General features: G+C 44.8%; 2 protein-coding genes and 1 long non-coding RNA gene across 3 annotated transcripts; all 3 read left to right on the top strand.

Moving 5' to 3' along the window:
• Positions 1-6,538: 6,538 nt before the first annotated feature.
• LOC121456064 lies at positions 6,539-8,740 on the top strand. The gene is made up of 2 exons (XR_005975586.1): positions 6,539-6,629; positions 8,549-8,740. It is a non-coding gene; the product is annotated as an uncharacterized LOC121456064 (long non-coding RNA).
• A 24,616-nt stretch (positions 8,741-33,356) lies between these two features.
• On the top strand, positions 33,357-37,223 carry LOC121456098 (protein Wfdc21-like). The gene is made up of 3 exons (XM_041663917.1): positions 33,357-33,512; positions 35,535-35,635; positions 37,088-37,223. Exons 1-2 carry the CDS (start codon positions 33,416-33,418, stop codon positions 35,627-35,629), a joined length of 192 nt encoding a protein of 63 aa, XP_041519851.1. The 5' UTR covers positions 33,357-33,415; the 3' UTR covers positions 35,630-35,635; positions 37,088-37,223.
• Positions 37,224-38,367: 1,144 nt separating this feature from the next.
• Positions 38,368-69,717, top strand: Heatr6 (HEAT repeat containing 6). Its single transcript, XM_041664652.1, has 20 exons — positions 38,368-38,609; positions 40,409-40,516; positions 42,177-42,317; positions 43,277-43,392; positions 44,444-44,558; positions 46,127-46,228; positions 47,720-47,857; positions 49,772-50,073; positions 50,939-51,116; positions 52,894-53,100; positions 53,500-53,599; positions 56,606-56,961; positions 58,849-58,971; positions 59,395-59,481; positions 62,887-63,021; positions 63,806-63,928; positions 64,708-64,832; positions 66,119-66,215; positions 66,695-66,899; positions 68,626-69,717. Exons 1-20 carry the CDS (start codon positions 38,391-38,393, stop codon positions 69,195-69,197), a joined length of 3,549 nt encoding a protein of 1,182 aa, XP_041520586.1. The 5' UTR covers positions 38,368-38,390; the 3' UTR covers positions 69,198-69,717.
• The last annotated feature ends 1,627 nt before the right edge of the window (positions 69,718-71,344 follow it).

Genomic DNA, 71,344 nt, shown 5'->3' with positions numbered 1-71,344 from the left:
CAGGCTATACCTGAAGCTGGGATCCAGTGGGGGATGGTCTCCCTGCAGGATGTGGCAAGCCTGCTCATGTCTCCAGTGACACATCTCCTCCAGCAAGGACACACCTATTCTTGCACATACGCTCCAACAACTATGCACCAAAAATACAAATATATACACTTTTGTGGGCCTTTCAAACCACCAAATCCTTTCAAGATATATCCAAGGGAGTAGTAAATTTCCAGGTGACTTTGGTGGGACAGTCTCATGCTGCTTTGTCCACTGACTGCAACAAGCATCCGGATGTGAGCAAGAGAAAGAAGCTGGAATTAAATGGCAGTTTAATTCTTCTCTGAGAGAGAGAGAGAGAGAGAGAGAGAGAGAGAGAGAGAGAGAGAGAGAGCCATCACAGAGCAGCTCTGCTCTGCACCCATAATGCAGCTTCCCAGCAGAGGTATCCATTTCTTCTCAGCTCAGGCCCAAGATGGTACTTTTTCTGCTTCACTCTGCTAATGGAAAACCTCTGCAGAAACGTACAATCTGCCCTGGCTCTGGTGAAAAGTTGTTACTTCTGCCCTGATCCCCTAAGGGAGCTTCCCGGAAAAATGTCAGTTGCTTCTTCTGCTCTGCTCAGCTAAGGGAGCTTCCCAGCAGAGATTCTGCTCCACACTGGAGAAAGATCTTCACCCAAAACTCTTTCAGTAGATTTATCTGGGAAGGAGGAATCCAGGAGAGTGACTGCCTCTGCAGGATAGAGGACAGCTGCCAACTGCACAGGCAGAGGGGGTATATAGACCTTCTTAGCGCCAGAGATTTTCCGGGGGGGGGGGGGGGTAGGTGGGGGGGAATTGGTCAGATTTTGCTTCCCTTGAGCTTGGACAAGTTTAGATTGTCTAGATTTTCTACTCAGGGCTTGGTAGGTTTTCTGCTCAAAGACTGGTAGGTTTCATGTTCAGTTAATCAAGTGCAGATTTGGCTCTGGTTTCAGGGTAAAAATTGGCCCATTTTAGCCTTTTGGCTCTACTCTTGAGAGGGCCAGGATATCATACCATACCAAGATCCTAATAACTCACTTCACTATTAGGCTTCAGTCCCTGCCCCTTGAAACTGAACAGGCAGTTTCTGAGGAAGCCATGGACTATAGACAATCAATCACCAATGCTCCTGATGGTGAGGTCACCAGGAAAACTGCACTTACTAGATCTAAGCTAGCCTCTCAGTATCTCGAGGCAATGACCAAATAAGGATAGATCCTGGGATTTGTCCAAGCCTGCCCAAAATTGCAAAGACTATAACTTTAGTTTCACCCTGCTAACCCTAACCAATCAGAAATGTACCAGTCTGATTGGCACTCATGTAAGCCAATCCTAGATAGAATGACCTCACTACTTTAGAATTCCTTTAGCTGTGTATAAAAGGAGCCTGGGGCTTCTCTTGAGATCATTGCCATTTTACCTTTGTGTCAGGTTTGTGGCCCCAGCATGCTGGATCTCTCTTTTTTATGGTTTATTTAACTTTATTTTATGTGCATTGGTGTGAAGGTGTCAGATCCTCTGGGACTGGATCATCAGACAGTTGTGAGCTGCCATGTGGGTGCTGGGAATTGAACCCAGGTCCTCTGGAAGAGTAGTCAGTGCTCTTAACCGCTGAGCCATCTCTCCAGCCCTCACCAGATCTCTTTTTATCTCGAACACTAAACACTCTTGCTAATTGCATACAAGTCCTGTGGTCTTTGAGGGACTTCTTTAAGACCCTAACAGTTTCAGGGTGAGGATGTGTTTCTTTCCCTTGCTCTGGACTGTGTTTCTTTGGCTCTGGATCAGGGTCAGACTGTGTTTCTGTGGTTCTGGTTTTAGGGCCAAATTGTTTCTTCCAGTGGCTCTGGTATCAGGGCCAGGGTGAGTTTTTTGCTTTGTTTTGTTTTGCTGGCTGACCCTGGTTTCAGGGCCAGGGTGGATTTCTTCGGATGGCCCTATTACCCTACACTAGGTCTCCTTTTATAGCTCCTTCATCTGTCTAATATTTGTTCACCACCTGGATCTGTCATCCTTCTGATCTCCAGTCCCTTCAGCCAGGCTGATCCTGCTCTTTATTTCTGCAGCCAAACAAGAAAAGAAAAGAAATAGAAAATAGAAAACAACTGCTGGATCTTATGAATTTATGGTTATTCCATAAATTATAACATTATAAACAAACACACATGATCTGCCTTTGTTTCTAACATAGGATGCACACAGCAGAACAGGAAAAGTTACAGGCACCAAGACTGTTTTCCTCAATCCGAAGGAAGGACTGGTAACTCATGGAGCAAAGCTTGTAGCCAAACAAAGCCCCCCGAATCCTGAGAAGTAACCTGCAAAGACAACTCCAAAGCCAGCCACCTGATGGCTATGGCACCTGCACAGCTGGCTGTAGTAAATAGGGGCGGTGGGGCTGCGTCCCCAGCACCCCGGATGCCTGGCTAGCTTATGCCCGAAATAACAACACACAAACTGTATTCATTTAATCACTGCTTGGCCCATTTCTATCTAGCCTCTTCTAGGCTAATTCTCACATATCAATTTAGCCCATTTCTAATCATCTGTGTAGCGCCCCTAGGTGCGCTTACCGGGAAGATTCTAGCCTATGTCCATCCTGGGTCGGAGCTTCATCGTGTGCATCTGCCTGGGAGCTGTGAGCATGGCGTCTCTCTGAGGTGTCTGCTCCCGAGAGAAGCGCTGTGGAGTTTCTGAGCTCACTTCCTCTTCCTCCCAGCATTCTGTTCTGTTTACTCCACCCACCTAAGGGAGGGCCTATCAAATGGGCCTAGCAGTTTCTTTATTACTTAACCAATGAAATCAACAGATTGATATATGACACTCCCACATCACTTCCCCTTTTTCTGTTTAAACAAAAAAGGAAGGCTTTAACCTTAACATAGCAAAATTACATATAACAAAACAGCTATCAAGTAAAAGTTACAATTATCTTTATCATAACTAAGGAAAACTATAACTATAACTAACTATTCTTAATTCCATCAAGGACTCCAGAAAGATACAATATTACCTAAGCAAACAAGAAAAAAGCAACTTTCAAACTCTAGAAATGACAGAGACATCTCGCTGCCTGGACAGTCACCCAAAGTTTCTCTGTACCGTTGGGGCATCCATCTTCGGCCTACAGGCCCGTAGTATCCAGCAGACATTTCCATGAAGCAGAACATTTCAAAGTCAGTTCAGTCACTATCTGTTGTGTCCTGCAGAATGTCTCGCAGACTCTTTCATGAATCAGGAACCCCGAAAGACCATCTCACCTTTAGGCAAGTTTAGCAGTCCTCTCTCTGCGGATTCTCTGTGTCCAGTTTATGCAATAGTCCAGGCAAGAACAGTTTCTTGCCCAAATGGCTATCAAACTCCATAAGGATCCTCTTTGATGCCCATCTTCTTCTTGAAGTAGATTGGTGCTGCCAGGAGCAGAGTGTCTCATTGTCATGAAAAGTCCTAAGTTATTAAAACATTTAATAGCATATTCCGTAGTCTTTGAAAGATATGAAGAATGCCAATCTAACTTAAATATATATCTATATATCTAGAAAATCTAACTAACATGACTACAAACTTGACTATTATTAATGATTATCCATTAACAACCTATATATATTACATTTTTAAATGAACTACACAATCACAATACCTTAATAAAGATCAAAAATACAAATACATATAACAAAATTGACCTTAAATGTCAATAAAACAAAATCTATACTAATGCAAATTATTCATATCTATATTATATCCCCCTTTAAATGTAAAAGAACATTTATAAACCATATTTGGGAACATGGGCACAGTTTTTTCTCTCCAAACTGCTTCCTGCTGAATGGGGGCGTCGTTAATTAGGTCTTTCATGGTATAACCTGTGTGCTAGTTTCATCTCAGTTGGCAGTTGAGTGAAGCAATTTTCTGAAGGTGTTCACACCAACCCTTCAGGAGGGCGTGGTCCATCATACCAAATCTGAATAGAAGAAATGAACAAGGTCTCATCCTCTGTGAAAACAAAATAAGAAACTCCTTTCCAAAGCATCATGTCCTTAGATCCAAATTTCAAATTCAAGGCATTTTCAAAATATCTATGTTGGATTAGTTCAGCAGCATTTATAAACAAGTATCTTTTAGTAGTTTTTGCTCTTTCCTCAGCATTCAAATAATTCAAAGAGAGCATAATAGCATACAGTATCAAAAGTCTCTGTGTATTTTCCATCATCGCGCGGCTTTATTTTAATCTCTATTTCATTTCTTTTTACTTCTATTTTATATTCTCTGTATATCTTTGACCTGGAATAACTCTGTAGACCAGGCTGTCCTTAAACTCTCAGAGATCTGCCTGTCTCTGCCTCCCAGGCATTGGGATTAAAGGTGTACACTACTACACCTTGAACTCACAGAGATCTGTTTGCCTCTGCCTTCTAGGCACTGGGATTAAAGGCGTGTGCTACCACACCTTGAAGTCACAGAGGTCAATCTCCCTCTGCCTTTCAAGTGTTGGGATTAAAGGTGTGTACTACCACACACAACAACTCTCTTCCTTTTTTTTTGTTTTTTACTTTAAGAATTTTAACTTTTAGTCTGCATATATTTTTAACACGCTGTAAATCATTTAAAAATTTCTTTGTCTTTGATGCTCTCTTTACTGTATCTCTCTCTGTTTTTCTGACCACACGAGTCTTTAATTTACCAAGCAATCTCAGTGGGACTAAAGCCGTGGCTTTGACGGCTGGATCCAGCCCATTCCTTAGCTTTCCAGCCTCATGGCTGAGGTACTGACTCTAGCCATGTTTACTGCCACAACTCTATGGCGTTTCAAGGTCCCTGCCAGCAAGCGAGCTTCAGCAGCCTGTGCTTGCAAACCGCACGAATCGCCTGCGTAAAAGAGTCAGAGTTTGCCCTGGCAGGACAGCCCAGAAAGCCGGCATTTTTAAACGGTGCAGCTTTTTTCCTGCTACAGCTGAAAACCGAAAAGCATACGTTCAGCTTTTCGTCAACACCATTTAAGTGTTTCGTGGCAGGACCTCTTAATGAGCTGCAGGGTTTTGCAGCTAAAGCTGAGTCAGGAAGCTTCTCTTAGATGAGAGCGCTTGCTTGCCTCTAGCAAGCAGAGTGCCACAAATGCTTTAAAGCCAGAGTTCACACTGGCAGCACAGCCCCAAGAAGCTGCGCTTTAAAATGACACAGCGTTTTTTCTGCTGCTGTTGCCGAATCAGGAAATCTCTTTACAGCACGCCACCAACAAACAGCAAAAATCTGTGTTAAACTCTCTCTCCTTTATTTTTAAGCCTTTTCAGGTTAGTTAAGTGGGTTTAGTCCATCACGTCGAGCGCCATTTGTAGTAATAAGGGCGGCGGGGCTGCGTCCCCAGCACCCCGGATGCCTGGCTAGCTTATGCCCGAAATAACAACACACAAACTGTATTCATTTAATCACTGCTTGGCCCATTTCTATCTAGCCTCTTCTAGGCTAATTCTCACATATTAATTTAGCCCATTACGAATCATCTGTGTAGCGCCCCTAGGTGCGCTTACTGGGAAGATTCTAGCCTATGTCCATCCTGGGTCGGAGCTTCATCGCGTGCGTCTGCCTGGGAGCTGTGAGCATGGCGTCTCTCTGAGGTGTCTGCTCCCGAGAGGAGAGCTGTGGAGTCTCTGAGCTCACTTCCTCTTCCTCCCAGCATTCTGTTCTGTTTACTCCACCCACCTAAGGGTGGGCCTATCAATGGGCCTAGCAGTTTCTTTATTACTTAACCAACGAAATCAACAGATTGATACATGACACTCCCACATCAGCTGGCAGCATTTTTCCACTCCAGCTCTTTCTTGGGAGTCTATAATTGGGGCAACACACGAGACAGGCACTCTCTTCAGCAACTAGGGATGCTGTCTGTTCTCCTGTGGCTCCCATCCCTCCTCTGCTCACCAGTGCAGCTTTCTTTCTAAAGTCCTGTCTTACAGAAAAGCATGGGTCTAAGAAGACCGACCATCACAGCGGAGCCTGCCTGCTATGTACTGGCTAATCTTTGAGTATCCATCTCTTCCAGGGGAAACCTCATTGCCTACTTCGGCAGGAGAGAGGGGAATCAATTCCACAATTGTTTAGGGATCTCATCTGTAGAGCTCCAAACGGCACAAGCTCCGTCTCTCCCAGAAGCAGGCTACATACAGTCTTACAGAACTGGGTGTCTGGGAACCCCTCCCCTCCCTCCATGGCCCTGACATTTCATGGTGGCCTCTCCGCTTCAGCTCTCACTCTGAGCTGTCCTTTGCTCACCGATTTATAAATGGCTAATCTGTGCTGTAAGGAGGAACTCGGTATTCAAACAGACTTAGATTCCCCCCTGGCTATCTAGCCTACCTATCAGGAAACAATAATCTAGTTGTATTTGAAGAGAAGCCAGTTACAAAAGAGAAGGAGCCAGGATATCCGCAGGCACTTTCTGGAGAGTTCTTTTTTTCTGTACTTGCTGATTGCTTGCCTCCTGTCACACGGGTGCTTCTAAAGTTGCTGAGACTATAAATTGGTGTGTGTGTGTGTTCAACACAGTCAGAGCCAACATGAAGACATCCACAGTCTTGGTTCTGCTGGCTTTGACTGCCTGTACTCTGGCTTCTACCCCAGGTAAGGTGCTAAGGAAATACAGGCTGAGAGTAGAGAGGGCTTAAAGGTCACCATGGCCTGAGACTCCGGCTGCCACAAGGGAAAGCCATGTGCTTACTGTGTGGATCAAAACTCACTTCTTTTGACCTATATGAGTGATCATACCACATAACTTATATGAGAGATAGAGAAAGAAGGAGAGAGAGAGTGTGTTAGAGTTGATCTGACAGAAGCTGGGTTAAAGATCAGAAAACCTTACCTAGTTTGGAGATGTGCCTTGGATGTGGGGGTCACAGCAGCCATTGCTCAGAGATGAAGCTGGACTATGGTGGGATGGGAGAGGTCAGGCTGTCATTAGAGGGTTTACCGCATCTTCTCAGATGTACAGAAGGGGCTGGGATGGTGGAAGGTTCTTTCTGCTGAGACTGTATGGGCTTTGGGGAGGGAGCACACTCTCCCACAGCCAGGAAACACTGAGGCCTCAGAGAGAGACTGGAGCTGGTGAAGCTGAGGGAAGAGCCCTGGGGTACAAAGGAGAATACAGAATTAGCTGCTTTCCTGCAAGTGACCAGGCTTTATAGACCTCTAGCATCAATTCTCAACCTTGTCTTTCCGACTGCTTCAGATTCCATAAACATGACTGTGTATTTCAGGATTAGAAAAACCTGGAGCGTGTCCCACGTTGCCCCCATATAGTGGGGGAATTTGTGTTGAGAACTGCTCTGGAGATGAATCCTGCCCTAGGGATCAGAAATGCTGCAGCAATTCGTGTGGTCGTGTCTGCAAAGCTCCTGTTTACTAGGTGAGGACAGTCCAGGGTCTCGCTTTCCTATTGCTGTGACGCTGTGACCAACAGAACTTAGAGAAGAAAGAGTTTATTGGGACCACAGTTTCAGACAGGGAGTCCATGGCCTTCATGGTGGGGAGCATGGCAGCAGGCAGACAGGCATGGTGCTGGAGCAGTAGTGGAAAGCTTATTTCTTGACACAAAATCATGAAGCTGAGAGCAAGATAACTGGCAATAGTGTGGGCCTTTGACACCCCCAATCCTCTCTCCAGGCCACACCTCCTATACCTTCCACAAATGTATAATTGTGGACCAAGTGTTCCAATATATATAAGCCCATTGAAGCCATTACCATTCAAACTACCATATCCAGTCAAGGTATGTCCAAAGAGTTACTGAGTGTCCAGGGGACTTTGGTGGGATAGTTTTATGTTGCTTTGTCCATTGACTGCACACAAGATTCTGGATGTGTCAAAAAGAAAGAAACTGGAAGTAAACAGCAGCAGGATACTGGGGTACAGGCTCTGTGGCCCTCTCCTCTGCAAAGATCCCCACAGAGACTACAGTGACACAAGTCACCGTGACAAGGATCACATGGCCATAAACTGGGATATCTCATTCTTCCCATATCCAGACTAAGAGGTCTGATTCCCCCAGTGAGCAGGTACTCAGGGGAGGGAGAGATAGGGAGGCGAGTGGGAACCGTCATCCATTTGAATACTTTATCTGTCAGGTAGCAAGTGGTAGAATGGAGATTAAGCAGTAAATGTAACTAGTCTGGAGAATCAGCCCTGGGTGTCAGCATGAGCACTGCACCAGTGTCTACTAAGTTCTGATAATGGAGAACCGCTTTAACTGAGGAGAGGCAGGAGAGACGCAAGCGTGGAGATCCAGCATGAGAAAGCTTAAGGTAGGATACACAGAGCCCACTAGACACGGATGGCAAGTTCAGATCGTGGGAGACAAGCCAGCCCTCTTGGAAGATGGGAAAATGATAGCCACGGAGAGCTGTATTGTCTGGGGGTGGAGGTGAAGGTGGGAACAGGACAACAAGGCCACATCCAAACAGTAATGAGCTGCCCAGCATAGCGTGAGGACTGAGCGGCTGGATCTTCCTAAACAGATGAAAATCATGATCAAATTTGTATTGTAGATGGATGGCAGACGGTGGAAAGAGGAATTCGATTCTGTACTCATAAGCACCTCTGGAAGATTTTTTTCTGAATCCACGGAACCCATGCCTGCTACTTTCTTGCCCTCGAATTGCACCCTTAAAAGATGAAAACCTATAATGTTGTGACTGCTTCCTATTCTGTGTGTCCAAAATAAATGATCCTTAGCATTGTCTTGTTGGAGATTTCTTTCCATTTGTGCATCCTACTGACTCTTCTGATTAGCAGAGCCATCCCTGTCGCCTCCAGAGTCCCATGCTCACTGAGCCCACAGGATCCCAGCAGATCAGTACACATTAATCCTAAAAATCCCTCTTCCCATGCTGTGTCTGTGCCTGCAAACATGGCAGAGGACAGAAGAGTATTTCCTGGGTGCAATCTATGACCTTAAGTCTGGTCAAGCAAACAAAATGAAGTGAGCATGCCCCACCAAGCAGGCCTGCTGGGGCTGCATTTACTGGGTCATGATTCAGGAGGAGCAGGAAGGACTCAGGAATTCCCTATTCTAAGGCAGTACAACCTCCTGCTGGACTGGATCTCCTACTCCAGGAGCATGACCATTACCTCTGGGGTGTGGGTTCTGCTGTTCATGAGTAAAGAGGTAGGGGACATCAATAACATCCTGACATCAATAACAGGGACAACTTCCTAAAACTCCAGCTCAAGGGGGATCTGACACCTCTGACCCCCTCAGACAGCTGTACTCATGTACATACATATTCATGCAGCCTCGTCCCACATAATACACATAATTTAAATTAGCTTTTAAATCATTAAGAAGCAGGGGCTGGAGAGATGGCTCAGTGGTTAAGAGCATTGCCTGCTCTTCCAAAGGTCCTGAGTTCAATTCCCAGCAACCACATGGTGGCTCACAACCATCTATAATGAGGTCTGGTGCCCTCTTCTGGCCTGCAGAATACTGTATACATAATAAGTAAATAAATATTTAAAAAAATCATTAAGAAGCATGGATTAGAAGAACCCATTCCTGTCTACATTAGGTGTTAGAACTTAAGTGAAATACCTCCAGGAGTCTTGGGCCCTTCCCTATGTTTCTAACCCAGCACTGGTGCAGGGAAGGGCTTCTGCCCCTCCCCTGGCCTTAGCTGGATGCCTGCAAGCCATGTTCAGGTTTGATTGCCTGCTTCCATGAGCATTGTTGGGGTTTATGGAGGATGGGTACAATGGACTAGCAATGTAAAAGTAGACCTTTCTTTTTCAGGGGAGAATCTCACCAGGAAACATTTAGCCTCTGTTATCTTGTCTAGGTCCCCTGATATTGTCCCCCAAAGTTTGGTGTCCCGTGTCTGTCTCTATCACAACACTGCTCCTGCACCTCACAGGGCTTCTCTTATAACTCGAAGCCCTGTGCCTCCTTCTGTGTAGTTCCCTCTAGAATGCTTGCTTTGTCTTCTCTCTGGTCACTGGCTCTGTTTCCTCTAAAAGCCTCTCTCTTTCATGTCAGTTCTGATTCTCAAGTGTCTTGTTTTTCACCCTCACAGAGTTCCCTTGTGGCTAGTCATATGCTGATCCCCAGCTCCTTACTCGTGCCTTCCTAGTGACATCATCTGGGGTTGGGGGGACTGCCCACCCTACAGAGTAGGACGTCTTGTCAAAGAGAAGGATATTATCATCTGGGCTCATCTAGTCCCAATTTGTCAAGCACATTTTGTCCAGTAAATGACTCTGTCTCAGGAAACTTCTCTTAACCTCTTCCAGTTGGGGTTCAATCCGATAAACAAATAGGTTAAACATTAATAAGAATAGCATCGTTGTGTGTGCTTGGGGGTTGCCTTGCCAGCTGCAAACCTAGGCAGACTGCCAACGTGATAGCTCAGAATCCCTTGGCAAGAATGCCCTCACCAGGGGAGCCTTGGCTCTGCCCTTCAAGCATCTCCGACTCGGTCTCCCCATCCCAGCTTGTCTAAGCTGATTTTTCTTAACCTTATTGCTTTTGGATTAAAAGACTGTTGCGTGATACGGCCCCAGTCACATCTAGATAAACATTCGAATGCTCGGCTGTAACATAACTGAGTTGGCGCACAAAATTAATCACCACAGTGCCCCTGACTGAGTGCGTCTCTTTTTTAATAACTGTCTCCCCTGAGTGCTCTATCCGCTAAATCTCAGCGTTAGGGAATAGGGAGATGGGAAATGGAAAGAGACACACTCTCCTTAGACACGGTAGATCAGCCTCCATCCATCATAAGTCTCTCCTGTGTGACTATGTTTTGTCATTCTGACCCATACAGGACTGGTTTTGTTGGACTCTTCCCTCCAACAATAATCTTCCTGGGACAAGGTAGAGTAGGAGAGTGCAGAACATGACCCTCCAGTGTGGCGTCTCTCTATGATCCCATCCCTTTCTGTACCAAGCGGAACACCTACCCCTCGCCAACACAATATACCAGAGTTTCTCTTCAAGGGTCTTGTAGTCTTTCTGTTCACTGCAAAAAGCTTCTAGAGATACCCAAAGAAGCTAAATGTTGCCTTGTGGGGTGAGGCTGGGGGGGGCAGTGTTTGCTTGCTAACTAGTGACTTTCTAAATGATTGTTTATTTGTGTGTATGCGTGTTTGTATAAGCACACGCCACAGTGTACGTGCGGACGTCAGAAGGCAACTCGCAAAAGCTGGTTCTCTCCTTCCAGCATGTGGGTCCCAGGGATGGAACTGAGGTCATCAACCTTGGCCTGCTGGGTCATCTCACTAGCCCTGACTGCTGACTTTCTAAAGCCCAGAAGGGCCTAACAACACAGTCTCTATTATTACTATTACTTAGTAGTTGAAGTAGTAATAGTAGTAGTAGTACATATTTATCCGGAGTTTGTTTGTTACTTTGAGCGTCTTTTATGGCTATGAGAGATTATAGACAAGAAAGTTTTTGTTTTATAATCCAGAAATTCCTTACTTTTCTATATTGCAAGTTTTGCTTGAAAATGGACCAAATCTTTCTTCTGTCCTCTCTTTCTGCCTTAGTCCATTCGGGCTTCTGAGACAGACTGCTACAGACCGAGCAGCTTACAAGGGGTTTCCATCTGCATGCCACAAACGTCTTAGACTGTCCTGGGCTAGTGCATTACTTCCAGTACCTGCTTAGGTTTGAGTGCGCTTTGACCGTGTCAAACCACCAAACCCTTGAGGAATTAAAAGCAAAACAGAGCAACAAAATAACCAACCATTTATCTAGCTCAAAATTCTGTAGGTTGGTTGGGTGGCCTAGTTTGGCCCATCTCAGTGGCATCTGCAAGCACATGGCTTTTCTGAAGGGAAATGGAAGATCAAAGTGGACCTCATTTGCATGACTTGGGACTGATGGGTTGGACTGACTGTCAGAATGCCTGGGTCACAAGTGCTTTGTCACCTAGTAGTCCACATCAAGCTCCTTGGATGTCGGTGGCAGGATTCCAGGATCCTAAAAAAGAAAGTACAGACCTCCCCATGCCTCACTTGCTCTGAACATCTCACTGCTCATTAGACAAAAATAAATCATCTTCAAATCATACTTAAAAGAACAGCTAACCAAATAATTCAGATGCTGTGAAAGGGAGAGTAAGAGTCCGGTAAAGAAGTGAGTTTATAGAGACACAAGGGCTCTCTGTGGGGTCTTGTTTTCCCCATCTAGCACAGGAGGACCCTTTTCTACATTTGTTTAACAGAGAGTCACAGTGTGGAAACGGGGTGGGCCTGCGACTACTGGTGTATTGGAAATTACCGCATTTCATCTACTGCCTATCCACATTTCTTCAAATCTAAACATCTTTAAAAAGCAGGATAAATGGAGCCAAGCAGTGGTGGCACACACACCTTTAATCCCAGCACACGGGGGGGGGGGAGAGTCTAGCAGATCTCTGTGAGTTCGAGGCCAACCTGGTTTACAAAGCGAGTTCCAGGACAGGCTCCAAAGCTACAGAGAAACCCTGTCTCAGAAAACAAAACAAAACAAAAAATTTAGGATAAATCTTGAGGTAGATGTCAGGTCACAGTTTAGTTAGCAAGGTTTCATTCTTCTTAATTGCATAGGAAATGGTGGTGCTTCCAAAAATGGATTGTTTCTTAGATTCAGTGAAATCCAGTAAACCTGATTGGCTAGTTGACTGTAGGGCAGGTCATTCCAGATTGTTCTCACCTGGCATCAGTCCAACTTTTGGGTGAGCTCTCTTTTGGTTCACAGGGAAGGGACCTGGCATCCAAAGTCTCTCAAAAAGCTTAGAATTTTCTTTCTTTCTTTCTTTCTTTCTATCTATCTTTCTTTCTTTCTTTCTGTCTGTCTTCCTTCTTTCCTTCCTTCCTTTCTTTTTTCTTTTTTTTTCTTTTTTTTTTTTTTGAGACAGGGTCTTACTACATAGTCCTAGCTGTTCTAGGACTCACTATATAGACCAGGCTGGGATTAAAGGCCTGTGCCACCATGCCTGGCTCCTAGAACCTTTTATAAGAGGTGTTTGGCATTTGTATAAGGTTGTGAAGGCTGTAGGGCTTTCAAGCTGACTACCAGCCTTGAGGATGGAAAGAGCGGTTCCCTGGCGGCCCGAGAGTTAGCCTCCTTTATGGAACCCTTCCTATGGGGGATGAATTCACTGTTGACGTGTTTTTAACAGGCTTGCCTCAGTCGTTGATTGAACATTAAGTGTTGAGTTGAGAAATGGGGCTTGCTGGGCCCTGCAATCCCAGCATTTGGGAGGCTGAAAGATCACAAGTCTGGTTATGTAGTAAAATTTTATCTCAAAAAATAAAATGTAGTAAACAAGTCATTAGTGTGTAAGTGAACCAAACAAGAGTACTGCTTGTTTTACTGCCTTTTCTTTCCTTGCTATTTCCTTTTCCATTTCTAGCTCTCATGTCTGTATGTATAGTTGTTGGGAATTTAACTGAACACACGTATGCAGGTCTGTGTAACCCCAATGTCCTTTCGCCCCAGCGGACTTGGGAAAGAACAGTAGCGTTCTCTTTGTTCATACTTCCTCTTGCTGTTAGTATTTATCACCTTCCACTGGAGTCCATTCCTGTCCTTATACTTACATGCATGCTTTGAGCATCTCTAATGACGTACCAAGGATTAGGTAACCAGACAAGGTCAGCTCATGTCATGCCAACGTAGCTCCCCGTGGGCAATCTGTTCACTGAAGCCATTAGTGTCTTGAGTTTATCCCTTTCTTTCCAGATACTCTCAAACATGCAAGACTCTTCAAGGACCACAATGCACTCATTCTTATCAAGCCTCACTCTATAGAAAAGGCATAAGAGAAACCATATTACTGTCTCCAAGAGAGTTCAGAAGGGAGTGATGTAGGTGGGCTTCTGTCTATGTGTTACTTTCATTGGTTAATAAAGAGACTGCCTTGGCCTTTTGATGGGGCCAAAAATTAGGTGGGCGGAGTAGACAGAGAATAGAATGCTGGGAAGAAGGGAAGTAAGGTAGACGCCATGATTCTCCTACTCGAGAGGGACGTAGGCTAGAATCTTTCCTGGTAAGCCACCACCTCATGGTACTACACAGATTATTAGAAATGGGTTAAGCAAGATGTGAGAATTAGCCAATAAGAGGCTGAAACTAATGGACCAGGTAGTGTTTAAATGAATACAATTTGTGTGTTGTTATTTCGGGTGTAAAGCTAGCCATGTAGGAGCCAGGCAGAACACAGCCCTCTGCTTCTCACTACAAGGGAGGCATTGAGGTAGAAAACATAATGGATTACTTCCTCAACCTCTCTTTTGTCTGTCTCTAATCCAGCAGTCAGGCAGCTCTGCCACATACTCTCTGAATGAGTCCAGAGCAACAGAGAATACACTCCTCTGGAAGGAAGAAGGAAGTCCCAAAAAATGAGCAGAGCCCAGCCACAGCACCTTGCGCAAAGGGAGAGGTGACAGATCAGGTGTGATGTCTGCACCCTCAGTTTGTCCCTCTTTTTTGTTGTTTGTTTGTTTTTGTTTGTTTTGATTTTTTTGCGACAGGGTTTCTCTGTATAATAGCCTGGACTTTCCTGGAACTTGTTCTGTAGACCAGGCTGGCCTTGAACTCACAGGGACCCACCTGCCTCTGCCTCCCAAAAACTGGGATTAGAGTTGTGTGCCACCACTGCCCAGCAAGTTCAAACCTCTTAACAAATAGCCACGTGGCTTGGTGGCAGTACACTTACCTGCTTCACCCTTAAGCACCAGGCATGGGGGGAAAAAAGAGAAAAAAAATCATTGTTTTTTTTCCTTAAGGGCTTGTTGCTTGTTAAATGGAAAACACTGAGACTGTTGACTCTTACCAGGTCTATCACAGCGTAGGATCCTGGAGCTGAAGATAGCACCTGGGCTGTAAGACACTGAGAAATCAGACTGAATGTCAGCTAGAGGATTCCTTTCTGCCCACCAGCTCTCATAGAACTGGGAGGCGCTATGCAGGCTGTTGGGGAAGAAAACTCAGCAATAGTCATATCCGGCTGTGGACCCCACGGGCTGCAGCAGTGACCTGTCTGGCAGGTATGCCCATCAGTACACCAGTAGCGTGACTGCTATGGGGACAGCCAGCAGCTCTCTGGTTGCATCTGAGGCCCACGCCTCAGGAGGGCACTCCTGTCGGACTCTGCAAATCTTGTCAAGAACCCATGGATGAGGTGATATAGGCCCTTGTGGGTTTCTACAAAAGCATAAAGGCCAAATAAATGATCTAATAAGGACAGTAAAGTAGCACAATTAAAACAATAAAATAGGCCCAGGCGGTGGTGGCCTTTAATCCCAGCACTCGGGAGGCAGAGGAGAGCAAAACTTTGAGTTCAAGGCCAGCCTGGTCTACAGAGTGAGTTCCAGGACAGCCAGGGCTACACAAGAAAAACAAACAACGAAACCAAACAAAAAACAGTATCTAATACTACAAAAAAAATACTTTCCTGAAACTAAATGCAGACATTTTGTTTGATGATTGAAGTTTGCTTGTGGGACTGGAGAGATGAAGAAATGACTCAGTGGTTAGGAGTACTGACTGCTCTCCTAGAGGACCCTGGTTCAATTCCCAGCACCCACATGATAGCTCACAACTGCCTGTAACTCTCATTTTAGGGGATCCAACATATTCACACAGACATACATGCAGGGAAAAAAATGAAAATCTGGGGCCTGTGAGACAGTTCACAGGTTAAGATGCGTGCCACCAGCCATGATGACCATTCAGTCCCTGAAGTGCACGCGAGAGAATGAGGAAACTAACTCCTGCAGGTCATCCTCAACCCCCACCGACACACTCCAAAACACCCACATCCAAACACGCATGCCTCACAATCACCTGTAACTCCAGCCGTGTGGTGTCTAACACCCTGTTCTGGTTTCTAGGAAGCACCAACATCTGCGTCATATGCGCACACAGTCACATTCATGTACACATAAATAAATAAATCATCAATAAAAAAAATCAGCTCAATCAAAGGCAGCATCTCCAAATTCAACATAAAAAAATGAGAGAGAGGAAAAGCCCTCGGGGATGAGGAGCCATCTGCTGTAAAGCCACTGCCAGCTGTCCATCATCCGTGTTCCCGTGTTTCAGAAATTTGCACTGTGTCAACTCCCAAAACGTGCGTAAGGACATACACTGGGCAGGCTCCTGTACATTAGTGCATTCATGCCGATGAGTGTCTTAGTTCTCGGTCCTCCCATCATCCAGTTGGTGCAACCCAGGGGACCCCCACAATCATGCTCACATTGAACAATTTGCTAGAAGAACTCACAGAGCTCAGAAAAGTCACTATATCCATGCTCATGGCTTTTATTTTTAACTGCAATCAGCTACACACAAAGACTGGCAAAGAGAAGAGGTACCTAGGCAAAGAGCCTAAGGGCTCTGAGCAAAGGACATCTTTTGCTTCTGCCAGTGATAAGGTAGGGTGATATCCGTGGAGTGCCAGCCGAGCAGGCTCACCCCAGCCAACTCCATTCTCAGCGGGAGGCCATCTCTGCCTGTTCCTTAGAATCACCTGGTAGTTTTTAAAGAACACCCATACCCGTGTCCTGGAGTCCCATTCATTAAATCAGTCCTCTGGATGTCTCCAGCTGTGTCACATGCTTAATGGCATAAAATTCACATACTCACAAAGTGCACAGGTTTGTGTGCATCCACAGCTTGGGCCAGCCAGCAGCACTCTCGAACACAGAACAGTTCAACAACTCCAAAAACCTCCATGATGGTTTAGGGAGATATCCTCCACTATTTCCTTCCTTTGCCCCCAGCATGGCCTAGAACTCACTGATATCCACCTGCCTCTGCCTCCCAAATGCTGAGATTAAATGTGTGCACCACTACCGCCAGGCTATATTTACTGTTTTAGATGGCATGCTTTTTAAAACTCCAGCTGTGTTTATGAAGTATGCACTTCTTTTTAGGGGTGTTTCAAATTGTGTCTTCATGGCAAGGAACCACTTCCAGGGGAAAAAAAGAATGAAAATGTATTTGGCACCCTCTTTGTGCTAGGTCTTTCAAAGACATTATTTTGGTCCATCTTAAAGACTTTTTAGATTGTTGGAGGAATTCTTGCATTGGCGCCTGCCCATCTCGTCCTTCAAATGTTGTTAGGAGAGTCTTGGCGGCTTGGTCCGATCTTTGCTGTGGCTACCTGTGAATTTTGCATGCAAATGGATGGAAATAGAAAACACTATCCTGTGTGAGATAACTGAAGGGCAGAAGCAGGGAGAAGACGAGCAAGGAAGTCAGGACCACGACTGCGAGGGGTTGTTCCACCCACTGAGACAGTGTGACTGATCTAATGGGAGCTCACCAAATCCAGCTGAACCAGGACAGAACAAGCATGTGATTAAACCAGACTCTCTGATTGTGGCTGACAATGGGGGCTGACTGAGAAGCCATTGATAAAGGCACTGGGACTTGTTTTTACTGCATGTACTGGCTTTTTGGGACCCTAGTCTATTTGGATGCACAGCTTCCTAGGCCTGGATGTGGGGGGGGGGGGGACCTTGGACTTCCCACAGGGTAGGTTTCCTGCCCTCTCTCAAGCAGGGAAGGGGAGAGAGGAGGGTGAGTGGAGAAGTAGGAGGGGAATGGGAGGAAGGGAGGAAGTGTAAATTTTTGGATGGAAAAATAAAAAAAAATGGGTGATATGAAAAAAAAAGACTTTATGACGTAAATATTCGTAACACCCCAGTTTACAGGGGGAAACCAGAAACGGACCAACTGCCACTTCGCTGTGTCTGCTCTCAACTGCTTCCTTGAGTCATTTAGACAACACTGCATTGACCCCAGGAGGACATTGTCAGTACAAAAACAATCTTAAACTAATTCATTCAGAGTTTGAGCAACTATAAACTAAACAAATCAACGGAAAAAAAAAACAACAACAACAAATGTCCTCAACCAAAGCAGGCTCCTAGAACACCAGCCAATAATACCATACAGCAGTATTTATAAAACAGGGAAGGGCCAGATAGAAACAAGGCGACTAAACTACAGTTAAAATGGTTAATCGGTTACAGAGTCTCCGGCAAGTGCTGAAGTTAAACCACACACCAATAAACTGCAGCTTCCAATAGGCTTAGTATAGGCGCTTGGTCCTAATTAAGGGCTTCATCAAATTGTACCTAGTGGCCCAGGTCTCCCAACTTATCCTGAAGATTAGTGTAATGGCCCCTTCTGAGGAAACAGAACCTGGCGTTTAGCTCAAGAGCAACGGTAGGAATGGTGGTGCGGTCCATTGCGCCATCTGCTGGCTGTTCCTGTGAAGAACGCGAGACTACTTGTAAAACTCACCTTTCCGCCCTTAATCGGCGGCACACTTTTCCTAAATACATACCACCCTTATTTCAAACGCAGATAAATTGGGCTCAGAGACATGGCACATGTGTCCTAAATCAAAAAGTTTATGAATGGCCTAGCCGATGTCCTTGCTTCCCAAACCAAAACTCTTTCCTGCAAACCATGCTATCTCCCCAAACACAGCAGCCATGAGAAGTTAGTGTCTTCCTCTTTCTACACTTTCCTCTAAGCTGTACAGAACAAAGCAAAAGACCCAGCTTCTCCCAGCAGCGACCACAAATGGGAGTGGCCGTGGCTGCCCCTACGGACTCATTCACAGCAAAGCTCCGCACTTGGGCCGGTTTCTTCCGCTCACATTAACCTTTTCCAGCTCTGAGCAAAGACAGAGAAATTCTCAGTGTGTCATCTTCCTGGATGGTTGGACGGTCTCCCTCCACTTCCCTAGCCAGGGCCCCAAAGCTACTATACCCATGAGCCTCCTGACATGGGCTGTGGGGATAGCTATTCCTGAGCTGTCGTCATTGTTCTAGTGTGTGGGCAAACATGGCCTCTGGCCCCACACACTTGGCAGGTGAGGAGGTTTCCTTTTAAATCTCACTTTGGAATTTTGGCTGGAAAGTTCTGCCCATTCTTTCTTAGCTCTTTGCTTTCATGTAAGTGGTTTATGCCCTCGGGGGTCTAGTTCTATACTTTTTGGGTCAATAATACCTATTTGCGGGCTGGAGCAAGGAGCCCTCTCCCCAGAGCAGAAACTGAACATTTGGGGAACCCGGAATTCAGTTCCCAGCACCCACCTAGAGCAGTTCACAATCACGTGTAACTCCAGGTCCAGGGGATCTGCTGCCCCCTACTGGTCTCCGGGAGAGCCTGTATTCGCAAGCACAGACCTAGACACAGACGCATGCGCAATTAAAAGTTTTGAAAAACAATAAATCTCCTTTTATAGGCTACTCATTTCATAGGGAATCTCATAACAAATGGGTGAACCTCCATGTGAACCACTTATCGTGAAATTGGCACTATACTGTTTTGGAAAATGGTAGGGAAACCACACGAGAAAATGAAAGTGAGAGTTGCCTCTATCAGCAGACACCCTTCATCAAGAGGGAATATAACTCATATTGGAGAGAACCCACCATGTTTAGTGTGCTGTGGAACTCAAATGAAATCCCAGCAAGCCAGCAGTCTTCTCCTCTTGCTACAGGGTTCGATAGCATCTGGTCCAAAGATTCCCGTGCCTCTATCTTGGTCCCCAGTGTGACGGTATTGGCATGGAAAAGGGAACCCATGGACTTTAGCTAGGCCAATGGAGTATCACCCTCATAATATATGTCTCATGGGCGGGTTGAATCTTGCAGGGGTGGGTTAGAATTATCTAGAATGGGTTCTTATAAATGTGGATGCCTAAACTTGCCCTTCCTGGATTACCATGTGATCACTCCCTCCTACACAGCACCAGAATGCCATCTACTGTTTGATGTGGTGAGAAGGTGTTCACCAGTAGCTGATTAGACCACACCTAATCTTAGAACATTTGCTTCAGAAATTATAAGCCAAATAAACCTTAAAAAAAAAAACGAGATCCATTCAGATTCAGGTATTTTGTGATAGCAAGAGAAAACAGACTAAGACAAGGCTCACTGACAGTCCTCCATGCAAACCCACAGCACTGACCCGGAACACAATTATGAGTTTTAATACCTCTTAAAACTGCCTCATAGAACCTTTTATAATGTAAGAACTGTTGGGAAACCCACACAGTACACTATCCCAATGATCCCAGGTGATTTTACTGTCTACAGAGGTTTGAGAAACAGTGTGAAGCTGCCTGTCCTATTCGGTGTTTATAAGGGATACTCGGCCTCGTGTAATAAACTACTTTCCCTGAAAGACAGGAGTCATCATAGGAAGACTCAGCAAGATTGTTTGTTTGAGACAGGCTCTCACTCTGTAGCCCAGGCTAGCCCAGAACTCACTAAGCAGCCCAAGCTAGTCTCAAAATTGAAACAATCCTTCTTCCTCCACTTCCCAGGTGCTGGGACGACTGGCATGAGTCACCACACTTGCTCACCATGGCGTTCTAAGATTATACTTCTACTAGGCATTTTCTGATGTTTTTTTCTTTTGGGAGGTAGGGGAGGGTGAGGCAAGATTTCATGCAGCCCAAGCTAGCCTCAAACTTATTAACTTTACTACGTAGCTGAGGATGACCTTGAACTTTTGATCCTCCAGCTTCCACCTCCCTTGTGACCTGTCATATGCCACACCTACCCATATGAGCTATTTGAAACAATACATCTAAATTCAGGCCTTAAGGAAGGATTCCGATTACTGTAACCCACCCGACAACTGCCTCCTTCTTATACCTTTTATTTTTCCCACAAGAATAAGTTAATCATAATATAGTAACTGTGTACTATAATATATAATTATATTGTGACATATGTAAAAGTTTGATCTAGGACAAAGACATTATAATGCCGGTACAATTCTGCAAAGCTACAGACGGTGAAGCAAACTATGCCCCATGTAAACATTATAGAACTTCTAGTTGTCGGTTGGCCAACACTGTGGTTCCCCTTTCGTGTGGTTACTAAAAATGCAACAGAAATCTAGCTGAATCCGGGTGAATCCCCTTGCCCTTCCCAAAGGAAAGAGCTAACTCAGAGTCACCATTCTCAAATATGAGACTCTCTAGGGGTGGCTAACATTTTAATTTCTCAATGAATGCATATTTATCCATACTCACCAGAGGAAAGTCAGAATCTACAGAAAAACAAGATCTTAAACCAACTCTAATGCCACCAGCAGCGAGAGGCATCCTTAACTTGCTGGGCCATGTGATTCTTATGTTCTTTCCGGTTGAACAGAATAATAATATGTGGTTGCAAGTTATGATTTTCTTAGTTTTTTTTTTACTAGTATGTATTGAACCATTTTCTCATAGCTGCAGCATGCATTGGCATTATTTACAAACAATTTATTTTTAAACGTAGGTGCATGCACATGCACACATTCGCAGACACACACAAACACACACAAACTTACTTATATTAGTGTGTTTTATTTTTCCACCACAGATGAGTTTTTCTGACATTTTCTCTTTATTTACACCGGGAACTCAGTGAATGTTTCCATGAAGAGTCAGAGAGCTAAGACGTTAAGTTGTGTAAGCCATAGGTTTCATTTGCCTACCCTGGAGGATTTATAAATGAACCACATTGCTCCAGTAGCTCCACCCTCTTCCTTGCTAGGCGGAAGCACTTCCTCTTTCCCTGGTACAAAAGCTTGCTCACATCCTGCATCTTCTTTCGCTTTGACTCTTGGTCAAACTTTTGTGCTTCCCAAGTTTTAAAAACCCTTTCTTTCTCAATAAGGCCTACTGAAGTCTAATTCAACCAAGGCTAATCTGAAATTTCCTGTTGAGCCCTGGCCCTTTATTCCAGACTATGGCACCCCTCCCCCCCCCACACACACACACTTAGCAGCTGCCACTGACTAGGGGAACCACAGGACAGCTAGAAGTATGGAAGAATAAGAACAAAAAACCCAGGGCTGGAGAGATGGCTCAGTGGTTAAGAGTGGTTAAAACCTCTTCCAGAGGTCATGAGTTCAATTCCCAACAATCACATGGTGGCTCACAATCATCTGTAATGAGATCTGGTGCCCTCTTCTGGTATATAGGCATACATGCAGGCAGAACACAATATGTAATAAATAAATAAATAGGAGGAGGAGGAGGAGGAGGAGGAGGAGGAGGAGGAGGAGGAGGAGGAGGAGGAAAGAAAAAAGCAAAAGTCTCCCTGGACATGCACTGTGAATGTTACCAAACTAGGCTCACTTTTTCCCCACTACACAAACCACTGAAATGAAGGGATCTACAAAAGAGAAATGATGAGATGGCCAAGGATGGAGACAGGTGAGAGATCTCATGTCCTTGAAGATAAGAGTTTTGAAATGGTTGAGGAGAGATGGGAGAGAGATGCTGAGTGCTTAGGATGTAATCGGAGCTTCCAGCGTGTGTCATTAACCTCCACCATGACCCCACATCAGGTGACCTCTGTCCCTTTAAAATAGCAGCTGGCCCCATAGGAGCTGGGATGCAAGGAAAGCCATGGTCCACCACTACCCCACCTCCTCCTTAGTCATATTCCTGTCACCCAGAAGGAGGAGATGAACCTGAAGTTGAAAGGCAGGGATGATGCATGTTTGACATGCTCTGGCTTCTACTTCCATGTCTCTTTAACTGTGTAAAGGACTCCCCATTTCCAACAAGGAAATGGGAAAATCACAGACACAGTAGAAGGGCAGTATCTGAGCACTGCGGAGCCGCAGCAGACAGCTCGTCTCTTCTGCCTCAAACTTTCTCTCTTCTCCATGTTCTGGAAAACTCCAGAATAGTAGATGACAAGTTTTCTTTCTTTCTTTTTTTTTTTTTTTTGTTGTTGTTGTTTTTTGAGACACAGTTTCTCTGGGTAGCCTTGCCTGTCCTTGAACTCACTCTGTAGACCAGACTGGGCTTGAAATCAAAGATCCTCCAGCCTCTGACCACCTCCCCCCAAATGCTGGGATTAAAGGCGTGTGCCACCACCCTGACTTTTTCTGGGTGGAGGCCTCCACTGACTATCTAGGGGGATAATGAACGGCTCAGTCCTGACATTTGACCCTCTAAGTATAAGGAACAGGATCAGGCAAATACTAAAGCAAGGGAAGTCGTTTCTTCAAGAGGACACATGTGTGGCACAAGGGCCACTCCTTGGCCCTCTGGCCCTGTTTCTCACGTGCAGCCCTTGGCACCCACTGTCAGGAAGAGAATCAGGCACTTCTACTGTTGAGATGGCACAGGGACAGTGTCTTCACCTGCCTCAGTTTACAGCTGTAGTGACACAAAGAAGCTTTAGCCTTTGTAAAGAATTGACAGGGACAAGAAAAGGCAATGTTCAATGCCAACAGTCATCAAAGAAATGCAAACCAAAACCGAGAGACATCACCTCATCTACCCCAGTTAGAATGACTAGCATACAAAACCTCAAACAGCAAAGACTAGTAAGACTGTGGAGACAGGGGAACTCCCAGGGGGGAAATCTTGGCAGGAATGTAAATTAGTATAGCTATTACAGAAAACAGCATGCCGGTTCCTCAAAAACATGAAACGAGACAGCCATCTTATTCAGCAATCCCCACTGCTGGGTATACACGTGAAGGAAATGAAATCATCATATTAAAGACATGCCTACATTCCCTGTTACAGCATTTCCATAATGGCCAAGATGTGGAATCCACCAAGGTGTCCACGGATGGATGGACAGATAAATGAAGTGGCATATATATTGGTGGGTGGTAGAATAGTATTTAATCATGAAAAGAATGAGGTACTATCATTTCCAACAACATGGAGAAAGCCAAAAGACACTGTGTTAAGTGAAGTAAGCCAGGCTTAGAAAGACAAACACTGTGTGTCCTCACTCATTTATAGCAAGGAAAATGTAAACGGAAGCAGAGGGGTTTTTGTTGTTTTGTTTTGTTTTTTGTCCTGGAAGCTCAGTCCCAAATAAACATACAAAATCTTATATTAATTACAAAACGTTGGACCTATTGCTCAGGTTTATTATTAACTAGCTCTTTTAATGTACGTTAGCCCATTTCTATTACTCTACCTTTTGCCACGTGGCCCGTGGCTTTGCCTGTCCTCTAGCATGTCTTGTTCCTCTGGCGCTGGCTCGCACGGTCTCAGCCCCACCTTCTTTCTCCCTGGATCTCCATTGGCTTTTCCACCCAGCCTCATTCTGTCTGGCTATAGGCCAAATCGCTCTTTTATCAACCAGGGAGAAGAATGCATATTCATAGCAGACAGAAGAACTGTCCCATAGCAGGAAAACATTGATACCATGGACGTGGAGAATAGAACAATGGTTATCAGAGGCCACATAGGAAACATTACACAAGAGAAGGAGTTTGGAAAATGGTTACCAGAAGACAGAGGAGGAAATGAGCCCTTGGTTCCCTAGCACACTAGCTCATTCTGCAGTCTACATCAATTTCTTATCTATCTCAGATAACTGTAAGATTGAAGGCCCTCCAAACAGAGAGTGATCAATTTTTGAGGTGTCACGAATGGCGGTTACCCTGATTTGCTCACTACATGTTGTATATGTAAACTGAACTCTCACACAATACTCATAGGTATTAATACACGATACATGTTAATCTATAACTTTAAATTTGATGCAAAAGTTAAAGAACTATAAGTCAAAATACTAGATCTGTCTATGATTTCATATCTTTGAAATAATCATCATTTACAGTTTGGCAGACATTATACATGTTTCTTCTATAGTACACCAGCAATTATGTGCCTTTATATATATCCTATTTCATATTCTATTATGATATATGATACATACTGTCTATGAGGAGGCTCATAGCCTAATTGCCACCATGCTTCCAGAGACATGTCTCTGAGGTTTATCTATGTTCATGGAAGCTTTTCTGTCTTAAGGAATCTATGCAGGCTGCTGCCTAGGGACCTGGGACTGGAATCATATATCAAGAAGGAGCACAGTCCTGTCTGCTATCCAGCCTGAGAATCAGGTAGAAGCATTAATCCCTGCTCTTGTTATACAAGACAGATGTGTTCACTGTGGAAAATTCAGAAAAGGTATTATCCACAGTCTTTTCACGTAGAAAGTCACATTGCATCCTAAAGGAAAGCTTACACACACACACACACACACACACACACACACACACACCCTATCCTGTGTATCCATGGCTGGACACACCTACCTGCAACAACCAACATCATAGCAGTAAGGCCTTTCTAGACACTAGAGAAAGAAGGCCTCTGAGAATTAGGAAACATACCATTTCTCTATGATCCGAAGACCCATGGAGATACAGATGGATAGTACCTTGCTTAGAAGTCTTTATAAATTTAAAAGACTGGGAATGTTTTTAGTAGAAAAAAAGTTTAAATAGCATTAGTTATCAGCTTATTCTCAACAACAGCGGAGGGGGGGGGCGTCGTAGGAAAGTTAGCCCAAACCTTGCTCCCTGACTGATGTGAAACGCTACGGCCTTTCATTCATTCCCCTACCATCCCACCATTCATACTGCCACCTGGTGGATACACTGTGTCTCTGCACCCCTCGCTTTTTCTTGAAAGCCTAGGATTGATTGCTGCCCCTGTAAATCTTGAAGGTGCATCAGAATTGCCTGGGAATTGAGACTGAATGTGCAATCCAAGAACAGCTTGCAAACACTGTTATCTCAGGCTTACAGGTCAAGCATAGATCTGTGGAGGCGGGGACAGAAGGCAAGGGAATCCTACTGATGAAGGGGCATCAACTTGATCCACCCAAAGTAATGAGAGTATAATACCCAGCTTGCATCTTCCATGGTGCTATCCTTGAAGGGGTCACTGTGCAGAAAGGGCATGCATAAGGTTCTCAACTGAGGGGAGTCTCATTAAACCCTAGACCAGTTCACCCCAAGCTCAGGGTTCCTGCTTCAGTAAATCTGATGTGGAATCCAAGAATCTTCATTTCTTCCAATGGATCTGTGCAACAGACAGATACTGGTGGCCCATGAGTCTGCTCTTACTGCCAGCTAACTGCAAAGCATTTGTCAGCCCTGCCCTTCCCTCTGAACTTCGCTGCCTCATTCTTTGCTGAAATCCTAGAGGGTCACAGATATTCCCTCTCTTGTATGGCAAAACAGTTATAATGACATAACCCCCACTCCCACCCTCCCATCCACCCCTGCCTCCCTAGCCTGAAAGTGCTATAGTTTTTGACAAATGGCCATCCAAAGTCCCACGTGATAAAGGCATGGCCCTTAGCCTCTAGCATATTCAGAGATGGGGGAGCCTTTTGGAGGAAGTTAGGGCACTGAAGGCATGAGCTTGAAGCAGATATAGGGACCACTCAGGGCTGCTCCCTCTCTTTCTACCTGCTGCCTGCCCTGAGGTAGACAGTTTCCTCTCCACATGGTCCAATCGTGATGCACGGTTTTGCTCCAGGTGCCATAAGCAATGGAGCTGTCTGACTATGCACGGACACTTGCAAAACCACGAGCCAAAATAAATCTTGTCTCTTTGTAAATTTACCTTAGATACGTGCCATCACAATCACAGAAAATGATCTAACAGGCAGGCACAAAGTTACAACAGAATTACAGCACAGGATGGGGCTATTTAAACGCAGTAAGAATGTGATGTTCCTCAGTGGCGCCCTGCCATGGTTACTCAGAAATGAGATCTCTAAACCACCTGTGCCCCTAGGAGTGCAGTGTGGGGCACTGTTAGCATCTCATGTAGTTCAACCAAGTGAGCAAGTCTAGGAATATTGGACATGGAAACAAAGAGGACTCCGGTTTCTATTCCTAGGCTAAGCCCTGTGCTCTACCGTCCTGAGATTTGGATCTAATGCCAGGTGAATGGATGGGGAGCTATTCAAGTTACACAGAGGTAAAGTGTGGATATGCAGGTTCACAGAGGGGAGGTGTGGAGGAGAGAGCTTACAGACAGAAAGACAGGCAATTAAAAGCTGCATCGGGGCTAGGGAAACGACTCAGTGGGAAAGTTCCTGCTGCACAAACGTGATGGCGTGAGTTCAAATCCCTCACTACACTGAAAGGCAGGTGTGACCATCCTTGTGCCTATAAATGTGGAGCGCTCTATGAGGTGGAGACAGGAGGATCATGGGGTTCGTTGGCTGCCAGCATAGCTCTACTTCAGTGAGAGACCCTGTCTCAAGGGCGTAGGGCAGAGCGTGACAGAGTGGGACATTTGATGTCCTCTTTGGCCTGTTTACATGAGCACACAGGTGTGTGTACCTGCACACACACATACCGATGTACATATAGCCCGCAAACATGACGATGAGGAGGAGGAGGGAGAGGAGGGGGCAACCACTGTGTAAAACCAGACTAGGTAAGGCCATGTGTGAAAAGGAACCAGCCCTTGAGAATTTTAATAACAGGGGTGATAATACATATTTAACATTAATAGCATAATAACATTAACAAATAGGGATAGAGCTGGGAGATACACACACGCACAGTGTGTGTGTGTAAAATACAGCACGTACAAGTGCCCAGTGTGTGCCAATTCCCTTTCTCCCCACCCCATTTCTCTCCGTCACTCAGAGTGGTTTCCATTCTGTGGTGGTTTTAATTATGAGACAGCGGCTATTTTCCTCCACTTGGCATGCTGGTATGAAAGCAAGGCATTACTCAATGCGAAGAAAGATCTTTCTTCAGAAACATCAGATACTTATCAGGGTTAGGCCTCACATGCCTGTCTTGACCTAGGTCGCAGATGCCAGCCTGGTTCAGTGGGAGGGAATGTGTCATCCTCTCTCTGTCTCGGACCATCCGTGCGGTATCAAAGGAGACTTCACACAGCAACACGATGCTGGAGTTAAAGACCGTGTTCTCAGTTGCACAGGTGTCTGCTAGGCTGGAGCTGGGGTCAAGTGCAGACAGTCTGGTCTGGTCCGGCCCAGCAGACCCTTACACTGTCTAGATCTGGTTCAGATGAGAAGGTGTAGGCGGGAGAAAACATGTCTCTCATTCTCCCAGGGTGCGGACCTTACACTGTGGTCCCTGCCAGGTCTCACGCTCTAGTTTCAAAGTCTAAGGGGGCAGGAGAGCTGGTATTTGGAACAGTTCAGTTCTCACTAATCATTACTTGGCAACAATCCCTTTGTCTTGCAAGCATTCTCATCAAGAACGAAGGCACTTTGGGTGGTGGGTGGTGACAGTCCCCTCTAGTCAATGTTGTGCTTTTTATTGCCTGTGACATTTTTTAAATCTTGTCCCAGGGAATGACTCTTTATCAGAAATTGATCACATGCTATACTTCTTGACCTTCGTATAGGAAGCATGAACCCATGTGTGATCACAGAGTTAATAGCAATGTTAGATTAAGCCCTGGAGTCTCTTCACGGCTTAATTATAATATCCAGTGGAATAAGACACGAACAGGTTCTGGCTCATTTTTATTCATTCACTTTGTAGTCTTTCCTCAGTCCTTCACACAGCATTGCACAGGTTGCCCAAAGCAGCCTGCTGCAGAGACAAGGAAGAAAAAACAACAATCCCTCCTGTAGATGTTCATAGTACTGACGGCCGACAGTTCAAAGATGTGGTGTCAAGAGTACAAATACATACATACTACACAAACACGTGTGTGTGTGTGTGTGTGCGTGTGCGTGTGCGTGTGTGTGTGTGTGTGTGTGTGCGTGTGCCTGTGTGTTTCTCATATGCCCAATAAAAAATGGCTTCTAACTGTGGCAGCAGGGAAAGCAGCCCAGAAATGCCATCAGCAACCTGAGGAGTTCCCTGCCCATTCAGAGACTTTCACCCAAATAGAACCAGACCTCTGGCTCTACAGGAAAACTTGAGGATGAGGCAGAAGAGGGCAAGGTTAGTGAGCTTAAGTACTTAGACAGGAAGATGGACAGGGAAAGGATGGTACAGGACAAAGACGTGAGCGTGGGCATCTCAAGGCAAGAGTCACACTCAGCTGTCTTGGCAACACCTATTTATATGCTTTGTGATGTCTAAACTACATTAGTCAAAGAATGTCATTTATAAAAAGGTTGAAAGATTAAGTAATGTTTTTAATCAAGTAAATTTTTAAAAGGTATTTCATGTGTGTGCCTGGTAGTCACAGAGGCCAGAAGGGGACATTAGATTCCTTGGGAACTGGGATTACAGACAGTTGTGATCCACTATGTGGGTGCTGGGGAACCAAGGTCCTCTTAACCATCTCTCCAGCTCCCAACATTGAAGTAAATCTATGTGCAAATGAAATTATAAGATGGCCTGTGGGGTGTGTTCTTTAGATTCAGAGATGAAAAGGAAGGGCCACAAGCACTCTAGCCCTAAATAAGCAAGATTTGTTCTTTCAAACTTTCTTGACAACAGGAGATGCAAACTCGCTCCCAGGGTGAGCAGCTCCTTTCCCTTCCTATGACCCTTCCGTCTTTCTCCATTTTCTTGCCTACTTCATCCCACCTCACAGACGAGACCGCCAAGGCTGGAAAGATGGCTGACTGGAGCCACACTGGTCAAATTCTCGCCTTCAGTGTCCTGGGGATGACTCTCCCTCACCGGGTTCGAGGCAGAAGAAGGGGCTAGGGGAGAGTGAAGACGGAGTTGAAGTGACGATGAAGCAGACCTGGCCCCGACACATCCTCACTCAAATTCTCCCACTGGGCAATCAGCACTGACTGACAAACCACCTTACCACCTGTTGGAACATTAAGTACAGGAATGTCTGCAAGAACGTCGGTGTAAAGCTGGGTGACGGTGGCCACACCTTTAATCCCAGCTCTTAGGAGGCAGAATCAGACAGAGTTCTGTGAGTTCGAGGCCAGCCTGGTCTACAGAGTGAGTTCCAAGACAGCCAGGGCTATACAGAGAAATCTTGTCTCAAAAAAAATTTTTTTTTAAAAAAAAAAGAATGGCAGTGGAGGGGCTTAGCCTGGACTAACTCAAAGGTTCAGCAAAGGCAGATGAATAGTCACACCCTTGGCTCACGTCTGGAGTGTGTCTCTACTCAATCACCAGTCTTGTTGGCTTCTTGGTCTCCACAAGAGAAAATTAAATTCCCGAGGCACTATAGATTTACAAAGTTTAAGTATCTATTTAGTTGGCAGCCTAAAACGAGTCAGCACAAGTTAAATATATCAAGGGCATTTGTGCACCAAGAGCCGAGATGGTGGGGAACCCAGCCTCTTTTTGCAGGTGGAGAACCCAGTCACTCATGCAAAATGCAAATGGAGTCACTCCTGGTAGTCCTGGGCAAGCAAGGTGACTTTTGGTTTCTACTTAATATTTCTATAAATAAAATACTCTCTGTCTCAGCTGGGTTTTCTGTTGCTGTGACGAAACACCATGACCATAAACAACTCTCAGAGGAAAGGGTATATTTCAGCTTACAGCTCTCAGGTTATACTCCATTGCTGAAGCAAACCAGGGCAGGGACCTGGAGGCAGGAGCTGATGCAGAGGCCATGGAGGGGTGCTGCTTACTGGCTTCTTCCTCATGGCTTGCTCACCCTGCTTTCTTAAAGTACCAGGACCACCAGCCCAGGGATGCCATCCCCCACAATGGGTTGGGCCCTCCCCCGTGACTCACTAATTCTAAAAATGTCCCACAGACCTGTCTACAGGCCAATCTTGTGGGAGTGGCTTCTCAGTTGAGGCCCCCTCTTCCAAAATGACTCAAGTCTGTGTCAAATTGACACTATCTATCTTTGTTCTCAGTCAGCAGGGTTTCTAGAAAGTTGCTTTCCTCACAGGCTGTTTGCTGGTTTCTAGCTCCCTCCCTTAAAGAGGAAGCTGCCTTCAGAGTAAGTCCTAGCCAGCCCTGGTGGCACACGTTTTTAATGCCAGCACTCGGGAGGCAGAGACAGGCAAATCTCTGTGAGTTCAAGGTTCAAGGCCAGCCCAGTCTACAAAGCGAGTTCTAGGACAGCCAGAACTGTTACACAGAGAAACCCTGTCTCGAAAAAACAAACAAAACAAAAAAAATAAGTCCTATACCAGTTGCCTCTATAGTCCCTGCACTGAATGCTAGCTGTGTCTTTTTCACTAACACGAATTCTTCTCCACACACTCTCAGTGGCAACAAGGTGGGATTCCAGTGGGGGTTATTGAGCTCTGGTGCTGTTGTTTTAGAGTGCGGACCTTTATGGAATATCCGGTTCAGCGAATTCAAGATCCCAGGATGGGTCTGAAGTTGGCCCACCTTCCACTTCTTGTCCCCCCCACCTCTACCATTCACCATTCTTATTCTTCTCTCTAACTTTATCATTTGGCTAGAGAAATAAATAAATAAAATAAAATAACCACCCACCCCCAATAATCACTGAGGACAATAAACACCTGACAAGGAGCATTGAACACAAACCCACCCTAGCTGTCACGACCCTCCCAGGAGAGACATGCAAGGCAGAGACAGTAGCAATTACGTATTAGGCGTTAACAGAGTTCAATAAGAACTATGCCAAATCCAAAGACCAGGTTCCTCTCCCAGGGTTGGGCCTAGGAAAGTTATGGAGGTGACATTTGACCTAGGGTGATTGATTGATAGATAAGGACTTGACTTTTGACAGACAAGAATGCCCACATTCAGAGAAGAAACGGAAAGGAATTCCATGTCCCAGGCACAGTCGAGCTGGGCAGGTTAAGAGTTACTGTACTGACCCATGTGCACGGAACAGAGCTCAGGAGCGCCTAGATGGCAGAGACAACGGGACCCAAGAGAAGAGATGAGGGAACAGGATGGAACACATCATTCAAACTAGGAAGTCCCCACATGATTTGAGGATCCCTCAGGATCCAATAAGCACATGCTTAGGTCACCAGGAAAAAAAAATCAAAATGAAGCTATATAAGAAGAAATAAGAATGATTTCAATATACCATTGATGTTTGTGCAATTTGTTTTAGGCCTCAGGATTATAAAAAAAAATACGGAATCACATGGAAAGGAGCTGTGTAATCATTCCAGGGTTGAAGAGCTCTAAAATCTCTCCCGGCTGTTATGGATCGAGCATGAAATGTCCCTATCATGGGCTCCGGTGTTTGAACCAATTGATCCCTAACTGGTGCTGCCTGGGGAGGATTCAGAAGTCAGAGAAGCTAGAACTTGACTGGGGGACCAGGGTACTGGGGATGGGGCTTAAGTGATTTCTGTGTGTGTGTGTGTGTGTGTGTGTGTGTGTGTGTGTGTGTGTCTGTCTGTCTGTCTGTCTGTCTGTGTCTGTGTGTGTTTCTGCATCTGTCTGCCCTCTCTCTCCTCATCTGCAAAGCTGTGAGAAGTCCCAGTTGCACACACACTCTACCATGCCTTCTCCACAACAAAACCCTCAAACAGCGGACAGTGTAGGGGAGCAAAACCTTCCTCCTTCCAGCTGCTTTAGCCAGGTATTCTATCACAGAGACGAGACGTCAGCCATGTGCCAGGCATTAGACCTAGTGCAGAAACTGTGTGCCAGCAGATCTTCCTTTGGGCTAGACAGAGTGGGGTTAAAACACTTTCTGCATGGCCCATAACTCTGCCTTTTAACCCCCTTGAGAGAGCTAGCTCGTGTGGAGTCAGCTGTTTATCCAAAGGACCTCCGACTTGTGACAAATGAAAGGAAGGGTTTCTTCTGGAGCCCAGAAATAGGAACCGGGGCCCTTGTGAAACATCAAGTGTTCTCTCCCTTCCTCTTCCCCGTCCTGTGTGTGTGCATGTGCGTGCATGAGTGTGCATGTATGTGTGGTCCTAGGAACTAAACTCAAGGCCTCATGCCCTCTACCACTAAGTTATATTCCCAGCCCAAGTACTTGACTCTCTAAAGAAATTAGCCATCTTCCTAGGAACCTACCAAGGGACAACAAACTGACCCTGCTACCCATCACTCCTCACCCTCACCCCCGGCTAAGTTCACACTTAGGCTGGGTGTCACTATCGCTCCATTCCAAGTCCCGCGGCAGGCTGAGAGGCATCCTGGGGTGGGGGATTAACATGGATATTGCCAGTTAGGGTTCCCCAAAACCAAGACTCCAAGCAGCTGAGACAATCACATCAAGGCAGAGGAAAACTGCGGCGGCTTACTGTCTCATCAACAGGTGACTGTACCCCACTAGCTCTCCCACTGCCTCTTCCTGTCCTCAGTTTACTCTCTGTCCTAGAGCAGCGAGGGGAGAGGTGGAAAAGCAGATGAGGGCTTTCCTACGGCAGCCAGCTTCTGGACTGTAATTCCCTAAGGACACCTTCCTTATCCGAGCATGCTCCGTGCCCAGACTTGGCCTCTAATGCTTTGTTGAAAATGAATGAGAGCCCCTCAGGCTCCCCAACTTTCCAGCTTCAAGAGTCCTGTTTGTGGGACAGAGGAGAGTGTTCTTGGCACAGAGCCTGCCTTGGATAAGTGGCACCACCCAGGGCACACGTGGTGTGTTTCCAGCAAAGCTAGTTTCCGGGCGGGGATTTGGCTTCCATGATGTGCAGACCCGCCCCTGACTTTGCATCCTAGCTCCGTGGGTGGGAAGGTTTAAGTTCTAGCAGTTCTCAGCTCTGCTGCATGTTGGCTGAAATCCTCCACCGGCAGCATGAAGCTGGGGGCCTTCCTTCTCTTGGTGTCCCTCGTCACCCTCAGCCTGGAGGTTCAGGAGCTTCAGGCTGCAGTGAGACCATTGCATCTCTTAGGTAAGTTCAGGCAAAAGGTAGCATTGCTCTGTCTTAAATGAAGATGTCAGAAGTAGGCCATCCAGAACCACTGCGCATGCGCGCAGAAAGTGGGGCGGAGAGGGAGGAAAGAAAGCTCTCTTTAGGATCCTCGTTGATGGTCACCTCTTAGTTCCCTAGAACAGACTCCCTTTTCTGCCTCTTTCTTTTCTCCCTCCATTAGCTGGTCACCTATGTGAACTCTCCGCTCCTGCTTGCTCAGCAGCGGTTCTCCACCTTCCCACTTCTCCCTCTCCACCAGCTTCTTCCTGTCTACAGAAGGCATTTTTCTAATTATGACAATCTCCTTTACCAACGATATTCTCAAAAAAGGTTTTGTTGCCATAGGTTTTTGTTGTTTTTTGTTTGTTTGTTTGTTTGAGACAGTCTCAGACCGTAGCCCAAGCTGACCTCAAACTTACAGCAATCTTCCTGCCTGGTCCTGCGAAGCTGGATACAAGCATGATCCACCTCACCTCCTTTGACCTCTCAAAGGAGTAGTCTGCCCATTCTTCCCTTAGCCCTTTGGTAACCGCAGCCTCAAATTCTGCCCCATTAAACTCCTGACGCATTACTCTCGGGTCCTCCGGATGAGTCTCCTGACTCTTCTCAGGAGTAAAGTCTCATCTTGGCAGCCCTGACACTGCAACCCCCCTCCCCACCCTGCACCCTCCCCCCAACACCATGCAACCTGGTTTATCTTTTACTGAAATGTATCGCTCCGAAATGTCTTCAGATTCAGCTTAGGCCTCTCTTCTTTACTCTTTTCCCTACTCCATCAACTTCCTGTTTTTGAAACATTGCATCTTTTCCGGCCCTTGCTCTCCCATCTCCTCACTGTGTTCAGCCCTGATTACTCCAAGGCTCTGCCATTGCAATAACTTCCCCCCAAAGCTCTCCCCATCCCTCTCTTCCTTCTTCCGTGTGCTGACTAGTTGAATCCTGGTTCTGTCTATATTTTCGCAGCAGATAATCTTCTCAAGTGACACCTCATTCTCTTGGCCTGTCAAATGGACCCCCAGATCCTGCTTGCCCTATGCAGTGCTTGCTTCTGCTTTACTTCCAGCCGCTCCCAAACGTGCCCAGAGAGGCAAATTAGGTATGTCTAAGGGACACCACCTGAAGAGTCATTCCATGGAAGTGCCTCAGTAGAGCCTGCGCTCTAAGGAACACAACTCTTCCTTGAGAATATTCCTGCACTTCAAGGCTTGCTTTTTCTGATGAACAAGAAATAATGTCGTTTCTCCTCTGAGCCCTTTGAGTCTTCCAGTTTCCCTTTGCAGGACACTTGCAACACACTGCTTTGTTTTCAAGACCTTAAATGGCAGTCTTACTTGCACTGGAAGGCGCCAAGGGGCCTTATGTATAGAAAAAGTTTATATAGAGAAAAAGCTCAACACAAATATTTAATGATTGACCACACTACTGTGAATAGGGTCAAGGGGTCTTCAACTTTCTCATCTTAGAGGAGCATCAGCACTGGAAACACTGGGGACTATGCTGTAAAGCGGAGCTAGGGAGACTAACCTCACAGTCAAAATCTCCCCTGCTCTGCTCCATGTCCTATGGTGTGGGGATGTGTTGTCATTTACGCCACCGTCTTCCTTCCTTTCCACAAATACGACCGACCCCTCTATCCACATCTCTAAAGTGGGCTTGCTTTAATGAAGTTATGTGTGTGCCTTGTTTTTAACAGAATTAAACGGTAACAGCTTACAAATTATACTCTGCCTTGAGCGAAAAGAAACTAGTGAAATCTACTCCTTAAGCGAGGACTGTCATCCCCAGAACTTGAGCCTAAAGCACAGTGGCTTTCACCATCTGTCTGTCTGTTGTGAGAGGGTAAATTCACTGTGTAGTCCAGGCTGGCCCTATTTGTCTGTTGAGAGAGGGTAAATTCACTGTGTAGTCCAGGCTGGCCATTAGCTGAGGAGCTGCCTGCCTCGGCTGGGATTTCCGGTTTATCCCACCTGCCTGGCTTTCAGATGATCTCTTCTGATTTAGGTGCCTGCACTGAGCTCTGCAGAGGTGACTGGGACTGTGCACAAGGGGATCAGTGTGTCAGCACTGGGTGCGGTCATGTCTGTGTTACAAGTTAAGACCAGGTAAAACCATCTTACCCTTACTGTTACCACACATCTCGCCTAGACCAGGCAGGTTAGACATTTGACCCCATGGGACTTCCAGGAGTTGGTAGGATAGACTCCCATGTGTCTCCCTAGAGTTTCTCCCCTTTTCCCTCCATGAAGAAGATGCACCTACCGCAGGATGGTGCTTTCCAAACCTTTAGAATAATTTCCCCACCCAGTCTATCCAGGAGAAAAATCAGACAAGATTTGAGCAAGAAGATAAAATCACCCATTATTCATCACCCCAAAAATGATGTCTGTTTATGACTGTGATACATATTTAACTGTGCTCAAATATAAAAAATATATTTAAAAACAAGAATCTTGTAGCTTTTTGATTCCTTAGCTTTTCAATTTAAAAATAATTAACCAACAATTTTAATATCAGTACTTATCCTCAGTCCCATCCCACCATCTTTGCCTTCTCTGTGGCCCTTTGTATATGCTCTTCTGCCAACAATCTTTGTAAATATAAGCTTACGACATTTATTTTATAATATTAATATGACTGTATGACTATTAAAATGTGCACACCCTTATTAATTCCTTTGGGATACAACCTGATATATATAATCAATGACCAAAGAATAATCATAGTAAGCCTTTGATGCACATTGCCATATTGACCTAAGCAGATGCTTTTTCTGTAAAATATTTAATGGGATTCATAATACTGTATAAGTTTCCCTTTTTAATTTTCAGTACCTACTAACTGAAAAAAAAGAATAATAAAAAACTACTATATGGTATGTCTAAGGGACAGGACTTGAAAAGACAGTCTAGAGTTGTGGGAGTGCTTCTGTAGGTTAAATTGTATTAGCATATTTAGCATATACTCTCAACACCAAACTGTTCGGATCAACAGTCTGGTAAAGCTCCTGCTGCCAAGACTGGCGATCTGAGTTTGATCCCTAGAATCCACATGGTGGAAGGAGAGACCTGGCCTCAAAATCTGTCTTCTGTCCCCTTAGGCCACGACACACATGTAAACTGCACATACACAAACACAAACATCCACACAAATAAATCAAAACAAAACAAACCTAAACTGTTCGTGCTCAGAACACTGTATTTGTCCCACCCACCTGTAGCACTTGCTGGCTTCTATACAGTGCTATGGGTTTCCAGAATCAGGAACTGCTGTTTCTCTTTGCATTCTAGGTAGCTTCTTACCCCTCAAACAGCAGGTCTCAAGAACATTCGAAACAGGTTTCTCTGTGTAGCTTTGGAGCCTGTCCTGGGACTCACTCTGTAAGCCAGGCTGACCTCAAACTCACAGAGATCCGCCTGTCTCTGCCTCCTGAGTGCTTGGATTAAAGGCATATGCCACCTCTGCCTGGCAACAAGTATACTTTTTATATCTATTTCTCCAACAAAGAATTGTCTCTAGGGTCATCTTCTCTAATAATTGCACCTCTCTTTCTACAGTTTCTACCTTGAAAAAAAATTGCCTGTTTGGAACTCCATGCCCAAGAAAGCTCTTAAAAATGGAGGCCATGGATGAAGATTACAAGGAGCACAGTGGGGGAGGGACAAGGAGGTGTTTCTCTTAATAAATCATTATTGTAAAAGTCTCCACATTGCTTGCATTATTTGGAGGTTGTCGTGCTTTGACTATGACATGTCTCCCACAGACTCATATGTTGAGGGCAGTTGGTTCATAGTTGATGGCACTGTTCAGGAAGCAGGGCATTACTGAAGGAGGTACATCACTGGGGTATTTGTCCTGGGCCTGCCTTGCTTCTTGTCACTGCCTGCTTGCTTTAGGTGAGCAGCCTCAACCAAACACACTTGTTGGCAAGATAATTCTGCTTTACTACAGAGCAAAGCAGGAGAGCCAGCCACAGACAGCCTTAAACCTCTGAAATAGGGAACCAAAAATAAATTTTCCTTCCTTTAATCTGTCCCTCTTGGGTATCTAATCCTAACAGCAGAAAAGCTACTAATTAATGCCAATGTGTTGAGTTCTGATAACATCTATCCTTGTGGATGGCAGTTTGGGTCCACCAAGAAAATGAACATCCCTATTCATCACCAACCGAAGGAAAACTATATGCAGAGTTCCCAGGGAGGCCTTTGAAGACTGCTTGCATTGACTTGAACTACATGATAGCAGCCCCTACACACCAACCTCTTACCCTAAAACTGTGGAAGTTCACAGCTTTGAAGTATACTCTATGATACCAAGGTCATTAAGTCTTGAATAACACTTTATGTGGGTCACCTATGTCGTTAAACCCGGACTGTTCACACAGTCTCTTCATACCTCTATTGTGGTAAGAACGAGGCCCTACATCCTAGCTCAGTGCAATGTTTGAACAGGTCTTGAGGATTGCTTTAAATACTCTTGGTGTCGAGCAAGGAGAACCGCTGCTATAACAATCAGTTTATCTCACTGGGGGTAAGGAAGATCAAGGATTCTGATAGGATGTAAGTAGGAGTACAAGGATGTCACAGTGCTCTCCAGCTTCAGCCAGAATCTTGAAACTCTAGGAATGTCAGCCCGACCAGGAGCGAACTTTCTGAGAGGATAAGGAGGGGGAGAGGGGCGAAATTTTCAAGCTTTATTTCTGCCACTTTTTACAAGATACCAGGCTGATGGAATGATACCCTCATCACCACAGTTGCAACCAGTAGTGCAATAAAGACTTTCCGGAACTAGAGCTCTCAGCGAAGTCCTGCCCCCAAGCGGTGCCCCGGAAGTATTTCCCAGCTGGCTCACGTAGGAAAAATGGCGGCGGTGCAGGTCGCCTCTTCGCTTCCTTGTGGGCAGCCACGAGGGGCCCCGCGGGAGCTGTCGCCCGAGCAGGACGATGGGTTCCGCCGCTTGTCAGCCAGGCTCCGCGCGCTGCAGCCGGATGACAGCACCGTGTCCCGCATGGAGATCCACCTGCTCTTCGACCAGCTCATCTCCGAGAACTACAGTGAGGGCGGCGGCGTGGCCCCCGAGGTAGGCGGCGCGCCTCCCCCTTCCTGGACAACGGCAGGTTCTTTCCTCCGGACCCTCCGGGTGTCACCAGTCCTCCGAGTGCCTTAGTTCCAGGCTGGCTTTCTCCCTTCGTCTGTGCCGTATTCTCTGCCCTCCATCTGAAAGGCTGCAAGCTAGCATCTTTCAAAGGCTGCTGCACAGACGCCCTAGGCTGCCATCCCTGGCGAACGATTCCAGGGATGTCGAGGATAATTTTTGTTGGTTTCGTTGATGAACACACTGAAGCTCACAGAGATCCAGCGTCACGGTTTTGGCTAATTGGAGCCTACGTTTGCCCTGGTGCCTGTGTTTTCTATTTTGTTTCCGCACTAGCGCCTCCTCCTTTCCCTCACTTCTACTGTCAGAGTAATCTTACTGATACACATCGGACCCTGTGTATCATTAATTCCCTAATTCTTGAGCCAGTCCTACCATGGCCCCCAAACACCTCCAACTTGAGGACTCTCAACGGTGACTTTATTCGGCTCTTCTCCCACAGTCCCAGTCCGTTCTACTCTACCCACCTGAAATACACACAAGGCGGACATGCTGTTCCTTTCCATTATCCTGGGGCCTGTCGGATTAAAATCCAGCAGAATCTGTCTCAAACATGTTCCTCAATTCAGTCTCCTTTTTATTCTCATTGTCTCTGCTTTAGGTAAACTAATTCCTGCCCAAACTGTTCCCCTGGTTTCTCACTGGTCTTCTCCAGACTAGCCCCTTTCCAGACTGTTCTTTGCCAGAATCTACTATTTAGTTTAAAAAAAAAAAAAAAGCAAACAAAAAAGCCCATAAAAGTGTAAAACTAGTCAGAGATTTTCATTGTACATTGGCAAATGGCAGAAACAACTTGCTTAATAAAACAGTCAGTACGTGAAGCTCAAGGAAGGAGGAGATTTTAAAAATAACTGAACATTTATATAGAAAGGGGGAAAATCCAGACAAGCTCAGCATGGCTAAGGGAGCGGAGTGGAATGAAGAGTGAAGTTAGGGGGACTTTTATTTGTACACTTTGATATTTTGTGCAGCAGCGACAGGTGTGCTTTTCCCCTTTTCTCCTCTTGGACCCCAGGTGCAGTCATCTGGAACGTGTTGCTGTTCAAGACCTGAGGGCTTTTCGGTCTCCAAGGCTCCCCACCCTCCATCCCCATCTTTTGGCTTTTTGATTGCTTGTCTGCCTGGCAAAGTTCTGCTCATTCTTCAGATCATTCCAGATTCTGCTTAAAATTCACCTTTACCGGGTTTCTGTGGAATTCTTTCTGTTCTTAATTTACTTTATTTGTGTTTCTTTCTATTTCCCTCACTAGACTGTCAGTTCTCCGTGGTTCAGGGAAATGTTTGGTTAGCCTTTTAGCCTGGCTCAGAGCCTTTTTACTTAGCAAGCGTCATTAGGTAGTGTCATTTGTGGTTAGCGCCTTCTTTTTGTTGTTGTAATCTTTCTAATTTTATGTAAGTCATGTAAGTGTATTTCTGATTTGCCCCGTAGCATTGAATGTCTGACTCGCTTGGTACTTTTAGCTGTAGCACGTGTGCTTTTCCATGCTGGAATCCCTTCTTTTGTTATTTAATTGTACTATATGGTAAAAGTTCCTTTCCTTCTTTTTATTACTTACTAATTTTTGTTATTTCATTCCCCCAACCCTTATTTTCTGCCTCAACTTTCACTGGGATATTTTCCCTCACTGGGTGTGGAACATTCATTATACTTTTCCCATTTGACTGTGTTTGGGGTGCTCACTCGGCTAACCGGTGCATTTATCTTTTTTTTTTTTTTTTTTTAGGATGTCAGTGCTGTTCTTGTGCGGGCTTGTCAGTTGGTGCCTCTTAGTCAGAATCACCTTGTCAGCAAAGTGTCCCAGCTGATCCATCATTTACTTTACAGACTGCAGGTAATCATGTGTGTCACTTCAGGGCTCAGACTGAATGCAGATATGGTAGGCTCAGCTCTTTGTTCTGTTTGAGACAGGATCTTAGCTCAGGTTGGCTGAGAAAGACCTTGCCCTTCTGATCTTTTTGTTCATGTTTATTTAAAGTGTTGGGATTACAAATGTTTGCTGCCATGCCCATGGGTTGTCTGATCTTTTGAAAAGCTTCAAATAAACATAATGCCTTGAACTGGGAGTTCAACTCAGTGGTAGAGCCTTGCCTTGAGGGCCTGGCACACATGAGATCATGGTTCAATCCCAGCATCAGTACCACCAAAAAAAAGCAATGTTTAATAAGAGTATATCATTAAGACCAAGTAGAACTCTGACCGAATATATTATCTGAGAGATTCTAGACTTTTGCTTATGAGAATATTCTTTTATGTTTGGTTCAATAAACCAACATGATTCATGCCAACTTAGATTTTTTTTTTCCCATGGAAAATAGAATTGATTGAGTTATATCCCAGAACATAGTCAAATGATTCCCTGTGTCTTTCCCACCAATATTACTCACTTTTCCTGAAACTCTTATTTTTGAAATCTATATAAAACCCCATAAGTATCTTGGGAACAGGGAGCCTAAGGATAAAAAGACCACAGTTATTTCTGCCAAGATCTGTTCTGCAGTTCTCCATCTGTAAAACTTGTAAGTGAATCCATGAGTAGATGAGTGTACAAATATCAGTTAGCATTGTCTCAACCAGAATCCTTCAGACTGCGAGAGAGGAGGGCATCCAAATAAAAGCAGAACCCTGCTGCTGGGCAAGGGGATGGATGCTGGCGTGTAACCAGCTGCGTGTGTTAGATGCTGCGTGCAACCAGCTGTGTGTGTGTCAGATGCTGGTGTGTGACCAGCTGCGTGTGTTAGATGCTGGCGTGTGACCAGCTGCGTGTGTTAGGTGCTGGCGTGTGACCAGCTGCGTGTGTTAGATGCTGGTGTGTGACCCGCTGTGTGTGTTAGATGCTGGTGTGTGACCAGCTGCGTGTGTTATATGCTGGCGTGTGACCAGCTGTATATATTCCAGGTTTAGACTGTCACAGACAGATGTGGGATGTCTTCTGAATTTTCACTATTGTCATGTGTTTCATCTCTGTCACTGGCAATTGGAGAACTTCCCAACACCTGTGGCATCAAGAGCCCATAACCAACTTTCTAACATTTGATGACACTAAATATGGACTTGAATGTCCGTAAATTGGGTTTTGGTCAGCCCACTTTTTCTTGAGAAAATTATAAACTCTAGGGGACAGGGATTTGTCATATCTTCTTGGCGTATTCCTCACATCATGACAATACATAGTTAGCAGATGTGTTTGTTTGCTACGTATTAGTTGAATAGTTACTATATGCTAAGTCAGTTTAATTGAATTAAGACACTTCAGTGTATTGAATTTTGTATCTGTACTTATAGTTGTCAGTTTCTAATTAGTTCCAGGAAAAGTTACAAGGACTACCAGGTTCTACTTTGGAGATATCAAAGGGACAGAGTGATCAAGACCCTATAGCAGGGAGACGGTCTCCCCCTATCTTGATCAAACTTAGAGCCAATGCTTTGGTACAAAAAAGATGAATGTGTGCTCTCTTCCATTAGATCATCTCTGTTTTTCCCTTTCTTGTTAGGTGGTTGTAGACGAGCAGAACTTGGATTTCCTATTGACCTATACAATTTCAGCTATTCAGCAGTGTAGCTCTTGGACACACATGGAAATTCTTCAAGCCCTGGCTGCTCTGGTTTACTGCAATGGTTCAAAATGTCAAAAGGTAGTGTCTTAGGTTGTGTTTTGTTACCATGATAAACAGCACAACCAAAAGCAACTAAAGGAAGAAAGTGTTTATTTCATTTTACAACTTATAGCCAATCATCCAAAGAAGCTGGGGCAGGAACTGTAGCAGAAACCACTGGGAGATGCTGCTTACTAGCTTGCTTCCTCTGGCTTGCTCAGCTGTCTTTTTTATACAGTGCAGGCCCAACTGCCTCAGGATGGCACCACCCACAGTGGGCTGGAGCCTACTACATCAGTTAGCAGTTAAAGAAACTCCCCACAAACGCTTCTCCAGGCCACCTGATGGAGACAGTTCCTCAGTTGATGTCCCCTCTTCCCAGGTGACTCTAGGTTTGCATCAGGTATTTTAAACTGTTACATCTTTCCTTTGAAAGACAGTCTCATAGTCTTGAGAGCCAAGATACCTGTTTTCAAATATCCATCCTGCCACAATTACATGTATAGCCTTCCTGGATCCCTTGTTTGTTCATGGTAAGATATTGCTCTGAGGATGAAACAGTGCTTGGCTATAACTGTTGGCCATTATTATCATCGTCACCCTTTGTCCACTTATCCAAGACTAAAGAGCCCCAGCAATTACCTAGTCATGATTTTTTTTAAAAAAGATTTTAAAGATTTATTTATTATTATGCATTATTGTCTGCATTGCCAGAAGAGGGCACCAGATCTCATTACAGGTGGTTGTGAGCCACCATGTGGTTGCTGGGAATTGAACTCAGGACCTCTGGAAGAACAGCCAGTGCTCTTAACCTCTGAGCCCCCTAGTCATGATTCTTACTACTGATTCCTGGCATATGTTTAGGTAGCCATTGAAGGATATACCTAATGGTTAATTTTTTTATATTTAACTGTTCTTTAGTTAGGAAAATATTGTCTAACAGGTACAGTCTTCCTAGAAGCTATTCTTATACCCACACTGTTGATATTTTGTTTCAGTATCTCCCAGACCTGCTAGGCAAGAGCGGCCTCTTGATGAAGTTGAGTGACTCAGCTCACTCTGATCCTGAGGTCAGGAGAGCTGCAGTGCATTGTATGGCAAACTTGTGTCTCAGGTATGTGGATCCAACCTGGTTTCCCAACAGTAGAAGGTAGAACTCTCCTGGGCCTTTTGTAGATTGTAGAAAAATAACCTAGGTTAAGCTATGCCTGGTGATGCATGACTTTGATCCCAGTACTCAGGAGGCTGAGGCAAGAGGATCCTTAGCTTGAGGCTATCGTACATAGCAAGTTCCAGACCAGCTTGGGCAATAGGTCAGACTGTCTCAATAAACAAAACGAGAGAACCTAATTTACATTTTCCATGCTTTTTAGCAGGGTTATCTGGTATTGTCTGTTTTTAATTAAAGAAAACCTATCCAGAAATGAAGGGAGAAATGCATGCTAGAAGTGATAGGTGTGTAAATATGTCAGTCAGTTTTATTTTCTGTTGGTGTAAATTTTAGTCATATTCTTTTAGAAAGAATATTTATGTAAATTTAGGCTCTTGTGAGAGTTTCTGTTAAGCCCATATTCTTTAAGAAGATGGAGCTGGCAGGCGGTGGTTGGCACACACCTTTAATCCCAGCACTCAGGAGGCAGAGGCAGGAGAATATCTGTGAGTTCGAGGCCAGCCTGGTCTGCAAGAGCTAGTTCTAGATCAAGCTCCAAAGCTACAGAGAAACTCTGTGTCAGAAAAGAAAAAAAAAAAAAGATGAGCTGATACCATACCATGCAGTAACAGACAGGAAGCACAAACTTGGCCTTGTCTCTACGTAGTTCTGTCTGTCCCGTGCCTGGGAAAGCAGACTCGGTCTTGTTCTCACTCCGCAGGATCTGTCTGCGGTATTTCCCTCCTATGACTGAATGGCAGAACCAAAAGATTATTTCTTCTCCACACCTCCTCCACTACGCTGCTGTGACATAGTTCTCTTCCACCTTCATGTGTGTTCAAGCCTGTGTTAGTCCAGCAGTACTAATCAGCCAAAGTGGCGTTTCTAGAGTACAGTAGCATTCAGTGATGTGTGCTAGACTTAGCAGTCTGCGTTGCTGTTGTTAATTCTTACCTATCTATAAGAACCATTTCAAAGGAGACTGCTTGAATTGTTCTCTCTGCTTGTGTTTTAGTGTTCCAGGACAGCCGTACCTAGAGGAGTCCTACCAGAATGTCTGCTTCCAAGCTTTCTTGACCATTTTACAGTCTCCAAAATCGTCTGATATGGATGATATAACATTTTGCATGGTAGGTGGGGCTGCAGTTAACATCCAAACGGAGACTAGAGGATTTGACTGCTCTATTAGATTCATCTGGAAAGATAGAGCTACACGGATGTGTAAATGGTGTCTGTAAGTCATCAGCACTGAGGCCACACCTTTGAATTTAAATGATAAAGAACCATTTTGCTTGCTTTGGTTTGCTCTGAGTGTTGTTTTGACACCTTGCAAGGCCATATTCTTTCTCCTCCTTAATCTAAAAACAGTACAATGATTATGAATGATTTTAGAGTAAAAAGGAAGAAAGGTATTCAATAATATCATTTTAATGACAAATATGGTGATATATGAACATATTTTAATTCAGAAGCATATATTTTAAACATTATAGATCTAAGGTGGTGAAAGTTATTTTTGGTACCTGACTGAGGTATGACTGCTGGAAATAATTCATCCTGTGGGTCCCCAGCTTTTTGAAAGAGCATGTTTATCATTTGATGCCTTGTTTTACAACCTTCCCATTTTTTAAGTTTTAATGACTCTTAGACAACTTCCCTGTGCATATTTATATACGTCATGGTTTCTGGTAGCTACCAATGGAATAATTTGAGCATGTTACTTAACTTCCTGGTACCTTCATGTTCTGCCCATATTGTGGGGCTTTTATGTGGTGCACAAGATAAAGCATTTAAAATGCGTGACAGAATCATGTCAGTGTTGTTGGCTTTTCACAGTTAGCCTGTGTTAGCTTATGTAATTGTCACAGCCGTAATTCATGAACGTCGACTTCTCCCACTATTTCAACAAGTCTGCAGTTCACTGCTTCCCCTGTGGGGGATTTCTAAAGGATGGAGTCCTAGAAGTGAGGGCACTTGATCAGAACTGCCCTCCCACCTGTGCCTTGGCCTTTAGGAGCCACTCAGGGTGTTCATTACAGAGCTTTTCACATCTTCTCTCTGCTCCTTTAAAAAAAAATTTTTTTTTTTTATCATTTGTTTGGTTTTTGTGATAAGGTTTCTCTGTGTAACAGTTCTGGCTGTCCTGGAACTCATTCTGTAGACCAGGCTGGCCTCAAACTCACAGAGATCTGCCTGCCTCTGTCTCCCGAGTGCTGGGATTAAGAGCATGCACCACCACTGCCCAGCTAAAAACTTTTAAGTGCACTTTATGTATTGTGTATGTGAGCATGTAGGCATGCCGCAGCACTTGTGTGGAGCTCAGAGGACATGTTGGAGAAGTTGGTTCTCTCCTTCTACCAGGTGGGTCCTGGGAACTGAACTCAGGTCGTCAGCTTTGGCAGCAGGCGACCGTACCTGCTGAGCTGTCTTATAGGCCCTCTGCACCCCTTCTGCAGTCTCACCCACCCGCTGTCTTGCTCAGTTATGCTTGCTGACTTAGAAGTGTACACAGTAAGAGGGCTCTTCTAGACAGATGCCCAGGGCGCTCATCAGCCTTGGTCTCTGGTCCCCGTCTCTGCTGTGTATGCTGCTTAAAGTGTTCCTTCATCTCTTCTGTTCTAACAGTTACAGAGTTGGTCCCTGAGGAACCAGGTCTTACTCTGCCTTCTAACTTGCATCTCTGCCACCCTCCCCTCAGTTGTTACAGAACGCACTGAAAGGCATACGGTCCCTTCTTAATGGCGGGAAGATGAGAATGGCGGAAACTGAGCACCTGGGCGCGCTCCTCGCGGTGCTGAAGGTGAGGCGAGTCTTCAGCTTCACACCCCAAGTGTGGGCTCTCCTGTCCTTGCACCTCTCTGGCCAGCCCTCTATGGCTTAGAAGGTCTCAAGTGGATTATAAGAGCAAAGTAAATTGTTCATATTCAAGTGTTCTCAGTTCAAATTAAGAGCAGAGGACAACCACAATCAATATATCAAAGTTTTAAGAATTACTTTGGAATCTCAGAAAAGAATCAGTAGTGAGATATAATCTGTAAATGATTTAATTACAGATTATCTTGAACCCACCTTTCCCTTTTTGTACTTAAGGAGCAGTAGGCTGCTATGGCTAGCTCCTGAGCCTGCACACAATGGGAAAATTGAGTCACTCTCTGAGACCCAGAGCCTTTCAGTTCATCCAGGAAGAATCAGAGACACAGTGTTCACCTCAGGTCAAAGCCATCTGTGACAGTCTAGTTTTGTGACCAATATTTTAATTACTTTCTCTTAATCCTTAAATAGAAAGGAACAAATATGGAAATAGATGAATAAATAGAAACAGTAAATTAGGCGCTGGAGAGATGGCTTGTTGGTTAAGAGTGCTGGTTCCTTTTACAGAGGACCCGGCACATACTTGGTGGCTCACAACCATTTACAGCTCCAGTTCCATGGGATCCAATCCCCTCTTCTGACCTCCACAGGCACCTGGTACACACATGGCACACATACAGGCAGGCAAAACTCTCTTGCACATAAATAAACCTTAAAAAAATAATAAATTAGTTTAAACAATTTGTGACCAATAAAATAACAGGATAAAAGTGATTTGATAAATAAAAATTACAGACGCACTAAACCTAATCTGGTGTGACCAGTGCAGCAGATCCAGCTGCATTCTTGCCCATCCCAGTACTTACTTGCTACGCCCAGTCTCTGAAATCAGATGAAATCATGAGCATTGGAGGGACATGGACATAGATGAGGTTAAATACTTCTCTGAGCACTAACCTTAAGTTATCTCCTTTGTCTCATTTATATATATATATATATATATATATATATATATATATATATATATATATATATGTTTGTTTTTTGAGACAGATTTTCTCTGTAGCTTTGGAGCCTGTCCTGGAACTAACTCCTGTAGATCAGACTGGCCTTGAGCTCACAGAGATATCTATCTGCCTCTGCCTCCTGAGTGCTGGGATTAAAGGCATGTACCACCACCACCACCTGATCATTTTTATTCTGTAATAGTTTTTTTTTATGTATACAGTGTTCTGCCCACATGTATGACTGCATGCCAGAGGAGGACACCAGATCTCATTATCACATGGTTGTGAGCCACCATGTGATTGCTGGGAATTAAACTCAGGACCTCTGAAGAGCAAGCAGTGCTCTTAACCTCTGAGCCATCTCTCCAGCCCTCTGTAATAGTTTTTAAACATTGGTCTGTGCTTCAGTGAGAACGAGCTGATTCTGTTTCTGATTTATATGGCATTTGTTTCTCCTCACCTTTCCTTGTCAGAAAGCCATGTTTCACGGACTCCCTGGATTAAACATAGAGATGCCCACAGTGCTATACCCAACTCCACTTCCTCAGTATGATGGACGATCACCTGTTAAACCACAGCAACCAGAACCCAGTGCTGTTCGACTATCTGCGGTACATTTCTCTCCATTGATATTTCAGCTGTGGATTGTTCGCGTGCTTACTGTGTGCGTGTGTGTGCCACTAGGAATTTGTTTTCAAGTTATTGTAGTTAATACAGAAATATAAAATTGATCAGATTGCTGAGAATGCCAGTTAGAGTACCTTGTACTTCTGAGAGGTCTAGGCATTGTGACCACTACAAATAAGCATTTGCTTTACATCAGTGCTGTGAAGACTCCTTTCTAGACCCTCAAAGCCAAGAAGGATCAGTACGCTTCTTTTGTAAAGGGCTGGCTATTACAGGTAACGTAGTGCAAAGCAACCAAGAATTCTCTGTGGAAGCAGATGGGCTACATTTCAGTAAAGCTTAATAGAAACAGGCTACAGGGTGGGCTGCAGTTAGCCTTGGGTCATAATGTCACAGTCATTTTTAGAGCCATTAAAGCCCATGATGCTCCTGTCACATTCCCCAGTCTTTCTAGACAGCTGTCTTTTCCCTCAGTCTCTTGGAGACTCTGAAGCATTCATAGGGGTGACCAAGATTTGTTTCTAGAAACGTGACAGCAGACAAAGAGTGCTTAAATTGGAAATTCCTTTATTTATTCAACATTTATACATGGACTACACTAAGATGTAGATAGAAGTTTCTGTCCCTCCTGATCCTGTAGCCATTCTGTCCCAAAGAAACACACAGAAGCTTATATTAATTATGAACTGTTTGGCCTATAAGCTCAGGCTTATTATTAATTAGCTCTTGCAACTTAAATTAACCCATAATTCTTATTTATGTTTAGCTATGTGACTTGGTACCTTTTCTCTGTAAGGCATTCTAATCTTGCTTCTTCTGCGTCTGGCTGATGACTGACTTTCTATCTTTCCTCTTCCCAGAATTCTCCTAGTCTGGTTTCCCCACTTATACTTCCTGCCTGGCTACTGGCCATCAGTGTTTTATTAAACCAGTACAGGTGACAAATCTTTACAGTGTTCAAGAGTATTCTCCCACAGCACTAAGACATTGGAGGAAGCATGAAAAGTTCAGGCACTAGGGCCTGGAGAGATGACTCACTAGGTAAAGTACCAGTTGCACAAACATAAGGACTTGAGTTCATATCCTTGTCACCTATATTTAAAAAAACAAAACAGCAAACCAAAACTGGTGTATACATGAGGTTTGCTTAAGATGTGATAGCTAAATGGAGACTCCAGAATGAATAACAAGGTGGAGGGATAGGAGTCAGAGCTGCATAGAGACGGAGTAAGTGTGTGTGTGGCTCCTGTTGCTTGCAGGTGTGTGGAGGATCTTACACAGTGTTACAGAGTCTTTGGTTTATGTGTAAGTGATGTAGGAGACGTAGAAAAATGGCATGGTCAGATTTGTGGCTGCAGAGAAAGTGTAGGTCAGGACCACTTTAAGCAATAGATGAGGGTGCTTCTGCCGAGAGGGTGATGGGCTATGCTCACGTTCCACAGGCTTTCGAGCTCTGGCAGAAGCTCTGGAGAAGGCCAGCTTCTCTACAGCTATGCCTGGTGCTTCCAGGTGAGGGAGTGATACTCAGAAGTGGTTCTAGAGTCACTTGGAGAAGCCTAGGCTATGTGGTTGCTGTGTCCAGGAACCTTATTCCTTGTTTCTAGTTCAGGACTATGTCATGCATTGTGCCTGGCACATCCTGCCACTCTGCTTGTGTTCTTTTTTCTCCTTTCTTCAAACTGCTTGTTAGGGACATCTCCAGTCACTTTCAAATGAGAGAGTACCTATGATGTCAGTTAAAAAGTAGTTTTGGAATAACTCATAATATATATGTATATGTGTATGTGTGAATATATATAAGTATGTACGTTGTGTATGTGTATGTATACATACATGTGTGTGTGTGTGTGTGTGTGTGTGTGTATATATATATATATTGTCTTTGCTCCTAAAATTAGAACAAAAAGAAAAAGCACAAAGTAAAACCAAAGAAAGCCCAACAAGGAGAGAAGGAGGAGGAGGAAGAATCCAGTGGTGAAGTCGAAGCAGCCCCAGGCCTCAGCAGGGGCAGGGTGAACACATGTGGCGAGAATAACCGGCGCTTCTCCCCCCGGGGCGCCCAGAGTTTGCCTGTGGATGGAGGAGACAGAGCTGCAGGAAGAGAACAGGTCTGGCCCTTCGCCTCCTCCAGCTGGAAACGAGCCAGCAGTAGTGAGTCAGACTACTCCGATTCGGAAGGAGGCATGCAGGGGGAAATGAGGTAGTAGTACTTTGTTATAATGTTCTACCTGCTATTTGTAGTTGCGTGTGACTTAAGAACCTGCCTACCGTGTGGCATTGACCTTAAAGGTCAACTTCACTTTGACCCATGGCCGCCTGCTGGATCTGCTTTCATGACTCTTTGCCCCTCTCTGGCCTTTTCGTCTTGTTAGCCACTAGTCCTCTTCAAAGTGAGCTCACAAGTCATCGTTGCTGGGAAGCTTTTTCTGCACCTCCACTCTGACCTAGACTCTCTGTTACATTGACCCTGCAGTTCACCTTTGCCCTGGTGTCATGTGAAGTGTGTTACAGTTCTTTCTTGAACCATCTGTCACTTCCACTAAAAAGCGTGTGAAGGGCAGGGGCTTTGTGTGTGTGTCCCCACCCCAAGTGCTGTGGCCCACATAAGGTCATTCGGTGTATCCATTGGGTGGATGAGTGGACACTCTGTGCTCTTTCTTGTCTCACTCTGGTTCAGCCTTAATTTTAATAGCTTGTAGCAAAATTACCTAATGTGTTTTGATCATACTTTGAAAGGGATGGTAACATCCTAGGGATACTCAGGATGCTTAATTTCTCAAATCATTTGGACTGGTGGGAATAAATAGCCTTTCCTTTGCATTTTTAAACTTGTTAAACTTATTTCTCTTGGGGCTGGAGAGATGGCTCAGTGGTTAAGAGCATCGCCTGTTTTTCCAAAGGTCCTGAGTTCAATTCCCAGCACCCACGTGGTGGCTCACAACCATCTGTAAAGAGGTCTGGTGCCCTCTTCTGGCCTGCAGACATGCACACAGAGAGAAAATTGTATGCATAATAAATAAATAAATATTTAAAAAAAAAAAAAAACTTTCTTCTCTCTATGAAAGGTCGTACCAAGCCAAGGTTCGCCAAGGAGCGTTAGCTTGTTTTCTTTCTACGATCAAATCCATAGAAAAAAAAGTTCTCTATGGCTACTGGTCGGCCTTTGTTCCTGACACGCCCGAGCTTGGAAGCCCACAGTCTGTGTCCTTAATGACGCTCACATTAAAGGACCCATCTCCAAAGGTAAGACACAGTTCTATGTCTTTCCCCTTTGCCCTATTGGTCTGTGAATACTGCTCTCACTCCACCGTCCCGGCTCCTGACTTGAGAACCTTGCTAGCAGGAAATGGCTGGGGACAGTCTTCTGTGGACTGCATATTAAGATTATGTCTTAGCCCAGGGTTTTGCTTGCAGTCAGAGCACACTGAGCTATCATTTCTGTGTCTCCCGTGAGCCCCACTGAAGCTGTAGCTCAGGGGTGACTTGACTCAATAGAATGTAGTATACCTGGTTACAGAGGCTTAACCCAGTGGCGTGTAGTGTGTCCGTGGTTGTAGAGGCTTAACCCAGTGGCGTGTAGTGTGTCCGTGGTTGTAGAGGCTTAACCCAGTGGCGTGTAGTGTGTCCGTGGTTGTAGAGGCTTAACCCAGTGGCGTGTAGTGTGTCCGTGGTTGTAGAGGCCATCTAAAGCTTAGAAAAGTGCCTGTATTGTTTGTGAAAACCCAAGATAGTACTATACATAAAATAAGGTCCTAACAATTTCCCCATATCTTTTAAAAAATGAAAGATTTACATATTTTAATGAGAAAAAAATCAATTTCAGAAAAGAGACAACAATAGTTTGGCAGTCTGGATAGGATCAGCAACTACCCAGTGGCCAATGGAGTATCTGCCTCTGTTTAGATAGATACATTCACTCTTCTCTGGAAACTAGCTCTCAAACAAGGAAGGAAAAGAGTCTGCTCTCAGCCGTGCAGCAATGAATATTAAAAAGTCACACTGAGGAGCACCACGCTTTCCTTAGGTAACCCACCAGAAGTGGATACTTTAATTAGCCCTATTACATATTTTACCTATTTTTAAGGTTTTTTTCTAAAAGGAGAATATAATCCACAGTATATTAGAATACTCTGTAATCATTTGAGTTGTTAATTACATATAAGAGGGGGCTGGAGCTTGGCTCAGTGGTTAAGAGCACTGACTGCACTTCCAGAGGACCCAGGGTCGATTTCCAGCACCCACTTGTCAGCTCACAGTCACCTGTAACTGACTCTTCCTTAAATAAACAGCAATCCATGACTAAAATGTATTTTTCCCCTTTCCGTCCATAAGATCATAGTTAGGGTCTGTGAGATGGCCCAGTGCTTAAAGTGCTTGCTGTTCAAGCATGAAGACATGAGTTCAGATCCCCAGCACCTGTAAAGAACTGGGTGGTGGAGACAGGTGGATCCCTAGGGCTTGCTGATCAGCCAGCCCCACCAAATCTGTAAGCTCCAGGTTCAGTGAGAGGCCTTGTCTCAAAAATTAAAGTGGAGAGCAACTGAGGAAGACACATGTGCATGCAGATGTGCACACCATAAACATACACAGCTTACACCCGTTATCAGATACACCCAAGTGTTTCTAAACATTGAATTACTGTTGTTAATATACACAAACACACACTCAGGTGCTTCAGAGTAGAATGTAAGTGGGTACTCTTGAGAGCTGTTGAGTTCTCTTTTCATCAGCCTGATACTTAGATATATAGGTCTCTGATTTAATCATTCCCACACTTAGGGCTCCAGATCCGTGTGCTGTGGTAGTAGTAGAACTTAGCGTTCTGCCTCACTGTTGTCCCATGGCGACCTTACATGTAGTCAAGTGGCTACCTTGTAGCTGCCCTCAGTACCTGATGCAGTCTCCCCTTGCCGTTATCTAATAAGATGGCTCTGAGTACTTGGAGAATTGAGCCTATAGAAAGAAGGGAGCCTGGATCCCGACTTCTAACTGACTGGTGTGAATCATCTTGACATTCCAGACGCGTGCCTGTGCCTTGCAAGTTTTGTCTGCCATCTTGGAAGGCTCGAAACAGTTTCTTTCTATTGCTGAGGACACCACTGACCACAAAATGGCTTTCACTCCTTTCTCCGTAACAATTGCATCCAGCATTAGAGAGTTGCACAGATGTCTTCTGTTAGCTTTGGTGGCAGAGTCATCGTCCCAGACTCTTACCCAGATAATTAAGGTAAGTCCCAAGTTACCTTCAGCTTGAGAGAGGCTTCAGTTTGTATGTAAGTCCCAAGTTACCTTCAGCTTGAGAGAGGCTTCAGTTTGTATGTCGTACATCACCTGAAAGTATAAGTAATAATCATATTAAAGACACCTGTTTGAAAGTCTGTACTTAATCTTACTGTAGACATTAAAAAGACTGGTTTTCTTTTAGTAAATAGACCTTTAAAACTGGCTCTGTGGGTAAAGGCTCTTGCTAGCAAGCCAAGTTTGATCTCCAGAATTCATGTGGTGGGAGGAGAGAACAGATTCCCACAGTCGCCTTCTGACCTCCATATACACATACATACTCACAAAAATAAAGATAAAAAATATTATTGTGTGTGTGTGAATATATGTTTCTGTTCTGTTACAGTGCCTTGCAAATCTAGTATCAAATGCCCCCTACAACCGCCTGAAACTCAGCTTGCTGACCAAAGTCTGGAACCACATAAAACCTTACATCCGCCACAAAGGTTAGTAGTGCTAACTGCTTCTTTTTGTCAAATGTAGACTATCAGTGTTTAAAAGAAAGAGAAGTAAGTATTGAGAGCACCTCTTCAGCTCTAAGATGTTTGCTTAGTCTCAGCTTGTCAAAGGTGTAAACAACTAGACGGCTGTTTGGGGGAAGGGAAGGAGCTGGAGAACCAACTGAGTTGAGTGCTGCTTCGACGTCTTAGGACAGTGAGCAAACTGCATCTTAGAGTGATCGTGATGGATGGATGGATGGATGGATGGATGGATGGATGGAAAGATGGATGGATGGGTAGATGGGAAGGGTGGATGGGTGGGTGGATGGATGGATGGGTAGATGGGTGAATGGATGGATGGGAGGGTAGATGGATGGAAGAAAGGGTGGATAGGTAGGTGGATAGACAGAATGGATGGGTGGATAGATGGATAGGTGGGTGATATCATATATTGAGGAGAAAACAAAACCCTAACTTCTGTAATGCGATCTGTGTGGTTCACATCAGGTCTTTTGAAGTTGGTTCACATCTCCTTGACTGCAAAGATACTGCTTGTATGTCTTGGCTTTTCCCACACATGTGTATGGGTTGATAGCACCTGCCTTTAGAATGTTCCCACACATGTGTATGGGCTGTCAGCACCTGTCTTTAGAATGTTCCCACACATGTGTATGGGCTGTCAGCACCTGTCTTTAGAATGTTCCCACACATGTGTATGGGCTGTCAGCACCTGTCTTTAGAATGTTCCCACACATGTGTATGGGCTGTCAGCACCTGCCTTTAGAATGTTCCCACACATGTGTATGGGCTGTCAGCACCTGCCTTTAGAATGTTCCCACACATGTGTATGGGCTGTCAGCACCTGCCTTTAGAATGTTCCCACACATGTGTATGGGCTGTCAGCACCTGCCTTTAGAATGTTCCCACACATGTGTATAGGCTGTCAGCACCTGCCTTTAGAATGTTCCCACATATGTGTATGGGCTGTCAGCACCTGCCTTTAGAATGTTCCTCTTTGTTTGCAAGATTTCAGATCAGGCTCCCTCTTACATCTAAGTTTTCACTCAGAGTTGCAGAGCTTTTTCTGGAATGTGCAGTATTTTCTGGAACACTATGGGAGAGACACTGGCCCTGGAGTCAGTCTGAGGATCTACAGCCCCCTCTTCTTCCATCCTCACAGCTATGGCCCATCCAGAACCCCATTTCCTCATAACAGGAAGACTTGCACCTATTCTGTAAGGTTGGCATGAGAGACCAAGTTCAGCCCACGGGTCTGTAAATCAGGACACAGAAAGATAAGTCCTGCCTTGAGGCCTCTCATCACAGTGATGGCAAAAGGTACAAGTTAGAGCCCAAGGCTCCTGGTGCAGGCAGCTGCTTGTGTAACGGTGCCTGTTTCTCTTTAGTTGCATCTTCAGCCCCAGGAGATGGACACATCTCAACAGTCCCTTTCAAATATTTGACTTTGTACTTGAATGTTTTCATTGTTAAAAAGATCAAATTCTAAATGTGAATCTAACAAAATTTATAGCAGGTTCATATGAACACTAGAAAGTGATGGATGAGATGGAAGAGTCCTTGTTCGTGGATAGGGTTCGGTGTCGGTTCTCCCAAACTTGATCCCAGTGAAAAGCACAGCAGGTCATTTTGTATAGCATTGGCAAATAGGTTCTCACATTTATCAGGCAAAAGACCTAGAATAGGAAACATTACTGATAGAGAAGTTAGGCTAGAGGTCAAACTCAGTAGAACACTTGGCTAGAGGGTGCAAGACCCCAGGTGTGTCAGCCCCTCAAAACCTACTATAAAACTACAGTAAAGACAGTGTTGAATATAGGTCAGAAGAGAATAGAAAACCTGGAAACATACCCACATACATCACCATTAGCTGATACAGCAAAATAACCAAAATAACTCTTCAGTAAATGGTGCTGGAGCTGCTAGACAACCAGATGCAGAAAACTGAACTCGAATGCAGACCTTCTAGCTTTTTCCCCTCGTGTGTTATGTATGTGTGGCGTGAGTGCATGTGTATATGAACTTTTGTGGGGGGCACACACATGTGAAGGCCCTAGATTGGCATCAGGCATGTTCTTCATTGTCCACTTCATTGAGAACGTTTCTCAGTTGCACCAGATCTCTGGATAGACATTTTGTTCCTGGGTTCCCATCCCTGGTCTTCTGAGCACTGGAATTACGTGTGGGCCGCCACACCCACTCAGCATGGATATGGGTTCTCCAGTCCTCATGCTTAGGGCAATTGCTTCAATCACTGAGATACTCCAACCCTGTTTTTTGTTTTTAATAGCTTTTTTCTTTTAAATCCTGTGAGCATTCATGTTCATGGATTAATAATTTTTGTTACTATATGTACCACTATAGTGTTTCTATTTGTTTTGTTTTTGAAATGAGGTCTCCCTATGTAGCCCAGGTTGGCCTCAAATGTCCTCCTCCCCTACCCTCCAGAGTGCTAGCGTTGTAAAGACACACTGGTTTTATTTTTGTGATTGTGGGTAAGTATGTGCATATGTATTCGGATACCTAGGAGGCCAGAAGAGGGCACTAAATCCCTAGGAACTGGAGTTACAGGCAGTTGCAAGCTGCACCGTGTGCATGCTGGGAGCCAACCTCTAGTTCTCTGCAAGAGCAGCAAGTGCTTTTACCAACTGAACCATCTCTCCCACCCCCAAGTGCTAGGAATTCTGATATACAGCTCCATGCCTGGGTTCTGTGGTCTTTTTAAATCAAGAAACCTCACCACCTATTTTGATTTTTTTTTCCTAGTATTCATATTTGGATACTCCTAGTCAGTTGTCTTGTAGAATAATGTTCTTGATTTGTCATGTTGTTTTTTTTATGATATTGTCCCATATTCTCTATGAATTGAAATTAGGGGTTTAATTATACCTAATTAAAGAAGAATCTAGCAATTCTTAACTGCTAGCAGGGATAACTACAGCACTTACAACATTTATGTCAGTGATTTGTGATGCTCTGTCTTTCTTTGGGCAGATGTTAATGTTCGCGTGTCGAGTCTCACACTCTTAGGGGCTATAGTGTCTACTCATGCGCCTTTGCCGGAAGTCCAGCTGCTCCTGCAGCAGCCCTGCTCCTCTGGGCTCAGCAACAGCAGTTCAGCAACTCCCCACCTCAGCACTCCTGACTGCTGGAAGAAAGTCCCTGCAGGACCCTCTCTGGAGGAAGCGTCAGTCAGCTCGCCAAAGGCATCTTCAGAGCCCTGCTGGCTCATCCGACTTTGCATCTCCACTGTGGTGCTGCCCAGGGAGGATTCCTGCTCAGGTAGCGATGCTGGCTCTTCCCTGGGAAGCACCTATGAACCATCCCCCATGCGGCTGGAGGCTCTGCAGGTAGGACACGCCGTTTCTTCCTGTCTGTTAGAAAGGGACCATTCCTTCTTAGGAGAGTGACTGAGGGGCAGGTGCATAAAGTGGCCACCCCTTTAGGTGTGGCTTTTGCTCTGTTATTTTGTTTAGCGCAGTCCTTGTAAATTGTTGGGTATATTTCTGTTCTTTTGTTCCAGACTACTGTAGTCACTTCAAGTATTGTATGACAGGTGAATACCATTAAGTTTGACTTCTACAGCTAAAGTTAGTTCTCTATAAATTCTTTGTTGTCATCTTGTATCTATTTATTGAAACAAAATTATTGCTCTTTGGAAGGAAGAAAATACTCCTTTCAGAGTGTGTTGGTCTGTGTATTTAATTTGAATGCTTGGGAAGCAGAGGCAGGCAGATTCTGAGAGTTCAAGGCCAATCGGGTTTACATAGCAAGTTCCAGACCACACAGGTTTACATAGTAAGAACTCATCACAAAGTAAATAAATAACAAATAAAAATTTTGAAAAGAAAAAAAAAAGAAAATACCCCTGTACTCAGATGTAATCTAAAACACAGGGTTGTGTATAGCCAGGGCTCTCTAGAGCAGAGTTTCTCAACCTATAGGTTGTGACCCTTTTGGGGGCCACATACCAGATATTTACATTACAATTCATAACAGTAGCAAAATTGCAATTATGAAGTAGCAACAAAATATTTTTATGGTTGAAGGTCACCTTAGCATAAGGAACTGTACTAAAGGGCTGCAGCATTAGGAAGGTTGAGAACCAGTGCTCAGAAGGAACAGAACTGATAGAATGAACATGTATATCCATTTCATATATATATATATATATATATATATATATATATATGGGATTTATTAGAATGGCTTACAGACTGTGGTCCAGCTAGCCCAAAAATGGCTGTCTACCAACAGAAGATCCAAGAACCCAGTGGTTGTTCAGTCCATAAGGATGGATGTCTGAACTGGTCTTCAGCATAAACCAGAATCCCAAAAATGTAGGCTCTAATTCTAGTGGAGGAATGGACCTGCTAGTAAAAGTGAGAGCAAACTGGCAAAGAGCAAAAGCTTCCTTCTTCCATGTCCTTTATATAGACTGAGAGCAGAAGGTGTGGCCCTGATGTGGGATTCTCCTCTGTATGCTGTGAATACCTTTGGTTAATAAAGAAACTGGCTTGGCCTGATAGAGCAGAGTAGAGCTGGGGGGGGGGGGGGGGGACTAAACTGAATGCTGGGAAAGAAGACAGAGTCAGGAGAAGCCATGTAGCCCCGCTGGAGATAGACACCAGTACTTTACCCAGTAAGCCACAGCCTTGTGGCAATACACAGATTAATGGAGATGGAGATAGGTTAATTTAAGATATGAATTAGCCAGAAATATACTTAAGTTATTAGCCAAACAGTTTTGCAAATAATATGGTTTCTGTGTGATTATTTCGGGAGTCTGAGCAGCCGGGAACAAACAGCCTCTGACAACATGGCCCAGATTAAAGGTGGTTTTTCCGCAAAAGATCCAGATTAAAAGTGGGTCTCCCCACTTCAAATGATTTAATTAAGAAAAAAAAAATCCCTCACAGGCATGCTCAGCCACTTGGGTTTTAGTGACCACCAAGAGCAGCTATCACAGCTCAAGTTCTGCTGGTTGTCTGAGGACACTGAGGACCCTTTACCCTCAGCCTTGGTCCTTTCAGCTCTAAATTCCATAGAAATCTACATCAAAGGATTGCCCTGAGGCTTGAGTGAGACATTGCAAACAGATGCCAGCCATAGCATAGTCTTCAGTGCCAGAGTTAAGGTCCATGTTAGGTGTGAGTGGCTGCCAAAATGTTGAAGCACTTCTGGATTCTGCAGCCTTACCTGCTTTCAGATGAGCTAATTGCCTGTTCTCTGTGTAGGTGTTGGCTCACCTGGCAAAGGGCTATTTTTCAATGGCTCAGCTGTACCTGATGGAGCTTGGCGAGGTGATCTGTAAGTGCATGGGTGAAGCAAACCCGTCCATTCAGCTCCATGGCGTGAAGGTAATTACATCACAAGGGACACATCTTCTTCTGTGGTTTCTCGGGTTTCAGACAAGGAGAGGATATATTCCTATCCTGGTTCTTATGTTCAGGGGCAGCTAACACCGTCAGTGTCGGTTTTGACTCCTTCAAAGAATACCTCTGCCATAGTTGCTGAGAAGAGAAAAGCCAGTTAGAAATTACCTTTTCTAAGTTCTGTTCACACCTTTAGCCCCAGCATGAGGGAGGCAGAGGCAGGTGGATCTCTAAGTTTGAGGCCAGCCAGGGCTACATAATGAGACCCTGTCTCAAAAAACCAAACAAACAAAAAAAGAGAGAAAAGGAAAAAGAAACACTTTTTCCTGTTGATTTGAGGTTTCTCCAAACTGAAGGCATGGTATTCATGACCTCCATAGTGACAGCTCATTTCTTGTGTCTTGGCAGCTTCTAGAAGAACTGGGTACAGGCTTGATACAGCAGTACAAGCCCGATTCCAGCACAGCTCCTGAGCAGAGAGTGCCCATCAGTGTGGTAAGCACACCTCCGTTCCCAGTGTTCTCTCCGCATGCTCTAGTGTGCTTTTTAGTTTGAGGCTCAGTAATAAAGTGGTACAGATGATATCATTTCTTCCAGTGCCAAAAACCATGGTGCTTGCCGCCCAAGGATGCAAACCCGACAACCCGAGTGTGATCCCTAGAACCCACATAAAGAACCAATTCTGCAAGGTTTTCCTCTCATATCCACATGTGCACCTTGACAGATGTGTCCACAGACGTCATACATGTGCACACTGCTAATAATAATAAAAAATAAAATCTAGAACAAACCGTGGTGTTCCTGTTGTGGAATAGTGTAGGAGGAGGGCCCGCTTGTTTGTCCTGGCCCCTTGGTTAGCTTAGCCCCGAAATAACCACACAGAAACTGTATTAATTAAAACACTGCTTGGCCCATTTGCTCTAGCCTCTTATTGGCTAACTCTCACATCTTGATTTAACCCATTTCTATTAATCTGTATATCACCATGTGGCAGTGGCTTACCAGAGATTATAACCAGCATCCATCTCAGGTGGAGGATCCATGACTTCTCTCTCTCTCTCTGCCCTTCTTCCTCCCAGCATTCAGTTTTGTCCTCTACCTAAGTTCTGCCCTATTAGGCCAAGGCAGTTTCTTTATTCATTAACCAATGAAAGCAACACATAAACAGAAGGACCTCCTATACTAGAATAGCACAACAGAACTTTTGATTTTTTTTTTATTAAAATTGCTTCTTATTACTGGATATACCAGTGCTACGTGTGGAGGTTAGAAGATAATTTTTGAAGTTGGTTCTCTCTTTTTACCTTTATGTGGGTTGCAAAGATTAAACACAGGTCACCAGGCTGTACAGCAAGTATCTTTATACCTGCTGGGCCATCTCACCAGACCCAGGACTTCTTATTCCTACTGAACTGTAACCTGCTACCTGTTGATGAAGCCTCGTAGACACCTACTACTCTCAACTCCTGTGAGATCAACTTGTACAGGCTCCAAGAATTAAAGACACTGTGTGTGTGTGATGTTTATATTTCCATGCTTGGCTTATTTCACTTTAATATAATTATCTACATTCATGTTGCAGTCACTGACAGAATTGCATTTTTTTTTTGAAGCACAATCTCTTGTGTGTGTGTGTGTATATATAATATACCACGTTTTCTTTATCTTACCTTTTGATGGACACTTAGGTTGTTCCCATATCTTGGCTATTGTGAAGTGTACTTCAGTATACATGTGCACGCTAATGTTTCTTTAAAAGGAACCCAATGTGTAATCTAGCATAACATGAAACTACCAGAATAGGGTGCAGTTCAGTATGTAGCACGGTTATTTATACAACCAACCAGTAATGATAAATGCGGTGTTTGCTTGCAGAAAGCTTAATTTGGTTATTCTGCCTGCTCAAGAGACAAACTAGGATTGTGGGGAAAGGCAGGGAGTGTGACTGAGAAGGCAGGGAACCAGGCCTGTGTTCATGAGCTTAGGTTGCTACTGTGAACAGGAATAATAATCCTTAATTCACAAACCGATTCTTTTTAAAGAGGCTTAAAATGGGAAGATGCTCGTGCCCAGTGAATAGAATTTCTTTAATCTGCTCACTTCTCGTTGTACGGTTCCTACTAAAAGTTGAAAAAAGGGAAGTGGGGAGAGCGAGCACTCATTGGTAAAGGGCTTGTTCAATCCCCAGAACCCATGTCAAAAAAGTTGCTGGGTATGGTGGCAGGTCCTCATCCCGGTGCTAGGAAGGAGGGCCAAGAGAATCCCTGGGGCTCACTGGCTAGACAGTGTCACCTAACTGGGACACTGCAAGCCAATAAGAACTATCTCAAAGGAGGTGACCAGTGTTCCTAAAGATGACAGCCAGGTTTGTCCTTCCCATATGTGTGTATATATAGAGAATTTAAAAAGGAAAGTCTATGATCAGGCTGCATCTGCCACCCCCTACACCGCCACTTCTCTGAATGAGAAATATAATCCCGCCAAAATGTTCTCTACTTGGTGCCAAAACCCAAATGAACTCAGCGTTGGTGAAGCTTTCTCCCCGTGACCTCCTCATCCTGCCTTCTCTTGGCTGTTTGCATGTCCATCATCTTTGCCATGAATTAAATACCCAAACTCCTTTCCAAGACAGCAACTCGAGCTTTCATGGAACCACGTGCAAGGAGATGGAGTGAGTTTGGACATCAGATAGAACTTGGATGGGAATCCAGATTTCTCCACTTGCTAGACAAGTTGCTGTGAACATGCCTTTTTTTTCTCTTTTTAATAATTTTTTGGATTTATTTTATGTATATGAGTACTGTATCTACATGTATGCCTGCAGGCCAGAAGAGGGCATCAGATCCCATTACAGATGGTTGTGAGCCACCATATGGTTGCTGGGAATTGAACTCAAGACCTCTCTGGAAGAGCAGCCAGTGATATTAACCTTCTTTCCCGTCTCCATGGGCAAGCCTCTTAACTGCTCACAACTTTATTATTGCCTCCCCTAGAGAGAAGACAGACTTTCTGTATTACCTGGCGTTAGTCAAGCACAAGAGTAGCCCTAGGCACGTAGCATCTGTAGACAATGAACATTTGTTCTCTGCGGTCTCTGCTGGTCAGGAATTGGAATGGCTGGGCCATGTCAACTTGATACCCCCTGAGGGCTTAGGGATGAGTCTTCAAAGTGCCTACAGCCTGCTTCTCAAGTTGAGAGCTAGCCTGTCCTGGTGCCAGGACCTCAGCACAGTGTCATGTCTTACTGTAGACTTCAAGGTAGATATCTTTGCCCGTGTGGTTGAAGAGGCGCTAAAGCTAAAACAGATCAAGTCACCAGGCAGTGCTACAGACAGGAAGGGATAGGAAACAGCTCCAGCTCTCCCCCTGATCATGTTGACTGGTGTGCACAGCCTTCTGTGCCCAAACAGGGTCACATTGAAAGAGCCCAGCAAGATGGTGGCGCATCCGGATTCTCAGTGACCTTGCTGCTGACTAGCGTATTACAATGTATTTTGTGCCTGTTTTCTTGGTAGAAATTGTGGTAGTGGTATAGACTTCACTTAGTTGTGCTGAGGATTAAAATGGGTTGATGTATGACAGTCACTTAGAATAATGCCTGGCCTATGATAAAACCTCTGCGAAACAGCTCCTTCTGCTGTTTTTCTCCACCATCATCATCACCGCCATCATCTCCACATCATCACTGCTGTTGTCACCTTGATTACACTGTATGCCCTACTGGGTCTGCCTAGTTATTTCAGAAGTTGTTTCCATCACTGTGGAAGACGCCCAGTGAAAACACCTGTAAAAAGCTACTACAGAAAACATTTCCTCTCCAAGGCTACACCTGATGGGCATGGCTTCAGCGGGTTCTCCTGTGGGTGCTGTGCTGTGGTTCTAACTGTGCCTCTGTTCTAGGTGGTGATGTTCTGGACTATGATGTTGAATGGTCCTTTGCCCCTCGCCCTGCAGAGTTCAGAGCACCCAACTCTGCAAGCAAGCGCCTGTGACGCCCTGTCCTCCATCTTGCCAGAGGCCTTCAACAGTCTGCCGGTAACCTAACCTCATGTCCTCACTCTTGGATCATATCCTGGGCAGCAGGGCTCCAGTGTGATTCTGTTTTGAAATCTTTCAACCTCTTCTCTAGAAAAGGAACTGTTTTCTGTTGAGATTGCCATGAGAGCATTGCCGTCCACTCCCCCAGGAAAGCCTTGCTTCTGCCCTAGAAGGCAGGTGTGTGTGTGAGCAACACAGCCTCTGATGAGACTTCCGAAGGAAGCACTTGGTGTCCTGAGTTAAAAGTCTTGGCTCCGCATCCTTGCCGTTCCATCCCCAGCTCTTTGACTCCCTTGAATTTCTCTAAAGCTTTGTATAATGCACTTCACAGGGGAGTCACGTGAGAAGCAGCAGTGTGTGAAAATACTTAGGTTAAGGTCTCCACATGGGGTATTCGCTTAGCCTGTCACCTCCCAATCCCACTGCTTTAGGTGTGGATTTCATGTCTGATTTGGGGTACACAAGCCTGTAATTCTACTCCTGTTCTTTATCCCTCAGTGGCTTTTGATCTGTTCTTAGCTATGTAAATTAACTTTTCTAAAGGAGGCGGCTCCTTCTAAAAGAGCCAAGGGTAAAAATGACCTTGTTACATAGTTGTTACACATACGTGTAATGTGATGAGATGCTGTGTGTATCTTGCCCAAAATCATGCCTCAAATAGCTGCCCCGGTGTCCAGGCACCTGCCCTGTGGTCAGCTGAGGGTCACAGCACTCAGTTGCTTGTGGCAGACTTTGGCTCGCAGTGATTCCGTCTGACTTCTTTTGTGAACCTTCTCTGCAGAATGACAAGCAGATTTTGTGTATTACAATGTTGCTCGGCCTGAACGACAGCAAGAACCATTTAGTGAAAGCTGCGACCTCCAGGGCCCTTGGCGTCTATGTGCTTTTCCCCTGCCTCAGACAGGTGAGAGTGAGCCTGGCTTGCCCCTGTTTCCTTAGAGCCTTTACCACCAGCGGATTTGTGGGCATATAGCTTCCTCATTGAGCGGTGAAGGAAGCCCGCTGTGTAATCAGATTCCTTAATTGCTATTACAACGTGCAGTGCCCGTACTTTGTTTGTTAATTATTTGACACACTGCCTGGGACTGTAGTGTACAGCAAATGTTTAATTAATGAGAGATTAACTAAAGATGAAAAAGAGGACATTACCCACATGGGAGTAATGATTGAGAAAGCTAATACCCATTTTTCTAAGAGGGCAGTGAAGTTTTCCTTTATTCCTTCTGTGACGTTCATCCGTGGGAAGGGTGTGTAGTGCAGACAATGTGTTTGGGCAATGCCTTCACTATCAGAACATTGTTGCCGGGGGTGGAGACAACCCAAGCACAGAACGCACAGGTAACTCACAGGTTCATGTCGATTCCGTAGATAAATTTGGTTTCAGCCGGGCGGTGGTGGCGCACGCCTTTAATCCTAGCACTCGGGAGGCAGAGGCAGGCGGATCTCTGTGAGTTCGAGGCCAGCCTGGTCTACAAAAGCTAGTTCCAGGACAGGCACCAAAAGCTACAGAGAAACCCTGTCTCAAAAAACCAAATAAATAAATAAATAAATAAATAGATAGATAGATAGATAGATAAATTTGGTTTCTAAATCAAACTATTATAAAGGCTCATAGCTTTCTGTGAAAAGTTCAGCGGCAGCAGCGTCAACTCCCTGAGTAATATAGCCTGGTTTGTTGTACAGGACGTCATATTTGTTGCAGACACAGCAAATGCTATATTGATGTCACTTCAAGATAAGTCATCAAACGTGCGTGCCAAAGCAGCCTGGTCCCTGGGCAACCTGACAGACACTCTCATCATCAACATGTAAGTGACTCAGCCTGCTTTCCAAGGGCGGCACTGTTTCAGAGCAAGAGTTCCTCCATATCATACCAACAGCTTTACTACTTTAATATTCCTTTAAGCAATAAATCTAGTTGGTTCTTACTGTGTATTCAGATACATATGATTCTATAACAGTGTGTGTGTGTGTGTGTATATATATATATATATATATATATATTTTCAAAAATACCATGTGCTAACATAAGCTTATACCCACATTATAAAAAATATCACAGTAGAAATCTGAAACCTTAGTAACAGATACCCTGCTCTTTGGGCACAAAGGTCTTTTGTTTATTTGTTTGTTAAATATTTTTACATATAATATATAATCATATTTCCCTTAATACAAATATAATTTCTCCTAGAGTTCCCTACCTCCCTTTTCACCCAACTTCATGCTTGTTTTCTCTCTCTCTCTCTCTCTCTCTCTCTCTCTCAACAAAGATCAAAAAAAAAAAGAAAACCCAATAAGACAGAAATTACCCACCAAAACCCCATGGAGTCTGTTTTGTGTCACCAGCTACTCCTGAGCGTGGAGCCTGCCCAGGGGTGTAGCTGATACCCAGTGGCATTCTACTGGAGAAATCTGTTTGTAGTTTTTAAGGAATAGAGTCACAGGTCAAAAGAACCTGAAGAGCATAAGGGGAAGGTAGTGTAAAATCTGCCTCCTTCCTGCAGCACCGTCACTTCCCTGGGGTGGCTGCTGCTGTACTTTCTGTCACCTGGTTCTGCATAAGAAGCATGTGTAGCGCACAGACATTCTCTGCGCTGGATGTTTAATAAACACACGGTACACAGAGTCCACCACAGGACGCATCCTGATGCATCCTCTTCTTGAATGGTTGTTTTACTTAGGCTTGTGGGTGTCTATATGCAGTGAACATTTCCGGGCATAAAATGTCCATCTTGAGATTTCCCCTGTGGTTACATTCTTAAATGGAGAACTGCCGTTGAAACCTAGGTGTGATGGCATGTACCTATAATCCCAGCACTCAGGAGGCTAAGGCAGGGGGATCACAGATTTGAAGTCAACCTAAGTTTCATACCAAATTCCAGGCCAGCCTAAGCCCTATAATGAGTCCCTGTCTCAAAAACAAAGGAACAAGCAAAGAGCTGTGTGAGTTCTCAGTGTAATCTGAAAAGGTGTGTCAGGCTGTTTTCCTGACATTTTTACCCTCATACACTTGGTGACTGTATCTTTGTGTGCACACATTTAAGTGGTAATTTTTTTTTTCTTACCCCGCCATGTGCCTTGGGTGGGACAGGGACACGCCAGATCCAAGTTTTCAGGATGAGTTCTCTGGGCTCCTGCTCTTGAAAATGTTGCAGTCTGCGATACAAGCCTCCACGGACAAAGACAAGGTACACACAAGACGTTAAGGGTGCACACTTGCAACTGTGCTGCTCCAGCAGGGTGGTCTGATGGTCCTAAACCGTCCTGTGTCCACAGGCACTCAGGGGAGTGCTGTCCACGCCATACTCGTACAGTTTATTCTACTGCCTTCTGTCCCATAGAAAGTACCAGCACTCTCTCATTGTCTACTGCATGATATGTTCATGTTTATCTGTTATTTAAAAAGAAAGAAAGAGAAAAAATCCTTAAATGAAATTGATAAGAAAGATAAAGCTTGCATGTGCCTATTACATGGTCCATTTAAAAAGCATGGGCTCGGACATGGGTCAGGTGAGCGTGCATAGTTCTGAGGACTCACACCCTCACAGGGTTCATGTCTCATTTATTCTCTTGCTTTAAGACATGGAGGGTCTTTCTTAAAATAGAATTTATATTGTCTGAAACATCTCCAGCAAAATAACTCTGAGGCCTTTTATGTTTGTTTTAGGTCAAAAGCAACGCAGTCCGGGCCCTTGGGAATTTGCTTCATTTTCTACAACCGTCTCACATAGAGAGACCCAGGTTTGCTGAAATCATCGAGGAGTCTATCCAGGCTCTGATTTCTACCGTTGTAAACGAGGCTGCCATGAAAGTCCGATGGAATGCTTGCTACGCGATGGGAAATGTTTTTAAAAACCCTGCTCTGCCACTCGGTAAGATGTTTTCCCTCTCTCAGCCTGTCCAGAGGTCTTCAGAAAGCATGCACCGTCTGTGCTGTTGTTAACAACGATGGTTTTTGTCACAGGACTAGAAAACAACAGGGATCAAGTTTAGTGGAATGATGGAATACGCCATTGGGTGTGTGTGTTTGATGAGGTGTTTTATTGCCATTTTAAAGTATATTTACAAAGGTCTTTTTTATAATCTGAGAAAATACTTCTTCATATGTTAAACAAACTAAAGCAGGATATTAACTTGTTTCTACAATGTCCTCTCATTAAGTACTTAGGAGAAAAGATGGGAAGGAAATTGTCCAAATCTACAGTTCACCGCTGGCACCGAGAGCACAGGTTCAAATCTCACAAGTTCTGGATTCAGAACTAGAAGCTCAGGGCTTCTTTCCCCTTCATACTGCCCCGAATACCATGAGCCTTGCTTGACAAATCATCTTGGGCTAATAGTTTCTTCTGTGCACAGACCCTAGCCACTGGGGATGCCAGCACTGGCCCTACGTCTCTGCCTCTGACAGGACTGGAGAGCTAAGGGACAACCACGAGGGCCAGTAGAGTAGGCAGCATGTGAAGGGGCTGTCCAGGCAGAGCAGAGCCTGGGAGACAGTGGAGAAGTTGCCTGGGGGCTACAGAGCTATGAGGACGCATGTAAGAATGGAGCAGGAACAGCGGGACACTGAGATCTGAGGCCCTTGTGGGTGGCACTGGCATTCACGGAATAGAGAGAATCTGCTTCTCTTGGGGGGTGGGCAGCAAAGAAGGGGACAGACTGAGAGAACTGCCATCCGTCTTGAGTGAGACAGTCAAGCCAGGGTGTCTAGCAGCACCTCTGAGGGGGTGGAAAGCATGCTATTGGGGGAGAGGGGCTGGGGGACACAGAAATGGGGAAAAGACCATGCAAGCTTCATATTCTTGACACTAGAAGTGCTCTTATGTCTTAACAATAAATGCACAGTGTGCTGCAGCGAGTCAGTGCCTGGTGCTATCTGGGGAGGGAATACTCCTTTTGCTAGCAGGAAGAGGACTGTTTCATACAGGGTGCAGCCCTGCACTGCCAGGAGCAGTTTGGGTGCAGTTCCATCCATGCGTTTCCCACCAAGCTTTGCCCTTTTGGACAGATAAAATCCTATTTGGGTAGCAGAGGCTTTGATCATGCTTCAGGCTTGTCTAGGGAAAACAGGAGACCAGAGATCAGTATTTGATCCCTTCCCTGGGATCCTACAGGTTAACTTTCGCTGCCCTGCTCCTATGAGGAGCCTTGGTCTCTGTTCTTTTGCTGTGAAGAGACATGATGCCCACCACAACTCTTATAAAGAAAAACATTTAGTCGGGGGCTGGCTTAGTTTCAGAGGTTTAGTCCCTTATCCTCATGGCAGGATCATGGTGGCACTCATGGTGCTGGAGCAGTAACAGAGCTACATCCTGATCCACAAGCAGAGAGAGAGGCTGGGCCTGACATGGGCTCTGGGAATCTCAAAGCCCATCCCAAGTGACACACTTTGTCCAACAAGGCCACGCCTCCTAATCCTCTCAAACAGGGCTACTCCCTGATGACTAAGGATATATGAGCTGGTGGGGCCATTCTTCCTCAGACCATATGGGACCATGATGAGAGTGAACACAAAATACATGCTTCCCCACCCCTCTCCTGCTCACCCTATCTAACCCTAAGCCTTTAATAGTTTCAGTGACTGTGAATTCTTCCTAGGGTCAGCCCCATGGACCTCCCAGGCCTACAAGGCCCTGACATCAGTTGTGATGTCATGCAAGAACTTCAAAGTGCGCATCAGATCTGCTGCAGCCCTTTCCATCCCAGGCAAGAGAGCGCAGTACGGGTCCCTAGAACAGTTTGCTCAGATCTGGAATGCATTGGTCACTGCCTTGCAGAAGAGTGAGGACACCACAGACTTTCTGGAATTCAAGTACTGTGCCAGCCTGCGGACCCACATCTGCCAGGCGCTGCTTCACCTCTTGCGTCTAGCCAGTGCCTCCGACCTCCCCTGCATTCTAGAAACTCTTGAGCTGAATGGGGATATGATCCAGTCCTACGTCCTGCAGTTCTTAAAGTCAGGAGCAGAGGGAGATGATCCTGGTGCAGTCCACACCCCACAGGAGAGAGACCAGATGGTCAGAGTGGCCCTGACGCACATACGCAGTGTGCAGACACCGGCTGGAGACACAGCCAAGAGGGTCATTGTGGCCTTCTTAGAAGACATCCTGGCTGTTCACTGTGACTCCTCAGGAGGACAAGTGGCACTCCTTGGGTCATCAGACCAGTGACTTTTCCACCCTCAGTTCACAGGTCACAAATGGGAATCAGACTGAGCTTGTGCACGTGATACATGGAGTGTTATTCTAGGGCAGGAACATCCGCTCCGCATTTATTTAGAATGGATTAGTGGCTATTTAACTTTTCTCAAAGGGCTCAGCCACTTTGGAGAGTGGTTCCATTACAACCAAGATATGAGGAGTCAGGGTACATGTAGTGTGGACCCAAACAACTGAGGTCACTGTGGAATAATTCTGTCCACTGTGAATATATATTACTCTCATTGGTTAATAAAGAACTGACTGGCCGGTAGCCAGGAAGGAAGTATAGGTGGTACAACCAAACTAAGAATGCTGGGAGGAAAAAGAGCGGAGCCAGAGGAGACACCAGCCAGCCACCTAGGAGGCCAGAAATGTAGAAAATGAGGTAACAAGCCACATGGCAATAGATTAATAGAAATGGGTTAGTTTAAATTGTAAGAACTAGTTAATAGTAAGCCTGAGCTATCGGCCGAGCATTTATAATTAATATAAGCTTCAGTGTGTTTATTTGGGAACTGCTGATGGGATAGAAACTTCTGTCTACAAATGGCGCCCAAATGTTAGGCAAGAATTTCCACATAAATGGGCAGTGATGGTGCACACCTTTAATCTCAGCACTTGGCAGAGACAGGCAGATCTCTGTGAGTTTGAAGCCAGCCTAGTCTACAGAGTGAATTCTAGGACAGGCTCCAAAGCTACGCAGAAACCTTGTCTCAAAAAAGCAAAAACTAACAAACAAAAAATTCTACATAAAACCTGAGAAAGCGTTGAAAAAGGTTTCTAAAACAGAGCCAAGGCCGGGCGGTGGTGGCGCACGCCTTTAATCCCAGCACTCGGGAGGCAGAGGCAGGTGGATCTCTGTGAGTTCGAGGCCAGCCTGGTCTACAAGAGCTAGTTCCAGGACAGGAACCAAAAGCTACAGAGAAACCCTGTCTTGAAAATCCAAAAAAAAAAAAAAAAAAAACAGAGCCAAGAGCAGCTGCCTAGTCTCATGTCTCTCATGCTGGCCGCAGCACGGGGACATTTCTCCAGGCTGCTGCCTGTGGACTTGAACTGCCAGCGCACCGTGGCATAAGCTGCATGGCGTTCCCGCATTCCCTCATACTGGCCACATACAGAAAAGTGCTCATGCCGTCAGGAAAAAGACGGAGACACAGTAAAGACAGATTCAGACGAGGAAAATAAACTCTGAACGGGTTACAGTGTGTTTTAAAATATATGTAGACTTGGGAGAGAAAAGAGAAGGTATGGTAGGTGGTGGCGCGCACCTTTAATCCCAGCACTCGGGAGGCAGAGGCAGGAGCATCTCTGAGTTTGAAGCCAACCTGGTCTACAGAGCTAGTTCCCAGGTCAGCTAGAGCTGTTACGCAGAGAAACCCCGTCTTGAAAAGAAAAAAGAAAAAGAAATATATAGTTTTAAAATAATTGTGAAGTCCTTAAAAAGGGAGTAAAGTAATATAAAAGAAATAGGCCACGTAAAAATGGAAAATACACAGAGTCTGGATCCTATATGTTACTGTGTTGTCTTTAAGTTTTTTGACTGCTAGGAGACATTGGATTATGAAAACTACTGGATTAAACCAATCTATATATTTTTTAAATGTCTTGACTTTTAAAAAGAAGTCAAAAAACATGATACTTTGGAGAGGACGTTTTACTTTTATTTCCACAGGAAATGAGAGGGGGAATCATTCTAAGTTGGTATGGATCAGGCTTGATTGGGGAAGACCCCCCTGAAATTCTGATTACAGACATAAAGAAATAAACCTAGAAGGACTACAAGACACGTGATGCATATTTTACCTGCTCAAACATAAAATTTCATCTTTGGCGGACTTTAATACAATACACAGTCTACTTGTATTAATGCAGATTGATAAGTTACCTTTTAAAGTTTACATATTTTTAAACCAAAGGGACCAGACATCAATAAAAACAGATGGCCCAGTGATCCAGCATCCAGAACAACTTCAAGACTGCTGCCTGAAACGATCCAGCCTCACAGAATACTCTAGAGAAGACTTAACAATTATCCTGATTTTCTCAAGCTTCCCCCAAAGATTACCAGGGCCCCAAAACAACAGGAAGTAGTTTAGAGAACAACACCCACGTTCCCA

The sequence above is a fragment of the Microtus oregoni genome, unplaced genomic scaffold, assembly GCF_018167655.1.
Source record: "Microtus oregoni isolate MIOR12 unplaced genomic scaffold, Mior012 000015F_ref0000493, whole genome shotgun sequence".
Taxonomy (NCBI): domain Eukaryota; kingdom Metazoa; phylum Chordata; class Mammalia; order Rodentia; family Cricetidae; genus Microtus; species Microtus oregoni.
The sequence above is the reverse complement of the archived record's forward strand: the minus strand, read 5'-3'. Positions and strand labels throughout refer to the sequence as shown.

What these genes read in the sequence shown, in the direction of transcription:
- Heatr6 (XM_041664652.1), top strand. Translation starts at nt 38,391, where the DNA reads ATGGCGGCGGTGCAGGTCGCCTCTTCGCTTCCTTGTGGGCAGCCACGA. An exon ending in GTGCTGTTCGACTATCTGCG is followed by an intron (nt 47,858 to 49,771) that starts GTACATTTCTCT and finishes TCCTAAAATTAG; the next exon opens with AACAAAAAGAAAAAGCACAA. An exon ending in CTCTTACCCAGATAATTAAG is followed by an intron (nt 53,101 to 53,499) that starts GTAAGTCCCAAG and finishes GTTCTGTTACAG; the next exon opens with TGCCTTGCAAATCTAGTATC.
- LOC121456098 (XM_041663917.1), top strand. Translation starts at nt 33,416, where the DNA reads ATGAAGCTGGGGGCCTTCCTTCTCTTGGTGTCCCTCGTCACCCTCAGC. An exon ending in GAGACCATTGCATCTCTTAG is followed by an intron (nt 33,513 to 35,534) that starts GTAAGTTCAGGC and finishes CTTCTGATTTAG; the next exon opens with GTGCCTGCACTGAGCTCTGC.